General features: G+C 39.0%; 4 protein-coding genes across 4 annotated transcripts; 2 read left to right on the forward strand and 2 right to left on the reverse strand.

Annotated features, from left to right (window-relative positions):
* Nucleotides 1–6786: 6786 nt before the first annotated feature.
* On the reverse strand, nt 6787–7785 carry LOC139119585 (uncharacterized). The gene has a single exon (XM_070683429.1). The coding sequence runs from the start codon at nt 7783–7785 to the stop codon at nt 6787–6789; it is 999 nt and encodes a 332-aa protein (XP_070539530.1).
* A 1790-nt stretch (nt 7786–9575) lies between these two features.
* Nucleotides 9576–11235, forward strand: LOC139119661 (uncharacterized protein C14orf28 homolog). The gene is made up of 2 exons (XM_070683490.1): nt 9576–10770; nt 11091–11235. The coding sequence occupies exons 1-2, from the start codon at nt 10133–10135 to the stop codon at nt 11188–11190; spliced, it is 738 nt and encodes a 245-aa protein (XP_070539591.1). The 5' UTR covers nt 9576–10132; the 3' UTR covers nt 11191–11235.
* A 14490-nt stretch (nt 11236–25725) lies between these two features.
* Nucleotides 25726–45134, reverse strand: LOC139120767 (uncharacterized). The gene is made up of 6 exons (XM_070685320.1): nt 45017–45134; nt 32504–32818; nt 32152–32318; nt 29952–30024; nt 29510–29688; nt 25726–25986 (listed from the first exon to the last, which is right to left on the reverse strand). The coding sequence occupies exons 2-4, from the start codon at nt 32729–32731 to the stop codon at nt 30021–30023; spliced, it is 399 nt and encodes a 132-aa protein (XP_070541421.1). The 5' UTR covers nt 32732–32818; nt 45017–45134; the 3' UTR covers nt 25726–25986; nt 29510–29688; nt 29952–30020.
* A 6135-nt stretch (nt 45135–51269) lies between these two features.
* On the forward strand, nt 51270–51737 carry LOC139119586 (tigger transposable element-derived protein 4-like). The gene has a single exon (XM_070683430.1). The coding sequence runs from the start codon at nt 51270–51272 to the stop codon at nt 51735–51737; it is 468 nt and encodes a 155-aa protein (XP_070539531.1).
* The last annotated feature ends 20352 nt before the right edge of the window (nt 51738–72089 follow it).

Below are 72089 nucleotides of genomic sequence, written 5' to 3' on the forward strand. Positions count from 1 at the left end.
GCAAATTGTCATCAATAGAATTACTTTGCTTGTCTTTTGTAGATCACTTATCTGAATAACAAGCCAGTGAAGGAAAATCATTGCCATGTACAGCCTGGAAAGGGTTTTGCAACCATATGTCTGCCATGCTGTATCAAATTACACACTACAAAACCATTGGGATCAGAACTGTTCCAGAGATTTAGAGCAACACATCTGTACCACAGTGATGGCATATACCATCCCGGATCAACAGCTCCAAAGCCTGAGACGACTCCTGCAAAAAGTTTGTGAAACCAAAGTGTAGCTGTCGTGAAGCATGCGTGAAAAGTACACTTTTAACAATCCCATGAACACTGAATTTCCTGATTTTCACTTTATGACACATTTGCAGGAGAGTTTATTGCAACATCACAAGTTTGTACAATTACTCCTAGTGCTTCCAGACAACCTTGAGAACCTAGCTGCCTCTCATTGAAACAGCTCTTGGTAATTTTGTAGTTGGTAGTTGTCTCTAACCCTAGAAATTAAATGTGCCAAAACAGAAAATGCTCCTATCTTAAATTTGAATATACAGACTGAGAAAATCTCATTCTCAGGAAAATTTAGTCATTTCAGCTTAACAGTAGACTTGCTGACACTTATTGCCAATATTTATCAAATGACATGTAATTCTGTACCTATACTACAGACAATGAAAGTATTATTAACATTGCATTGTAATTAGAGATATAGGTAATTAATTATCAAAACAGTGTAGTATGTTGTGTCATTTAACATGCTGCCTTTTGTTGTTCAAGTTGATTTAAAGGAATTTATTAAAATATGTTTTTACTAAAAATATGTTGTGTACATGCTGATATACAAGGGCGGTGGATTATTTTTTGCCGACGTCAAAAACTGGTTGACCCCCCCTATTCCAAATTTTGAAACTAGGGTGACCCCCCCCCTTCCCAAATTCGAAAACAGGGTGACCCCCCCCCCCCAGCGCGCGACATAGGTAAAACAAAAGGTGGACATAAATTTTATATATATATATATATATATATATATATATATATATATATATATATATATATATATATTACATTATACATATATTTATATTTTAAATAGTCATTCTATGTTTTAATGAAATTGTTGACATGTCAGTTGTAAGATAGGAATTTCAAAATGTAAATCTTAAAGTTTGAATACAGTACATTTTGAATGAGCTGTATTTTGAATGAGCTGTGAATGTATTTCACACTTTCTATGCTTAACCAGATGTCCTGAACTGTTGTACAGAAATGGATGTCAATCATTAATATCAAAGAGGAAAAAGCAGTGAATCAAAAACTTTTATGGGTGTTAAGACTCGCCAACCATCCAATTAAATCTCCTGAGAAGCCATAGAGAGCTTTTTTAGCCAAATCTGATGTGCAGTGTCTGAGAGGACCTTTTCTTGTAACATTGAAACCATAAAAGCACAGCTAATAATGACAAAAACTGTCTTTTTTAACTGTTATTTTGTTCATAAAAAAGCATCGTTCTACAGAAAACCAGTGACACAAAGGAAAATAATTGCATCAATGAGAAGGAAAGATATCTTGTCATTTTTCTATTTCTAAAATAAGTCACTGTATCAAATATATATTGTGAAATATTGTGCATGTTGCTTTCTCATACTGAATTCTCACAGAGAGAACAGAAAAGTATCAGGAATTTGTCATCCTTTTCATATGAAATGCAGATTTCATAATGGTACACTTTCACTTAGCAAACATCAAGATATCTCTGAAATATTAAAGTATGGCTCCCGAAGGGCGCGCCGAAAAATATGAAACATCCTGATATCTCCGATATATATGCCTTGTATATTAAAGTCATGCACCTGAAGGGCATGCTGAAAAATGTCTGATATATAAAAGTAATGAGCTTGAAGAGCACGCTGAAAAATATTGAACATACAGATATCTCTGATGTATGTATGCTTGATATGTTAAAGTTGGGCGTGCTGAAAAATATGACTGATTATTAAAGTTACGCGCCCGAGCCGAAAATACAACTGAATGATGAAATTTGTGGCTGACACTTGCATTTTTGGCAATGATGAGCCTGTTTCAAAATTCAAAAACACACTGACCCCCCCCCCCCCCCCTATTGGGCATTTCAAAAACATGTGACCCCCCTATCACCAAAGTCAAAAACAGGGTGACCCCCCCCCCCATGAATCCACCGCCCCCCCCCCCCCCCCCAGGCTGAAGAAACTGACCAGTGCCTAAGCCATGCTGAGTTACACAGTGTCAAATATGTAAATTCAACCTGTACATTGACAGACTGCGATATTAGTGTTGACAAATTAAGTGAACACTGGTCTGGATAAGGGTTAAAATGCAAACAATAACTGAATAGTTTACAAATTCATGTATTGACCCTGTATTGACGAGCTAAGTAATTGTTTCAATATGCTTCCAGGAGTTACACAAGAACTAATAACTGACATTCAAAACAAAAAAAAATGAAAAATCATCAAACTGGTCCTTGTGATTCTTGAACAAAGCAAAATGTAAAACACACATTGGCAAACACAGTTAACAGAAGACCAGAGTGAAGAAGACTTATTGAGTATTTCAGAAGGAAAGAAAAGAGAAATAAAAATAAAACCTTGGGAAAATAAACTTAAAAGCAATAAGTCACATTTCATAATAGTTACCTGAGATAATTACAGCAGATGTAACCTTAACTTTTGATGATTTTTACAGTAAATTTGTTCTGCCTTACAATTAGATTTTTTAGTTCTACATACAGCATGAAATGCAAAAAATGAATGACTGATATTAAATTTCTGAACAGAACTTGTATAAATGCTATTGTTAAGGATTGAATTTCACTCTATTGTCAACGATATTGTAAGCCATATACACTGTACCTGTAGGTTATGTTGAAAAGCCAAGCACTGGGCATTTCATCATGATGTATCATCTACAGAACAAGAAAGTGCAACTGTAATAAGTTAGTAAAAAATTACTGTAAAAATCATCAAAAGTTACCACTACTGTACCTCAAAAGGAATAAACCTTTAGATAATATGGCAGCACAAAGCTTTGAGAAGGGTTGCATATGACAACATTGGTCAAAGGTCAGAAGGTCAATGGTTATTGAAGGTTGGAAGGTCGAAGCTTCACCAGTGGTTAATACGATGAAGCTTCGAACAAGATCAGGAAATCAAAGCTGCAGTAAAGGTAGGTAGTTTGAAGATTTAACAAAGGTCAGAAAGAGGAAGCTTCGAAAGAGGTTGGTATGTTGAAGCTTCGACAAAGGTCAGGAGGTCAAAGATTCAACAAAGCTCGGCAGTAAAGCTTTCCCGAAGGTTGGTTCATCAAAGCTTCAACAAATAGGCAAACCTTGGCTGAAGGTTAAAATCACGAATCTTCAAATAATCTTGGTACGCAAATTGGTATTCGAAGCTTTGGCGTGAAGCTTCGTCTGAGCTTCGAACAAGCTTTGCCAAAGGTGTTGCACAATCGCGTGTATACTGCGGGACAGCTCAGGTCTTACAGAGAGCGCCACATTTACTCGTCAAGCCATTTAGCAAAATGCCTTGTAAAACAGAGATTCATTTGGCCAGATAACAAGTAAATTGGCGGTCAACTTCATAGGTCTGGTACCGCGATATGTAATACAAGAGTCAGCAGAAGCCCAACTCAGGCGATAAAATTGATACCGATACTGCAGGCTGCGTAAACATCGCACAGTGGTACAAACCATTTCTCTCATGGTGTATCTTAGAAAATAAACTGAATCGAATGAAGAAAATTCACAACAAAATAAAAATTGCATCTTGAATTTGTTAATCCCGAATGTGAGATATTATGTATCAATAAAATTTGCTGGTCCATATTCACGCGCTTATTATTCGGTTAATAAAGCTTACTTCTTTGACTTCTTTATTTTTTAATAAAGCTTACTAAAGCTTTCTATGGCTTTTTTCGCGCCCCCCTCTAAGAAATGAATTCTTCACTAGAAAGATACGGCGGGAAATATATCGCATTCGTGAGCATGGTACTGGTAGAGGTGAAGTCATCTGAGCGAAGTCACGATGTACCAAATTCAAATTTCGTACCGATCTGGACGAGTAAGACAAGGCTACATTGAAGAGCAGTTGAGCTATGGCGAGCTTGTGACATTTATACGTTCTCAAGTACCCTCTCTGTTAGACACACCGGCATTTCATCTGCAGTATGAAAATGATGAAGGTACAGTAGTGACCCTTTCCGACTCAAAATATGACATTCAAGACTTTTATCGTTGTGCGAAAGAAGTACCAAATGCTGATTATCTCCGTGTAAAAATTACCGTAGTCGAAGGGTTTTCTCCGGCAGCCTCACGTAACAGCCAGCCGCAAAGTCCACGCTCCACTTCTACTCCCAGACATATTGACTTCGGGACAGTTTTAGAAGGCAACAAAAATAAATGGCAAGAGAAGAAGGAGAGTGACATTTTGCAATCACTAGAAATTCTGAAGGATGAGAAAATAGCTCTAGCCTCGCAGAGAAGCGAGTTGGAAAGGCCAGTCAACGAACCTCCTGCAGTTGGAAATAACACGCGAAACACGTGCACGATATGTCATCGTCGCGGTCATAAAGCAAACAACAATCGCAACAGTGATGGCTGTCTCGTTGGTGAACCATGTCGTGGCTATGTTTTCTGTCACAGTGGTCGATTGGACAAACACAAACATGACCACCTCGCCAACATCAAGAAATTGAAGGAGAGGGAGGCAAAAGTAAATAAAGAAATTGTTGCAAAGCAGAACGAGTTAAAACAGCTACAAGACTTTCAAAGTCGTTCTAAATCGAAGTTTACTGTTGCAGCAACTCCAAGACTTTTAGCGGCATTTCCTGAAAAATACAATATAAAAACAATGTCTGGCAAAACCGAACTCCAGCGTGATTTGACCATGCTCCGTATTGCCTATGAAAACGATGTGAACAAGCTTCCTACCGCAACTGATCCACAGTCAGACCGAATAAAGTTTACCCAGATATTCAAGAAACAACATCATGAAGTAAACCTGGCTATCGACGACGCAAAACGTGGGAATGCGGGCGGAGACAGTTCCAGGGAAAGCTGTGAAGCGATTTACAAATACATAACATGTAAGTTTTCAAAAATATATTATTACGATTTTTACTTCAAATAATTTACTTATGTCATATAATCAACAGAGAAACTGGTAAATCAGAACTGTTTATCAATAGCAATGACGTAGCCATACGAACTGAACAAGAACATGCTTGAACATCGCGCAAGTAAATAGCATGTTTGTTTTTCTATTTCAGCGTCTCCAATCGCCTCTGCACAAGAAAGCCCATTCGAAACACAGAAAATGGAGAAAGAAATAACAACAGCAAAAAACCAACAGCAAAAAAATCGCATCGTCTCAATCGAAAGCTAAAACGAGCGTCCAGGTCGAGTTCGTCGTCAGATGCCAGTGACGTCGAATACGAGTACACCGGAAATCGAAAAAGGTCACACAAAGCGAAGGCAGAATTCGCTAATCCCTATCATGGTTACCGAGAGTTCCAACAATTTCCAATCCAGCACTCTCCGATGATACCTTTTCCGATGTTTGCTCAAAGTTTTGCTCCATACCACCCCTACTTTGAAACGCGTGACATGCAAACGACAAACAGTGAAGCCACTCATGTACATTTTCCATTAACACGGGTCGTATCCGGTGACCAGGCAATTGATGCCAGTTTTGCCAACTTTCCAAGGAAATTTTGCGTCACCTGTCCCTGTTTCCCTGCAAGACAGCAACAAAACGCCAACTCATGAGTCAGTACGGCAGTTTCAAACAGGACATACCGATATTCTTTCGCAAAAGATCGACGTGCCGAAAACGGTTCCGAATCACCAGGCAAGGCTTCCTCCTTTGCGCGTACCGGTAGCCCTTGCACCGTCCGCATCCGACCCACAGGCCATGCCAACCCCTACCCCAACGGCTGTAGCTCCGGAATATACGGAAACCAGGAACACTGGTGATCGAAATATACTTTCCCAAGAAGCAAATTTCAATGCACTGTTGGAGGCTGCTACAATTATGGGAAGGGGTCTCGATGTCGACTCTAGCGTGGAATGACGTTTGGTGGGGCTATCCAACTCATTACTCAGTCTCATCCAACTGGAATGAATGGGTACCGTTTGGTAGACGAGACCACGATACACTGAACTACTTACCTGATCGGCTGACGAACTTTCCCGGGCGAACGTTTTTTAGTTCTAATAGGTTTATCTTTATATTTTTATTGACCGTTTGGTGCCTTCTTTCCGAATGGCAGTACGTTACTTTCTGTTGTTTTCATACAATCATGAATTATTTTGGCGTTATCAGACAGTAGTCTTTTGTGTTCTGTAGTCTGTAGATGTAGTTTGCGTCATTGAAGTTAAATTCACTGTTCTCTTTCACTTGTTCAGTTTGTGCTATGGGTTTCCCATGTTTAGTTTTATTTCCCCGATAACGTAGTTCATGTTCATTCTGCAATGTCGTCAGGAAATATGAAACGGAAGATGCATTGGCTCATCATGGTATTTATTACGAATACAACAGTAGGGAACGCTACGATCATGATCTACAATGTTTAATGTTGATAATTTATCATAATTTTCTGTTACTATTTACGATTAAAGACAATTCTGTTTTGAAACAGGGCTCTCGTTTGTTCTTTCTGCATGGAAGAGTAAGTCAAAGCATGACCCAGTGTGAATGTGAAAATTGTACGTTTGTACATGATGCTGTGGAGTGTCCACTGACATTTAGCTTTATAGGGGAAATCCACAATATCGAAAGAAATTCCTTGACATCAAGGGCGTTATTGCGTTAACGGCATCGATCAGTATCAATTCTGTAAATCTTACTGCTAATGTGTCCTTGTCTTGTAAATACCTCTTCACATGTCGGAAACACATCTCACATGTATTGAATTCCGGGGAATAAGGAGGCTGAAATAGTAAAGTAACACGTCTCTCCGCAAACATACCGCGTAGTGTCTGTTCGGCAAATCGGCCATGATGGAAACCGCAGTTGTCCATTATAACAGTATCACCCTCAGAAATGACATGATCACCTTCATCGGTGAGAAGATCGAGTGCTTCATCAAAGAACTGCAGCATTTCAAAACCATTGGATGGCCCATCGAGTATATTGTAGTAACTCACACCTCGAGCATTGTGAAGCAAATTTAAGGTGTAGTTCACGTCCGAAGCGTAGCGCTGGACTTCAACAGCGTGAGTACCAATTTCACTTCGACCGTATTCTCTGTTTGCTGTCGTGCGTTTCACGCCAGCCTCATCAAAGAAATGAACTGTCTGAGGGTCGATCTGTGAGACTGTATCGATGTAGTCGAGTACTCTAGCAATATTTTCTTCAGTTAGTTGTTCTGCTGGAACTTGAGTAAGTTTCTTCCTGCTCATGTTCAAATCCTTTTTCAAAATACGACGTACCGTAGTCAGTGACGGCAGATTTTCTCGACAACATACGTTTTGTCTCAAAAGTTCAGAACGTATCTCTCTTATATAGGCCGATGGCTTCTTGAATATTTGATATTCGATCGCCTCCACAATATCACCTACCGACTTTCCCCTTGATCTTCCCGGCTTCTTGCTTGCATGCACATTGCCCGTGGTTCGGTAATGGTAAATTATGGAGTTCACTGTTGATCTTGGTAAACCAGTTTCTGTGGCTATGGTGTGCTGTGATTTTCCTTGGACGAAACCACAGATAACTTCATTTCTCGTCGCAACAGAATGGTTTTTCGGCATTTCGGAAAAGAAGCCTGTGGGTATCACGGTCACTACACCGTTCTCTAAAAAGTGAATGAACTGTTTCTAACCGTCCTTCAGTTCAAAAATCCCGCCTTGGGGCCCCACCGTCTGTCGACGTCAGCACTGTCCAAGCATTGTTATGCGTCATGACTCATGTGGTCGCTTAGTAAAAGTACCCCTCAGCATTTTTTCTCGAAAACGATATAAATTTTAATATTCATACTTTTATTATGCAAAAAAACTTCAATGTGTCGTGATATTTTTTGTGATTTGAACAGCTCTGTGCGCGCTGTTCTGTGAAAGTAGAGCCAGCGCGTCGAAATGTTTACATATAGCCTCATCAGAGAAAGTGTCAATTGACACCGATTGAGATTACCCGCTGATTTTATAGCGTTTGCAATTGCTGTACCCAACCAGTGAAGTTGATCGCCTATTTATTTGTTATCTGGCCAAATGACTCCCTGTCTCGCTAGGCATTTTGCTAAATGGCTTGACGAGTAAATGTGGCGCTCTCTGTAAGTATCAGTGGCGACGCACATAGTGGGAACGCACCAAATCGAACTTCTCTACGTGGGGGGTATGAGGTTGGCGATCGCAAAGCCGCATCACTCTTGTCTTTGCGGACTAATATATGACATCACTTTTTGTTTACACTTTGCTGCTCACGTCTCAAGTTTGCAACACTAGAATACCGTTTCCGTAGAAGATCACCGGCGTATTTTAGCCATATTAAGTCCATCTACCGACGGTACAGAGGAAAAAAAGACAGCCCATTGACCCTACCAACCACAGTGTTCTTACCCGTCACCAGCAACTGTCTTCAACAACTGCACAATCAACCTGGGCATGCCATCAACTTCAAGAAAACGACCTATGGTGATGTACGACTCCGACAGCAAGTAATACATGTATTTGATCGTTCGCTTTGTATTTGATCGTTCACTGCACTCTGTATTCCATCGTTTGCTCAGCAGGCAGCAGCTTTTTCTAGCAGTGAACTGTGAACTGAACAGTTTTGACACTACGTGTTACATTTATTGAATTGCTCGTTGTTGTTGATGATGATGTTGTTAAACATTGTTACAAATGTGATGATCATTAAATAATTGATTGGTTTTTAAACGGTTAAACTTTTTTCTTTGTCCGTATCGATGTATGTGTCTGACGTGTGAATGTGTACAGTAAGCTAACCTCTTTGTACTCTCACAAGTCAGCGATGCAGAATACGGAAGCTGAAGGGCCGAGAATTCCCAAAGTTTATTTGGAGACCGCCGAATTCAGATGGTATTTCAGTAACCATATTGATAATTTCATCTTTCGGATGCTTTTATAAGATGTCAATGTGAGTCCCGCCTCGATCCATCGTCCTGGAACGCAGGACGTCGAGCTAACTTTAGGCAAAGCAGCGCTTGCAACGCAGCTCGTGAGCAGCAAAGTGTAAACAAAAAGTGATGTCATATATTAGTCCGCAAGGACAAGAGTGATGCGGCTTTGCGATCGCCAACCTGTCAAGGTATCACCGATTCTGTCCCAGCTGTTTAATAACGCATATTTAAAATTATGTACGTTCAAAAATACCTACTATGATTCGTATAATATTAATTTCAAGCATATATGAACGTTCCATAAGGTATATGATAAAACCTTTAGGGCCCTAATACGGCTTTTGCTGCCCTTGGTAGTACGCCGTACAGGCCCTCGCACGCTCGGGCCCTTCCGCTGTACGACCTCGGGCCACAAAAGCCGTATCAGGGCCGTAAAGATTAATACTGGATGGATGTGTACAAGCCAGTGGAATAGGATGTACTGATACATTAAGTGAAGGAAAACCATACGAGTATCATGAGTCTCATTCAACATCACATTGGATACAGAAAGATATTGAGTGGGTAAAACAACCAACCCCAGTGAAGAACAGTAAGCCATTTTCATATGAACGTCCAAGCAATGTACTGACCCATGAAAAACCAAACGATGCGGATTGTCTTAGAGTACAGCTAAAGAAGTCGATCGAAGATTGTGGCGCACCACAGCTAACATCAGAAACATCAGTGTCTGACAGGAAGGCAGAGTTATTCTAACTGTTAAAGATAGTAACAATACTCTGAGTGCAATACATGGCAAACTTGATGAATTTATAAAAACAAGTTCCACAGGTGATGATTTCAAAAGTACAGTTGAAGACCTGGCAAATAATCTGTATAATCAAAAAGTCTCAGCCTGTATTCATAAAGTTTCAACTACTGTCAAAAGACAACAGAATCTACAGAAGACTGTAGATGATCATGATTGGCAGATGTACTGGTAGTTACAAAAGAAATTTGTTGGCATTCCAGTTGGTGTTATGGATCTATATCTCAAAGATAAAATGAACATGATATCCAAAGAAATCAAGAAGAAGGGTTTCACAAAAGATATGAAAGCTGCAGTGATAACTCCTCACCACAAAAATTTGAAACCTGCAGCTGTACAAGAGACAATTGCCAAACCAGAAGCTGATGAACCATCAGCAACAGTAGTATTAAAGTCAAATAGTCAACAATGTTATTCACAGGTGTCTTTCCAATATGATATACCTCCATGGGGTGGACAATTATATTCAGAAGATAAAGATGTCAAATTAATGAACACATGCCCAATAGACAACTGTCTAACTATTTTCTACATTCTTCAACACCAGTGGGTAATAAATATATGGATGCTACCCCTAGACCAAGCAGTAAAAGATGCCCTTGCCAGTGTCATTGCTTACTTCAGTAATGGTCAGTACGCAGAAGGCAAGTGGGCCTGGATGTCTGAAAACATTGACTTCCCTGAAAGGTTCTTGGAAAAAGATGGCACAGTAAACTTATATGGTAATGAGGGTGACCTGTTTGTGAACAGACTAAAACCGCTACTGTCAATCACTCTTCAAAGTGTGTGCAATTCAACGAACTGTCCCAAAAAGATATCAAGAAATGTATTCAGCACAATCGTGTTAAGGTATGTACCGTATTATGAAGGATAATTGGAGACAGACTTTTCGATATATCTTCAATATGCCATGTAAGATTTCAATTTTTGATGTTCAATCTAAATCATCTAGTAAATGTATCAAAGATGTCTAATCCTGTCCCTGAATATTTCAACTGAAAAATATATCAAATTTGCTCAATTAAATTAAATATATTTACAAGTTTTCATGTTATATTTTTACATGCATTCGCTTGTAGTTTGTAAAAATGTTAGAAAATCAAGAAAAGTCTAAATTGCATGTAATTATTTAATCGTTATTCAATTCGTATTCATTTTTACTGTTATAGTGAGCCATCAACAAGTGACAACTTCTTAGAAATGGCTGAAAGACTGGGCTCATCCAAACCAGTCCTTATGCAATGCAGCTTTCAGAGAAATTCCAGTTAATACTTCTGCTGCAGTGAGAGGCACTGCATATGATGAAGATGGCCTGGAAATGTGAGTACATGAGTCAGTATCATATTAACATTTAAAAAAAACACACAAGCTAATACATGTAGTGCTACTGTTTCAAGAAATAATGTCAGTGGAAAATATGTCATCTATCTGTATAACACTTTGCATGTGTATAAAATAAAATACTGCATTTTTCTGTTACCCCAGAGAGAAATGGTATTGTGGAGGTACCCGATCTTGGAATGAATGAACATTTGTGCATTGGAATTCCACTTCTGTTGCCTCTCAGTGTGGACTATTTCTCAAGGAATAATATGATGAGTGACATTCCTTTATCCCTGAAAATATTTGGCCACAAGTAAGTTTTGTTTTCTCATTTGTACTAATATTTACTATTTGTGTTCCACCCTTGTCATGGATTCTGTGAAACTTGTTGTACCACTGTTACTCTTATGCATTGCTGAATAACACCTATTTCTGATATTCGGAATTTAGTTCAAGCAATAAAACAAATACACATGAAATTACCTGTTTTAATATTGCAATACATTATGAATAATGCTAATATTGTATAGTACCGGGTATTTGCTAGCTGTTTAATTATCTCTCCGTTTTTATAGTCACTCCTATGCTTCCAATCTTAATTCAAATTAATTTGTGTTTTTGATTACATAGGTTTGTTCTGCATGCTGCAATGTATTGGAATGGGTCACATTACACATGCAAGATATTTTCTTCTGGTTCATGGTACTACTACGATGGCTTAAAGGAAAGCAATACACAGGGGTCAGGAGTACAGCAATTCCAAGATCATTTAGCTCCTCAGGGATATTTTACCAGTTACCTCTTGTACATAAAAATTTAGGTAGCAGAAGTATGGTTGGTAGACATCTTTCATACAAACAGCTTGTTCTTTTTACTTGCACAGAATAAAATATGTATAGGTTCAGTTCAACCAATGATGTGGTTGGTATACAGTAGTTATGAACAAATGAACAACGCATTACAAACTTGATGACCAATAAAACAAAATTGCACTGCTACTCCATTTGAAAAAAAAATGATGCAAGTCTGACAGTAAAAAATAAAATTGCTGTCACTCTAACTGGAAAAAAAATTTGCTACCACACCCACTTCCTCCATACCCCCCCGAAATCAAATGGTTCTCCCCTAAATCAAACTGGCGAGAACATCAAATGTTTAATACTACCACTATCACTCAGAGCATCGATGTTTTTTACATCCATGCTCAGAGTCACGGTCACATCCCGGGGGTCACATAGTCGAAAATTCTGATCAAGGCAAGGATACTTCTTGTCCCGAAATCAGTCATAGACATTCAGGAGATAACTTTAATCATAGACTTCACTTTACTTTATTGCTCAACAACACACTCAAGGAGTGTGGTAAGGCAAAAATTACAAAACTCAACAAACACTAGATGAAGCTGGACAAATATCAATCAATTATGGACAATTCTATACAGTGAGAGTTTTCGAGTAAATGACGGTCAAACTCACAGCAATGCAGAACAAGAAATCCTTACAATTGCATTGATACTGACGGCGAAGTCACATCCGCGTTGAATCACGGTCCCTGCACAAATGTGGAGCCCTGGTTGAATGCAGTTTACAATTATTGCAGATCACGGTGTGCAGATATAATATCACTTCGTCAGTTACCTTTTACGACCGAGACTATGACATAAGCAAGTCATTATATTACAGTGATTAATAACAATAATACTCACTTACACTTGTCATGACATTGATCCTGATTCCGTGCATTGACTGAGAAAACCACGATCCCTCCACAAGAGCAACACAGCCAGTTCTTTTGTTATAGACCGTGTTTATATATCGTTGTTAATGGGGATAACCCCCAAGTTGAGAGGTGTTAATTTATGTTAGTCTGGTTCCCTGACCCATTTCCCCGGTAGAGGGCGTGGGGAAATATAGGGTCAGGTACCGGGTAGCCATCTTGAACAGAATTTTGTTCAAGATGGCGGAGGCTAGTCACCTGACAGAACATGCTGCAACAAATATGGCTGCTACCATGAAAACGCCGGTCAAAATTCGACTGAATCAGAATTATGTTCGAACACTGGTATCCGAACCAAAAACATTGGCACACGAGATGGAAATATAAACTGAAAGGATTAATCCAGAAGTGGGGCCTACGGGGAAATAGAGGTGATTTAAGGCTGGCTGTGATATCGATATCGCAGCAGTACTTGTGGCGTGTATCGAATGCGCTAGGGTCATTGAGGTCATCGCCGACTGTGGGGTGACCCCAATGACCAGAGCACATTCGATACACGCCACAAGTACTGCTGTGATATCACAGCTAATTGAAAGCAAACTTTGTTGGAACTGTGAACGACGATTGATTTCGATGGATAGAGTGGTGTCCGAATTTCTTGAAAAATGCCAGGCATCATGTAGACGTTCTAAAAGTATCAAGAGGTGTGCTAAATCACAGTGGCTAAATCATGGAGGTAAAAAGTCTTTCTTTCTACCTCCACGGCTTTGTGGTACAAACAAGAAGTTGGTGTCAAGTGAGCCAGAAAGTGCGAAACCCAAGAAACATGAGAAAAAGTTACAAGTGTTACTTTCATCCAATCACAGCTTGTTTTATTTTAACCCAATAGCGTCCATGTTTACATTAGCTGGTACCTGACCCTATATTTCCCACGCCCTCTACCGGGGAAATGGGTCAGGGAACCAGACAATTTATGTGGGTCAACATCGCATAAAATTATCATGCATAATGCCAGTTGTTCCCCCAGAATGCTGTGCGCTCCCTATTTGCGCATGCGTCGTAGGAGTTAAAGTTTATAAGCTTTGTGTTTACATCGTGACTAAACTTCAGCAACATCAGTGACAGGGGTTGTCTACATGTCCGTCCCCAGGGGTGAGTAGGTGTTTCGTTGTATTGCTAATAAAGATATATTCTACCAACCTTTGGTGTTTTGGTCTTAAACTTAGCACTGCCCTTGACAATCTTGCGTTAACGTTTTATCAACATGCTGCGTCTATTATCTGATGAGTTTTGAGTGCCTAATTAGCCAAAGTATATAACCAAAGGTAAATTACTAATCTGTGGACGCTCTCATCAGATTATCACCGGATTAACTTTGACAAAGTCAACAACAAACGCACCAGCAAGGTATAACTGGACCATAGGGAATTGCAACAAAGTCAGTCCCCAGGGGTAGGGGTGTCTTGTCTAAGGACAGGGTTCTTCCTGCTATGGTTTATTTTATTTTAATATGTTTTACTATGATATATATTGCCAATAAAGAGTTATATTACCAACCTTTCTTTGCAGCTTTGGTGTCTTTGTCTTATGTTAGCGCTGGTTTTGTAGCGATTTCTTTTTTCGTATTTACGTCCTTTGACAATCTTTAGCGAAGTTTCGTCACTGTGTTGCGTCTATTATCTTACCAGTTTGATTGCGTAATTCGCTAAGGCAAGCAAGGGTAGTAATTTAGTCTACCGGTATTATCTGAGGAGTTTGAGTGCCTAATTTGCCAAAGTAAACGAGGTAAATTACTAATCTGTGGACGCAGTCACCAGATTATCACCGGATTAACTTTGACAGAGTCAACAACGTACGCACCAGCAAGGTATAACTGAAGACCTTGCTGGTGCGTTCGTTGTTGACTTTGTCAAAGTTAATCCGGTGATAATCTGATGAGAGCGTCCACAGATTAGTAATTTACCTTTGGTTACTTTGGCTAATTAGGCACTCAAACTCATCAGATAATAGACGCAGCATGTTGATAAAACGTATACGCAAGATTGTCAAGGGCAGTGCTAAGCTAAGACCGAAACACCAAAGGCTGGTAGAATATATCTTTATTAGCGATACAACGAAACACCTACCCACCCTTGGGGACGGACATGTAGACAACCGCATGTGATTGGACATCGGTTTTGGAAGAAGAAGATGATGTCCCTGAGGTTGATGCCAAATCAACTTCAAATGGAAATTTAGCAGCGGCACGCACGACTTCCACTGTCTTCCGATGCCCACAGTGCAGTAAGCAGTGCAAAAGTGCGAGCGGTTTCAGAGGTCATAGAACGTCCACCAGACTTCCAACATCAAAGGTAACTTTAAATATTTTCATGTCAAATTAACGTGGGTTGAAAGATTTTAACTGAAAGCCAGATTTCTTTGTTTGCATCACATTTTGGTTCCATACGGATTATTGCACAGGCGCTCCTTAGCTGGGTAGTCTGCTAAGTAGATCGATTTTTGGATCGATCTATTGATCCCGTAGTCGATATGCCCGCCACTGCAACCTAAATACTCACTAAATTTAGGTTGCAGTGGCGGGCATATCGACTACGGGATCAATAGATCGATCCGAAAATCGATCTACTTAGCAGACTACCCAGTTATGGAGCGCCTGTGGATTATTGGGGTTTGGCGTACGTTGGACCATGAAACATACATTTTTTTAAAAATTTAGTCTCAGCATTTTAATTTTAATTTTTTATTGTTTATTTGTGAATATGGCAATATACAGAATTGTTTATTTTTTTCAGAAACTCTCAATGGCAAGTTACCCGAGGAAACAAATTCCAAGAACAAAAGACATTCAGGTATGTTATGAATTTCATTTACACATTTTTATTTCAGTGTGTACCCTGAAACTGGGCAGAACCTTTAGCATAAGAGTACTGTGATTACATCGATGTCTTCAGCCAATGCATTGCTGACCTCAGATTTATTTCATGAAAAAATAGTGCAATAAAAAGTACAACAACATGGTGATATGAATTTGACTGCACAAGTCAAGCACACCAAAGCAATTTTCAGTTTTGTTTGAAGAAATATCCTGCATGGATCATTTTGTGTTGCAAGTCTTTAGTGAAGTGGCTTGTCAAGTTTTAAGACAAGTAGAAATGTGCCTATTACCAGTCAGTCACATGACAGTATTATTTAATTAGTGGAAAATATCTAGATCTGATTGTATCTGTAAATTTTTGTCTAGGTTCCCTCGGACACAGTATGTTGTATAAGAAAAGTGATCTTGAACAACAGATGCTTGACTTAATTGTGAAGAAATGTGTTACCATTGCCAGTGATGAAAACTTGGCCTTTGATGGGCACTGCAGTGTCTTTGGAAACAGATTTGGGGAAGTGTCTTGCTGTTGAGCTGAAATCAGAGAAAATGGAAACCCAAGCCATGGATTTGTTGTGTGATAAATTGTGGGAATCTGTCTGCTAGCGAACACTTGACTTTATTTTCCAGTCAGTCAGAGGAGATATGGCACACATTCTTTAACATGTGGGTTGATGACAGTGTAACACAGAATGTGATGACATGTTTTATGAGTGCCCTTACAACATGTTCTTACAAATGTGAAGAGAGGAGCTTGTTCCATTTTACAAGGTTATTTTTATTTGAAATAGAATGCTTAGCCAGGGCTCACTGTGCAAAGGTTGAAGAGACTTTAACAACAGAAGTTCTCCCTATAACCAGTGACGAAAAGCAGGCATTACGTTACTTTGCTGGATACACTGCATATAAATTTAGGAAACAATTACAAAAGAAGGATGGTAGTTTGTACATATCAATTTTGAATGATATGCAAGAAGACAAGACAGTCAGTGGTGGTGACATGTCAGAAACCGAAGGATCATGGTTATATGCACAGGACGGGAAGGACTTTTCAGAGTAACCGATATAGCGTTTCAAGTTTTTATGGAGATTGAACCTGTATATATGCAAGCGCCACCTCAATGTTTCACACATATCAAAGTTGTCTAACAGCCAAGGTATAAATCAGCCAATTATTGATGAGATTTTGGCAAGCAAGAAGATCAATGCTCTGTGGTGTAGTGTAATCAGAAATCATCCTTACTGATGACAATGATTGCAAAGTTGTATGTACAAGTACGATATTTTCATTTTGCAATAGCATTGTCGAATAGTTGAAAACAAAAGCAAATGTACTGATCTTTCAAATAAGAACAACTGCCGCCCAATTGCTCTAACTTGTTTGTCCTCTATGATATTTGAATACATTCTCCAAAACAGGTGTGATAACCCCATTTACATACCACAGACAATCAATATGGTTTAAAAGGGTACATGGTACCGTTATGTGTATTTTTTTACTGAAAGAAACTATCAGATACTACATACAAAACGGGAGCTCAATTTTTGTTTGCTTCCTTGACGCAGAAAAAGCGTTTGGTAGAATCAACCATTGGACCCTTCTTAAGAAACTGATTGGTAGTACCTGCTTATATCGTCCGCCTTTTGACAAACTGGTTTGGCTCTCAACAATTCTGTGTCCGTTGGTCTAACTCTCTCTCGATTTCATTTAATGTTGTGAATGGAGTACGCCACGAAATCCTTTCACCCTTTCTTTTTAATGTCTATATTGACGCACTGAATACAAGGCTTTCTGATGCTGGAGAGGGTTTCGAAGTGGGTGGGATCATGATGAACAATCTTTCTTACGCTGATGAAATGGGTATTGCCACGCCGTCCATCAAAGGTCTCTGCAGTGAGATTTGTGAAAACTACGCTTCTGACCACAATATTAAAAATAATTCACGAAAATCCAAGTGTATCCATTTTAAATTGTCGACCAAGCTTTCTACTGTTCTCCAGTCAAGCTGTGTGATGTTTCTCTTTAATTTGTTCCAAAGTTTGTTTACCTAGGCCATATTTTCACATGTGAATTACGTGATGACAAAGACATTCTAAGGCAACGTAGAGCTCTGTGTTGCAGGGCTAGTATGCTTCTCAGAAAGTTTAACTCCTGTTCAGTTGATGTTAAATATTGAGTTTTTAAACGTTTGTAATGACATTTACTCTAATTACCGGTACTTATGGTCTGATTTTAATGTAAGTGCTACTCGTAGCATCATTGTGTGTCACAACAATGCATTTCATAGACTGTTTGGCTATCCAAGAAACACTAGTGCCTCAAAGGTGTTCGTTCACCATTCAGTAAACTGTTTCTCAGTTTTAAGGAGAAGAACAACGTACAACTTTAGTAGTGTTTGCAAAGAAGTAATTATGTATTGATTTATAGACTTCTTGTAAGTGACATGAGCTTTAACGGACTTCAAGCCCACTGGGCAAATATTTTATATTAATTGTGCTTTATTTTACTGTCTTGTCATGAACTTTTTTTTCCAATTTTTTTTGCTCTTTTTCTCTTTGCTCTTTTTTTGGACGTTTTTGAAAGTCTGAAATAAGTAATAATAATAATAATAATAAGATTTGATCGCCAGACCAAAGCCAGAACTGTCATCTACAGTGGTAATTAAAAGTAACCACTCATATTCTTCTCTTTATTTTTAACACCTAATACTGCCTATGATACTTACTGTATGGTTTTCCATTTGCAAAGATTGGACAGTACTGAGCATGTTATTTATTGTGGTTTTAATATTTGTAAAGATTGTTTTAGTTGAAAATAAATTACATGTAAATGTAACAAGTACTTCTGTTTGTTTTTCATTGCATTTCACTAGTCTTGACCCAAAAGTGATCCCTTGACCCAAAAGTAATGTCAGCTTGGGTATGTTTCAATTAATTTTGAAATTTCAACATTCAAGATTCCCCATTTCACAAATATAAGTTGCTCTTACTTCCCAAACTAAATAGTTTTCTGCCAGAAACATGTCCTTATATAGTAAGCTCAATGTCTGATTTGGATTTTATCATGGATCTGTTGTTCTTTTCCTCTTAGGTAGTGGTGTGTTGTTGATTACTTCTTCCACAGTTCTCTTGAATCGCCCTGTGTTCCGTGTTACTGAATGCAGATGGTGGGACTTCTTGAATCTGATAGCATTTTCTTGGTATCCAAAGGCCGGGACTGTAGGATCATTGTTGGCACTTCCCCTGTGATGACTTATTGAAGTGTGCCTCCAGTGGATCCTGACAGCTTTTCACTTAAAAAGTATTCCACTCCATTCTGCAGAAGGTATTTCATCACTTCAACGAAGGAATTCACTGCAAAATAAAAACGCAGGAAAAGAAACATTTTAGTATCACAGAATACAAGTTGTCATGACCAATACCCATACAAATTTGCCCAATACACAACTGACATATTTGTATAGCAGTCCAAGGTCACTCCATACACAGTCAATATCAGTCATTTTGGACAAACAAATTAATTCACCACTTTACTTCATTCAATTTTGTCCTATATTATTAAAGCTACGAACTGGGCATTTTAACATGTTTTAAGTCCAGTGTTTCATCTGGGATGGCATCAAAAGGGAGTTTCCCCCTTTGCCAGAATATTTAGATGTAATTCTACGCTGGCAAGAGGAGGCTGCAATAATCTCCAGTGAGTGACTGGCATCATTTCAGAGGTGCAGGTCACCATTTGACAAATCGTTAGAGAGTGCCAACATGCCAACAGAGGATGAATCCCACCATTGCACTTTTTAGATAAAACACTACATGTTACAAATACTGTCCATTTCATGATTTTGAAAAGTACAGTTGGTACCAGAAAAAAAGCACTGAGAAATGGTTAAATGTTTTCCTGACTCAGGTGTCCTATTTGACAGTGTGTTAAATCATTTATTTCATACCTGTCATTTTCAATCCTTCAAGAGTCTGCCAGCTAAGCATCATTTTAGCCTATTGTGCTCTGGTAAATCCACCTGGCCTTGTCCTCACCCTTTCTTCCTACTCATCAAAATACCCCTAAAAGTCATTCTGTAACCACTGCAATAAAAGAAGTATTTTGCTGTCTGGTGATAGTACTTATGGGTAATACATGTAGGTATTTAAGATGGAAATGTACAATGTGTGCATGCTTGCAAAATAGATACATATTGACAGATTTACACACAGATAGAAAACCACAGGCAGATTACAGTACCGGTAGAGACAATGTCATGTGTGGTACTTGACAGTAAATTACAAGATAATGCAAAATGGTCAGATTCAGTACGAGGTATAATGTCAAAGTCGTTCACACACTCAAAGAAATCAACAGACATGATCATGTAATCCACAACGCTGGCTCCCAAGGCTGTTGCACAAGTAAAATTCCCAACACTATCACTGCCAGCCCTGCCATTCAAAAAATGTATGTCCATTCCTTTACATAAATCAATCAATACTTTGCCAGCAGGTGTAACCACGTCATCCTTTGACCGACGTGGACTGTCAAAAACACTTGGGACATAATTTACAATTTCCAATACCAGAATGTGTGCTATTGAATCGTCAAGTGTACCTGTTCTGGCGTTGAAATCTCCTGCCAAAATAATATTATTACTGCCACACACATTAACCAGATAATCATCTAATTTAACTATCTCTTCTAAAGAGTTGTCAGGACGTAAATAGCAACAACAAAAAGTAACATTATTATGAGAAGAAAACAATGAATTTTCAAACTGTAGGAAAACACAATTTTCTAAAATGTCAGTTTTACAACTTATGATTTTGTTGAAAATCCACTTTTTGACATAAACCGCAATACCGCCGCTGGGACGCCCTTTTTTAGAGCGTTTAACAGCAGGATATATGAATACTTTATCATCAGAAAGAAAATTTACTTTATCGTCTTTTACACAAAATGTCTCTAGTAAGCAAACAATATCATATTTCGCACACAAGCAAGAAAATTCTGGATTACCAAATATTCCTTTTAAGTCCTCTGATGTTCCATACCAACAGAGAAAGTGACCTGACATCTTTACAGTATGGGCCGTGACCACATCCCTATTCAGTGCTTTCACCTCGAAAAATGTACGCACGTTCCGATATCTGCCCAGTCTCTTCATTGACACAAAACGCGCGTTTACAGTACTGTGCTTCCTTTACGACAAGTTTGTCATATTGCAAATAAGCTTTCATGTCTCTATTAGCTTTGACAAGAGAACGTCGAAGATCTGATAGTTTGCCACTTATGTCCCGTATTCTTCTTGTTATTATTATTATTATTAATCTTTATTTAAACTCGATAACTCCATAGGTGAAACACCTCTTTTCGTGGAGGTCGAATAGACAAAAGAAAGTCATAAAACACTTTACAGCACAAACATGAAAAGACAAAAAACACACAAGAACAAATAGATATAAAAAACTACGAAAAGGCATCAGACAAGTAAGTATTATACAAAAAGTTGTTACAAGATTTCTTAAAACTAGTCAGTGACTCAGAGTCCCTTATTGATTTGGGGAGATTGTTATATTCATCCACACCCGCAACTGACAAGGTGTTCTGATAGAGAAGTGTACGTGCCTTGGGAACTTTAAGGAGATTCTGATTGGAAGAACGAAGTGATCTAGAAGGGATGTAATTATTGAACAAACTGGTTATGTAGTCGGGGGTTAGATTGTGAGTTGCTCTGTAAATTTGGGCCATACGGTTACAACGGAGTTTCAAGTTAATAGGCAGCCAATGAAGCTGGGTATACATTTGAAAAGTGGAAAGAGGCGGAACAATGTCAAGAATAAGTCTCATTGCATAATCATTGTATAATCTTCACTGATAGAAATGTTCGTGTGCTTCAACTTGTAAGCCTTACGAAGAGTCTGTTCTTTGTCTTTGTAATTTCTGAACATGGCGACGACAGGTTTGGACCCGCGAACAGATGGTGCGTTTGGAATTCTATGCACGCGTTCGAGCTCCACGATGTCTTCCATCCCAAGATTATCATGAATAATTCGCTTTACATTTTCTTCTGATTCGGCCCATGTTTCACTATCCCCATTCTGTGACACACCAAAAAACTGTCATACATCGGTTTGCACGTTTGAAAATTCAGGAAAGACACACATTAGGTGTGTACAGGCTACATAATATCTCTTCTGCACATTTGACAATGTAGTGTTGGGTCGACATAGAAGTTGTTATAATCTGCTTGCACGTTTGTCATTTTTGACATGTTTGGAACCACACACATTAAAATTACCTCTGCACATTACACATATTAGTGTCAGGACACATATGTCATAATAGACCTATTTCTGACAACTTCTTTGTCATACACCAAATTTCAGACTTGCAGAGGAAATATGTATCATGTACATGTAACATGTAAATTATGTAATGAGTACTTTTGGCAAAACATTACCGTATCTGCAGTGAATCATAGAGCTGTGCAGAGAGAGTGGAATAAGTCATTCAGATGTACATCTCTTGTATGAGCGTGTCATGACACAAATTGTTTCTCTGTTTCTAGAAAAAGGAAGTCATGCACTGGAAGTCATGGTATATTTAGCAGACCTAGATGACAACACGTACAAGCTGCTGGAAGAAATACTCACTGGGCACGGGTATGAAAAGGCCAAACATCAAAAAGACAGGCGGGCAGCAAAATCAGACATCCCTAACTACATATTTTGTCCCCTAAAAGCCCTGGACAGAGAGACAGTCCTAAGCAATGTTAACGGACTTGTATGACAGAAAATTTGCACTTTGTGAATTCCACAAAGAAGCTCAACAGAGAACTTTGCAGAAAACTTTTATACAGAATATGAACTTGTCATCATGGGACGTAGCAGTGGCAGAATTCCCTGAGGAAACAAAAAGAGAAAACCTATTGAGATTCACCCATGAATCTTTTCGGCCACATGTTCCATCAGTTTTCCTTAATTACTGCAACAGACTACGAGTGGAAAGGCAAGAAAGCTGTCCAACCAATAGTGACAAGCAATTTACCATTGTTAGTAAAGAGAGAATAAAAGCGATCATACGACATGGGGCCATGTTCTGAAACTCACACCTGAGGACATGATTCAGATGACGGGACATGAGACCGGATTCGACTTGGCCATACTTGATGTGCCAAAGGTAAGGTTTTGTCGAAAAAATAATGTAATTGTTTATTGTATTGAAAATTTTAATCATAACAAGAACAAAAAACAACATTGCCACACTACCTCTTTACCTGCTTGAAATACATGTACTACAGGCTGTAGAAGCGAAAGGGACATGTAATTAGCAGTATTTTGGCAATTTTCTGTGACTCCAAACTGGGTAACAATCAAGATAAATTGAGATTATCCTGATTACAGGTTTCTTTTGCGTAACAAGGTCAAGGCCTAATATAGATGACATATGCATCTAGTTTTGGTTTACACAAGATTATTCAAATAGTCCCAAAGAGTGAAAACACGAGACCCACAAAACAACTTTGTTGTGCCAAGAATATGTATTCAACAAATGTGTTCCAAATTATAGACACTGAAAAAGCCTTCATGCAGCAATGATAATGTTGTAAGAAAACGTACTTGGTATTCAAATATTCTTCATTTTGATTAAGAATTGTATTTATTTTGCTATTCCTTACTGAGCATGGGATTATTTTGTTTGGTTAATGACTTGATTGGCTTCCTGTCAAAGGATAGCAAATGAGATACAAATACATAAAGGCGGCCCATCTGTAAAATTCCCCTTGTTGAGAACCCTAATGTTTATATACCGGTACATATGCAGGTATCTCCTTCAGATAACTTCAAAAGAGATATAAATGAGAATGTCCAAGCATTCAGAGTTAGTGTAATCAATCTACTGGTAGATGCCCTTCTGTGAAGTGTAGGCAATTCTTATTCACCAGTGTAAGTCTTATTTGTGCGCAAATTAGATATATTGAAATTGGAGCAATTGGTAGCTGTCATAATGTTCAAGACAACATTAACACACTTGTTCAAGACTCCATAATCATAAGGTTGGACACACATGTAACTTGTTACAACTGACTTTGTTTGATGTTCACTGATTCTTGGATTTTTTACTAATAATATACATGTTTGTATATTTATCTACCAGCATTGGGAGTCAAAGCCATTGAAATCCTTTATGGTTACCGTGAAAAACATGAATGTATGTGCAAGGTTACAAAACTACACAACGGCGGTGGTACTGTTTGAGGTTGACAGCATCCAAAATGTGAAAGACAGTCTCAAAGGAGCTGGGTATTGTGAGATAGATATTGCATTCTATTACATAGAAGATGCAAAATCAGGTAAGATTGTTAATCATTCTCATAAACATAAACATAACTAACCTAGACCCTATTTGTTGCTTTAGGCCTTCATCCCTAAGCCATCTAGCCTTGAGGTGCACTTTTAGCATCATAGCATAAACAACAGCTCATTATAAAGTGAATGGTCTCCAGGAGAGACGATGATGTCACTGGCGTCCCTTTGAAAGTCAATCAGTCAAAATGTTCCTCAGATGATTGGCCAATGATTAAATGGGTATTGCTCACAAACTTACAAATGTTGTCTCGCTACTTTTTGAGCAACACCAATTTAATCATTGGCCAATCATGTGAGGAACATTTGGGCTGATTGACTTGCAAAGGGACGCCAGTGACACGGTCTCTGCTGGAGACCATTCACTGATCAAATGAGCTGTTTTTTATGCTACAGCACTAAAAGTGCACCTCCAGGCCGAAAGCAACAAATGGAGTCTTGGCTAAAGAATAACAGACCAAGTAAAAGAAAGTAACTCAATTGGCTTGTCTGGTCTGAATTTTTAGAGAGAAGACAGTGTTATTAGGTCATTTGTTGTTCAGAAATGTCATGGATACTCAAAGTATAGCCGGAAGATATAAGATTTGGCAATATTACATTTAGCAAATTATAAAGTTTATACTAGTAGATCACAATGAGTATAGTGACTGTAGCTGTATAGAAATTCCGTCGTTCATATTTGACCAAAGTGCCAAAATGATTTTTAGCTACTATAGACTATAGTCTATAGAAGCTATTGGGATGCGTTATTGAAAAGTTATTGATATTCCCTCTCCAGTTTCATTTGTCAGCTACCAAAAAAGTCTCCCCTAGTTCACCCAGTTAACGTCATGAAAATAACCCACCCCTTCCCTCTACAGACATAGAATCCCGTTAGCGTGTTTATTCAGCCACTCACAACTATAAGCCACTCCTAAAAATACTTGTATAGTCCCGAAGTACTTCCCTGGCGCCATACTTCTGGTATATCTGAAACATTAAAATATTGAAAGGCCTATACCGATATAACTTCAGCATTATTTGCATGGTGATTAAATTGCCATCAGTTGTGTCTTGCCTTTGACCATTAAAGAATACTGATTTTTTCAAAGCCTTAAATTATAAATATACCGGTATCGTTACTGCAATTTTCATATACACACCTGTGACATAAATTTATCTTTCATTTCATTGGTGACCTTGATTTCAAATTCTCCCAAAGTCTCAGTGATGTATGTCATCAAATTGCTCATATGCTGTCCTTGGTGTTGTATCAGCTGTCTGATGGCTACTGTGGTTGAAGTGACAACAGTCTCTAAGATGGTCAGATCAATGTCTTATTTCTGTAAAAAAAAAGGATTATAAAAGGTTTTAAGAAACACATTTTGCATCAATGGTAAGTAGTCAGAAATATATAAACAGGACTGTCATCATACATCATTGAGTGAAAATATGTCAGTCACAAAAAAAAGAAGCAGTACAAATTCATCAACCACTGTCAGTTTTTTCAGTGCTACCAGTAATGATGCAAACATGTATGAGAAATGCAACAGACTTACCTGAAACAGCAGGGATAACCTGGACAAATGTGGTAGCACATCACTCAACATGTGCAGGCTGGCAATGAAGTTGAATTGCTTGACAAATGTAGTGAGACCAACTGCAGTGGCGTCATGTTGCTCTTCAGCTTCTCTTTCAAGGCTGACTATCACCAAAGGCAGATCTCGAGACTTTCTGATAGCATCAACAGCTCTGTGGTGAGACAGCCATCTAACAGACTTTGCCTCTTTCAAGCGTGTGCCGTTTTCACCAAGGATTTTCTGACAAATAATAAAGATATGGAGATATTAGTTCTTAATGACAATAATGCAAAGTTGTTTATTATGGCAATTCAAACTGTGGATTATGGCATATACTGTTTGTGTTCAGACATTTGCCTGCATTGATACATGTATCCATAACACAAATTTATGCATTATGACATAAACTGGTCCAAATAATAAACATAGGGCCAAAGTCCCTGAAGCTACTATAGACATGGATACAAAATTAAGTATTTCCTGACTGTATGAAACTATCTCACTAAGGTCATCCTAGGGACACGTAAACCAAATATTAAAGCTGTCTGACCAGCGGTTTTGAAAAAACAAGCGACTCAACAGTTGACAGAGCTCTGCTGTGTTATGTAGAGATTAACCTTTTGTGACACATGTATTGATGGAGAAGGTGGATATCTTTGATAGCTCATTTCAGGATGGCCTGACCAAAAATGGAAAAAAATTCCGTAAAAATAAAGATTTGCATATTTCATCAGACTATATTAGTCTATAATAGCAAATAAACGAGAGTTATTTACATTCTAATTAAAAGTAAACAAGACTTGCTTAAATCAAGATTTACGTCATAATAAAACAGCATATCGTTCAGGTTATAAAGAATCTTGAGCTGGTTATAATCTTTTAATATCAGTATTTTCATCCTATTAACCAAGCACATTTTAACTTTCAAATTAACATTGTAAGTAAGTTCTGTTGAATAAGTTGAGACTGTATGTACTCAGAGAAAGCACACTGAAGAGACAAATATTTGTAACTTAAGAAGTTCAAGGTCATCAAAAGCATTATAAGGAATCATGTTACACTTTCATTGCACTGTTTACACAGATTGCATAATTGCTATAAATAGCACTAGGAATCTTACAGCCCAGCTTTACCATAAAAACCCTATCACTTTGACCACTCTTTTAATTGACCACTCTATTTTTTTCCTCAAAAAGTAATCTTATTTTATCCTTACCAAGTCAACCATAAATGAAAATTAGAACTTTCTCTATCTCTATTTATTTTTATACCACTCCAGGTCATGTGACCTATTGTTCTTGCCATCCATTTATCCCTGAAAACACGACTGACACCTATTGTTCTTATGCAAAATAAGTAATCAGTCATACTTTTATTCATATGTAAATAAGTAATCACCACACTTTAATGAAAGAAAATCATTATCATATCAATAAAAGTGTAGTGATTACTTATTTAAATATCAAAAAAAGTATGACTGATTACTAATTTGCAAGAGAACAATAGGTCAAGTCGAGATGTCTAAAGCATTCACACACATTCCATAACAAAATGAAGACAATTTGTTCAACTGATATGTTATAGCATCACATTTTATAATTCAATGTTAACTTTCTTTGGACCATGCTCAATGTAAGCAACATGATTTGTTGATGAAGACTGTCCATCTTTAGATTCGGCATCTTCTTGGGTTGGACCAAATTTGTCTGTTTTGTTACATTGTTTTGTCGTAACTTGAGAAACTGGTTTACTTACAGATTCCTCTGATTTAACACTAGATGGAGGTGGTAGTGATATATTCGACACATGCTTTTGTTGTGCAGTAGACATACATTTGAGGCGCGTAAACCGTCTTCTGATCTGTGACCTGTTTGTTCTTTGATAAGTTGCTCATCGAATCCCTGATGGTACAGAGATGTTGCCGCATTGGCCTGAAATTATCAAACACAAGACATATGTGACAAATATCATGGAAATAAGTACAGCCTTTTTGAAACGTTTGTGGAATAGTCGAAAGAAATTCTATGATACTGCCGCGCACACAACAAATTGTTTTGGCCAATGAATTTAATTTTATAACTTTACAGAATTCGTTTTGTGTATAAATATTTTAGTAAAAGAATAAATTACCTTGCCAGAATATCCAGTGTGCTGGCAGTCTGGCCAAGCCATCTTGCACATTTGCTTTGTGTAAAGACGTATATTTTCTGGCAGGAGAACTTGATTATCCCTTGGCAAGGGTCATCGATAGTACAATCCCGTCTGGTGTTATCATCGCCAAGTACTTTTTTATAAGTTGAAGTACACATCGTGGGTTTTATGCGCTCCGTAGTTGCGGCTGCTCTTATAGGGCAGTTTGCCCGTGTAAAATCCACTTTGGTTGTTTTTACATGGCTGTCCATGGAACTCTAGGAAGTCTCTTGGGTCATCAGATCAGACAAGTTGACAAGGTCCATCTTGACCAGTCGAAAACACGAAAATGGTATGGAAAGCCTGGTGCATCCACGAGGCAATCACATGCATCTACAGATTGAATTCCTTCTCGCTAGCCAATAGCCAACAAGATAGAGTGAGGCAAGCCATTTTATTTAACCAATCAGACTAAAATAGTTTCCTTCTACACAGGTGCATTATACCACTCTGTAACCCTTATTCAAATGCAGATTTGCAATTGACCAGAGCCCTTGTCCTACTTGTCTGGGATAGGTCATTCTCCCAAACTCGCATGCCAGGTGCATAATGACCTCTGTGAACCTTTCGACGTACAATGGGTCACCCCATTCCATTGTGGGTGTTCAAATCAAAAGAAGACGATTTATTGACAGTAATTTTCAAATTTTAGAGAAGATTGGCCTGTTTTTCGTGGTATAAGTCGCTAATCGCACCTCGTAGGTGAGCTGTTACAGTTGTAATCACCACACTTATGGTCAGGAACTTGTAAACGTGATGTTTACAAGTTCCTGACCATAAGTGTGGTGATTACAACTGTAACAGCACACCTACTCGTGCAATTGACTATACGAACCACCCTATCATGACAAACTATTATGAGCAATTTCTTTTAGATAACATAAATGGTGGTTCAGAATATATCAAAGTTGGGATTCAGGAAAGTTGCCTTTACATGTTTAATCCTCCAAGATGGTAAGCATTTCACTATGAACTGTCAAAAAAAGTTGAACTTTCTGATAATTCCACATTAAAATTATTTTGGCTTTGATGATTTCCTAATTAATTCAATTATTTAAAATCATATTAATTATTTTTTCTGGGTGAATTGATAGGGTTTATACAGTACAAGAATTACATACAATGTAAGTCAAATTTTGACCAAAAATGACAAAAAAATTCCTTAAAAATACACATTTGCATATTTCATCACAATTTGAACAAATCTAAGTTGGGTTATCCCTAGGGACCTGTATACCAAATAACAAAGCTGTCTGCCCAGCGGTTATGAAGAAGAAGATTTTTTACGAAAAACACCTTTTTTGGCATTAATTTGCCTATTTTCAACAATATCAAAAAATTAAAAAGAATAGTTTCTCAAAATCATATTTTTCATCTACACAACAAATATCAAATCAGTAAGTACTGCGGTTCTCAAGATATTTGAGTGGACGGACGCCTCACAAACGGACATACATACATACATACATACATACATACATACATACAGACTGACGACGGACGCCGGACGGATACCCATCCCAATAGCTTCTATAGACTACAGTCTATAGTAGCTAAAAAAGCATATATTTACCTGAATTTATATAAAACCAGCCATTTCTCACTGCTGAATTTTGATAATACCAGTAGAGTTGGCGTAATGTTGCACTCAACCTTTTCTTTGGTACCCTGTGAAGTAGCTAAAGCCAACCTAAGGGCAACACAATGGACAGAAATCATGGCAGGATTCTTATCTTTTAATCTTGCTGCAACCTAGAAAGTTAAAAGAACATGCAGAAACTGAGCAATAAGGCAAACTATGATGTGGAATTGGCTTTCTTTTCAATAAAAGTTCTCATTTTTCAATTTTCATTTCATGTTTTCTCCATTAGATTTAATTGATAAAATCTAAACACACTAACTTCTGCAAATATTCAGAAAATCTTCCCCATTTTTACGTCCAACCATGACTGCAGCACCATCAGAGCCACTTGATGTACACTTATCAAACTGAAGCTCAAGTTTCTCAAACAAACCCTCGGTACTTCTGATAATGGTCTCGGCTTTGCCATCCACCAGGTCATCCATATCAACAAACAAAGTCTTCACCTACAGAACAAGTAGAACATTTTCCAAATGTACAATTAAACAAGTCATCGTTGATGACACAGTCCCCGTTTGTCCATTTTGTTATAATCTTTGGTGTCTAGGTAGCTGTGGTCTAGCTAGCTGTGGAATGACATTGATGCAACGGGTGCATCAGGCCTGTGACTTGCATAATACAGTAATCTGACGAAAGTTCAATAAAATTGACCCATCTCTGCTGGTAATGACCATTGAAGGAACTTTTGATTACATCACACATAACAATGCCCTCACTGCTTCTAGTGTCATGATGGCACATATACCATACACATGGTTTGGTGGAATTTTAGTGCTATGGGATCGGGTATGTTGTTGTAATCAGCCATTTCGGATCATATAATGAAACAAATTAATGTGCACAAGAATGCAGCCATATCACGTTTAAATAGAATCAGTCCATCGAAGGACAGTGACCTATGTTTATGTTTCAAAGACATAAAAAAAATCACACAAAATTGAAATTAAATGGCTGTCTATTGACCATATGGATCATAGCACAAAACTAGTGACATGGTATGCCATAGTACAATTATCTTTGTACCAAGTCTCAACAACATTCGATAAGGAATATTTGCATATGATTAACCCTCAAAGAAATGAAAAATCCCAAAATGACCATCTGGCAGCAATATTGGGGAAAAATGACAATCTGGCAACCATACTGGAACATGTCACGAAGTACATATGTATGCCATAGTGCATGATCTTTGTGCCAAGTTTGGACAAAATCGGTGTAATGACCTTAGAATTATGCTTCAAAGACATGCAAAATTCCAACAAAATGGCAGTTCTGCAGCCATATTGGCTCCTATCGCAAGGTTAACTGTTACATGCATATGTATGCCACAGTGCTTTGCCTTTGTGCAATGTTTGAACAAAATCGGTTCAAGGATGTTTGAGTTATGGTTCAAAGACATGAAAAAATCGCAACAAAATGGCCGCCTCACGCCCATATTGGATCGTATCGCAGTATAATGCAAAATGCATATGTAGGCCATAGTGTTTTGCCTTTGTGCCAAGTTTGAGCAGAATCGGTTCAAGGATGTCTGAGTTAATGGTTCAAAGACATGAAAAATTGCAAACAAAATGGCCGCCTCACGCCCATATTGGATCGTATCGCAATATAATGCAACATGCATATGTAGGCCATAGTGTTATGCCTTTGTGCCAAGTTTGAGCAGAATCGGTTCAAGGATGTCTGAGTTATGGTTCAAAGACATGAAAAATTGCAAACAAAATGGCCGTCTCACGCCCATATTGGATCGTATTGCAATATAATTCAACATGCATATGTAGGCCATAGTGTTATGCCTTTGTGCCAAGTTTGAACAGAATCTGTTCAAGGATGTTTGAGTTATGGTTCAAAGACACGAAAAATCGCAAACAAAATGGCCGCCTCACGCCCATATTGGATCGTATTGCAATATAATTCAACATTCATATGTAGGCCATAGTGTTATGCCTTTGTGCCAAGTTTGAACAGAATCGGTTCAAGGATGTCTGAGTTATGGTTCAAAGACATGAAAAATTGCAAACAAAATGGCCGCCTCACGCCCATATTGGATCGTATTGCAATATAATTCAACATGCATATGTAGGCCATAGTGTTATGCCTTTGTGCCAAGTTTGAACAGAATCGGTTCAAGGATGTTTGAGTATCGCAAAAATATGGCCACCTTGCAGCCATATTGAATCGTATCGCAAAATAAATCGATGTGCATCTGTAGGTCATAGTGCCATGCCTTTGTGCCAAGTTTGAACAAAATTGGTTCAGCAGTGTCTGAGAAACGGCTCCGGACGGACGGACGGATGGATGCACAGACGGACGGACGGAACCCAATCTATAAGTCCCCGCCGGACTTCGTCTGCGGGGACTAAAAATAGTATTTTGTCTTACTTTGGAGAATACAGTTTCAAAAAGGCTTTAGCACTTCAAGGTACAGTTGTACCTGATGAATGTAATGAACTGCCTGACTCGGGATATGCTATTTAATACCACAGATTTTGGTTGATGAATCAGAATGTACTACTAATTATTGTAGAAATTAATTGAAATTTTATCCAATTAGACACATAACCTTCATGTCTTACCTGACATCCATCAGCAGCAAGACAGCTATATCAGTGGTCTCATCCATCAAAATACCAAACACTTCACTGGCTCTGATGTCACTGTAGATTTGATCACTAATCTCTGCTGATATACACTGCAGAAACTCTTGAATTGTACGCTCTGATCTGTTGTGGACATTCCCTCCCTGAGAAGAAAAATGTATGGTAAATACCATCAGAACTTTCTTAAAACAATTGGAAGAAAGTGCAATAATTTTTATGAAAACATGAAACACTTTACAGACATTTCCCGGTCCATCTTGTTGTTTTTTAATTTGATTCTTAACAACTCCTGATGATCACAAACGATTAAATTCCATGAATTACTTACCTGATCTAGGTGGTCTAGATAGGTGCATCCCAATACCCTTACTACCGGTAGATCTACCAGTGATGAGAACTTGGTTGTATGGGGGATCTCATTCCTTGCCAGCCAATACAAGCACTTCATTGCCCCTTCCACAGCTGCTCTTTGCAAGTTGATTTGCTGACCAACAATTTGATCCAGGGGTTGGTTTTCTTTGCTGTCTCTCGCCATACCCTCAGCCCTCTGGTGCATGGCCGTCTTGTAATGTCTGTCAATACATGGGACAGAACTCCAGACAGAAGAACCACTCCTACTTCTTGCAAAGTTCGCACAGTATACCTATGTGAAAAAAAAATAAATATGAAACTCTTACATTGGATAATAAAACTCACATAAATTTCTCGCTCTTCTTATGAACGATCACCAAAGATGACACAAACTAGTCGTACGACCAATTGAATATTCTAATATTGAGATTCATGTCTGAGTACATCATACAACAGAGCTATTGTCTGAGACATGTGGAGTCTAGAATTACATCAAAGTGTAAGATGTATGAGGACATGAATTTCCATATTTTGTTCATTCTCGCAGGCCAGAGCAATAATTTCCGCTCCGGTGACCTTCGCAAAAATCAAGCTCTGGCATATTACGCCGGGAAACTGCGGAAGTATGAATGGGGGTTAATTAATTATTCATGAGAACATATCATCAGAATTAGCCAATCACGAATACGTTTTACAAAGTCATGTCGGGTCGTAGGCTCCTCACTGTCTGTGTGTATACAATCGAGCTTTCAGGGCCTGAGATCTAGATCCTCTGGTTCTGTAGCACCTCTTCCGATATATGTTGCATTAAATCCGACAGCTTTCAAATTTTGATTGTTTTTCTGTCATGATCGAGAGCAACGGCTTCGAATACTATGGCTTCGATAGGTACACAGACTACGGCCATCAACGAACCCTACCCGGTCCCACTGCAAGGTCGTCCCCGTACACTCAGTGTGACTATTTTCGGACGATCTCGGTTCGGACATTCAAAGACATGCTGTTCGTTGTACTCACTTTGCTCCGTATTGATAGCGTTTAACAAGTCATGATACCACATATTAAGTCAGGTGACGCTGCTGTCCCGTTTTGAATAGTTAGTTTTTTTCGGTAGAAGCTATTCGGGCGCTATAAAACTTACGATCTGAAGCAACACACAGAGACAGCCCATATCCGATGTACCAGCACCATACACGTCGAAATATAGTTGCGTCGTCCATGGGTTGAACGTAACTAATTTATCACAAAATTTTTACAAACAGTTTTCTCAAGACATTGAAATTGAAAATCGAGGGTTTGAAGTTTCAAAATATCAATATTTAGCCCCTATTCACATTCCAAATACGACGTCCGATTACTACGCACTCACTATGGAGTCAACAATTTGGCAACTTTGACCCCCCAAATACCACTTCCGTCCTGTTAACAGTGTTAGGATAAACACAATAAAGTTTCGAAGGGTATGGTATAAGATTTCGTACTGCACGTTATTTGTGAAACGGCTTTGGGCGAAATTCACAATACTCTGTCCGAAAATTGTCACCAGCATAAGCTTATACGTGTTCGTACCCCGCTGAACTGCAAACCCATGGAACAAACTAAACCTCTCTTGGTTTGATTCCGTTGTAAGCGTAACTTTTGTGATGAATTAATGAAACATAATCGGACTTGAACAACTACGCAATTTCCCGAGATCTGTGATTTCGGCAGTGTTGAGACGATCGGGAGCCTAGCGTACATTTGTGATTTGTATCGCGGAGCACCAGCTCGAATGAAGAGCCCAATCAATAATGCAATATGCCTGGATACGTTTCTAGCTCCATGTATACCCACAGCACGATAAGAAAGCTTTCAGTGTGAACCTTAATGAAGAGATCGATACATAAACGTTTATACATAACTTGTGGTAAAGTAAATTTATGATCAATAGTTTTGACCAACGGGTTTTACACAGCGGTGTTGTTCTACGTCTGGGTCGGACACAGTGCATAGCGAGGCGTGGGGCCAGCTGCTCCAGTTATGCGATACCCTTCGATATAACGCCCGTGAAACACGATGGGCCGGACGGCCTGCCATGCCTGGTAGCATACAGACTTGCCACCGCACCGCTGGTCCTTGTGCAAAGAAACCCATCTTTTCCTTGTAAAATAATTATCAATGGCGTCTTTTTGGTGTGAATAGAGCGGTTGAGTCCAAAAACATTAAACATTTACACATTGCGCGCTCTTCGTCGACAGTGAACGCTGTGTGGTAAGCACCAAGGTCAGCTCTGTAACGGGCAATCTGATTGGCTCGTAGGTTTTTCCTCGACTATCATAGAGCCTTGCAGCAATGCGTGAACGCTAAACGTGGCCAGTGATACCACGGCCTTTTCGGCGTTGGGTGATAAGACTCGCCGAAGAGGGCGTGGTTTACGACGATGCTATTTTGTAAATACTGTAAATCCTACAATTATATACACCTTTTCCAAATTTCACAAGAAAAGTTAAAGTTCTAGGGTGCCGTGTCATACACTGTTTTGGGTGACTGCTTGTAGACTATTGAATTGAATTGAATTTGAATTGAATTGAATTTATTTCACCAGATGAAAATATATATACATGTCAAGTAAGTAAACTTATCAAAAATCTGGTGAGGTCACGGAAATAGTTCGATCAGAACTAGTCTAGTCCGTGACCCAGACAACTTAGTATACATATACACAAGTATGTAACTGCGAAAGACATATAAATAAATGTACAAGACTTGCACTAATCTGTAACTGTACATATAATTGAAAAATGATATTTACATTAAATATAACTGAAAAGTAATAATTATATATACAAGAAAATCATGCAAAAACTGTTCAATTGGTGAGGTGAGTTTTTAAGATAGTTTTGAACGTGTGTCTGTTTGTTGTATTTTTTATGTAGTTAGGTAGAGAATTCCAGTGGCTGGTGGCTGCATATTTTACATCGTGTTTACTTTGTGAAAGGTTGACTTTGGGCAAAGGAAAGTTGTCTTGAGTAGCGAATCGGGTTGGGTAGTCATGCGGACTATTATCACAAAACTTCAATGTGTATATAAGTGCAGTGTAACTAAATTCAAAGATTTTGATTGATCACAGTCAGTGAACAGTGATTGTGTTGTTTACGCAGTGTTTACATAATATTTGTGAGGTCAAAGGTCAAATAACAACAACAGTTATTGACTCCACATGAATATTAACTGTACTCTGCATCCACTGATAATGAAACTTAAAGTTCAATGAATCTTATGATTATATATCCCATGAATTTGGCTCGAAGTTGTAAGCCTCAGCGAAAAACACCTGAATACAATGACGTCAAACAGAAAAATTCCATGGGATTATTACATGAACAGTTTTCTAACTTTTCCTTTGATGTAGATGGATCAAAAATATGGTCGCCGATTGCAAAAACTGTCATTTAATGAGTAAAACGGCCCATCACGCTAGAGATATGCAAATGTTTACTGGGTACTTTCATTCATAAATCCAATCAAGTTGAAATTTTGATACACCGAATGCCATCTTGACCATCAGACATATGTATTCTGTCACGTGAACTTATCAATCATTGTCTGGCACTGTCCGAATGCCAAAGGAAGTCCACTATCGGTTGGCAAGGGGGACTTCACCGGGCTATAGCGCCTGACAGCCATAGTACTATAAGCCAATAACTAGAGTTATTTATAATATTTTAAAATATATTTAAGGGAAGGCAACAACACGACTGAAACACTGTACTTCTTATGTAGGAGGCGTTGTGGCTTCAAAATATCACGAGCTTACGATCTTGACGAGCTTGAAAAGTTCAGTTCAATGGCACCCACCAGACTGTGACCTGGACTAAGCATACATGGCCACAATGGGCTTTCATCACCGTGTCTCCGCTGGTGTTGCAACTCGTCAATCCCGATCCCAGTCGTCAATGTTTATGTCTCAAGAAACTTAAATTGATGTTTGCAGTAACACATACCTATCTTGCCTATATATACCGGTATACCGGTATACCTCCAAATTTTGTCACTTGATGGAAACTCTGTTTTGTTGTCCAAGTCAAGTTTTGATAATCCCTACACTGGTTGAGGTCAGGCGAGGCAGTCTCAAATCTGAAATGTTTAAGAAGCACTTCAATATGCCAGTATTGGACCACAGCCGTTTCAGAGGTGTTTTAATGGCCTGTGTGTGAACAGCACTTAACTCCTCTCCAACCTGTGTACGAATCACTTTGATTGCTCTACAAACATTGCCAACTGGCTAATCATGCAGCTGTCGGTATCAGCAGAATGTCCCTGGTAGGAACATACACTTGCAGCATTTCCTGTCCTTTGTCTCATGCTGTATGCTAGCTAGCTTTGTGTCATGCACAGTATTGAATAATGCCAGTGTTCCATCTTTACAGGAAGCAAAGACAATAGCCACATCTCGCCAAAGCAAGCAACAGCAAGAGACAGAAGTGATGATACTAAGTCCAGGGCTCGAAATTAGCGGTGGTCTTGCGCCAAATGACCACCATTTTCCACGCTTGACCTCCAAAGTCTGTAACTGGTGGTCATTTTGACCACCATGGAAAAAATTTAGTATTTCAACAGCGGTTGCCAGTTTGTCTGATTGCATGTCGAGGGTACTGTTTCATCAATACAACATTGCAATTGCCAGGCCTTGAAGAAATTGATACGCATAACGTTTTGTTCCTTTTTGTGGCGCAGGGCCTTCACAGGTGCCAATAAACTAAATTTCATTTTGCAACATTTATGCAAATATTTTTCGCAAAGGAAAAAACAATTCAAAATCCTTCTACTTATCATTACAAAACATTAGACCACGCAGCGATCACTTTGGAACTCTGGCAAGTATAAAAATATGATTGCAAGATAGACAACATGAACGAATTGTGCCACCTGTTTGCATGTTATTTGGGTTCTAATAAAGCACGAGTCAGTAGTGAGAAGTTGTTGGCAAAATCAGTTATTTTTTTATCCAACATAGGTATTATTTTTTTCATCCACTGTACAGACATGTATATTTTGGGTAGAGCCATGTTCAAAGACTCCCACCATAACATTGACCTCTCTGTTCATGAATACAAAAAGCCTGATAATATGATTCAGTTTAAAAAAAAAATTGACTACAACTTTCCTTAAAATGACCACCAAATTTAAAATGTGGTGGTCAAAATGACTATAACGATGAAATGTTAATTTCGAGCCCTGCTTTAAGGTGGTTGGAAAGGCTAGAGCGACAGTTATTAATTTCAATAAAACTATTAAAATATAAAAGTAGTCAACATTCTCTGTGGAATAAAAAAAACTAGACATTTGGGCACAAAGGCATTGCAGAGTTTGTAGCCTGTTGAAATTTCTGAAAAACTGACCAAATAAGAAGAAGTTGGGGAGTCCTTAGTGTATTAAATATGGTAGAGGTCCCCTAGCTTTTAATAAAATGTTTGTGAAGGGAAAGTCATTATTTGCTGTTTTTCAGGAAAGTTTGACAAGGCGGTGCTGGCATTCAGAGTGAGTGACTGCTATTGTAAATGCATTTTTAGATTCTTTGAGTGTCAAAGAGGTGTCAAAAGTGAGATTAACCAAAAAACTCCTCTGTGACTTCAAAAGAGGGGTGCAAATATGGCTTGTTTTCGACATTTTTGACAGAATAACAGTTTTCCTACATAATTGTATACCGATGTAATCCAACCTTTGAAATGAGATATGGACATGGAATTTTTACAGCCTATTAGCAAGGTTACAGATAAGATTTGTATGGCACAATTTTCCTGTATTTGAAGCACTTTTTGAAAAATCACATTTTGAAATTTGAAAGAATTTTTAATAATTTTTTGATATGTAAACCCATGTAAAATCAATCTTACAATAAATGGTGTCAACATATTTATAACTTATTTGGTAGTATTAATACTAATTATTATTAAATTCAAATATGTAAAAAAAAATATGACTGGTGTCATATTTCAAAATCATGGCTGCAAATATACAATTTTCATATTCTTTGGAGAAAGTATTAACTAAGAGAGTTATCCTGAAAATTTGAACTAAATATCTTGATTCTAACACTTGAAACTTGACATTAAATCTGAGAAAAGAATTGGTGCAAAAATAGCCTTTCCAGCCACCTTAAGTACGATAGCAACTGATGTGAACGAATGCAGAGGTAACAACACTTTCTTATAACTTCTATTTATTTTTCTTACATTAAATTAATGTGCCATTACTCTATGTTCTATCATGTGGAGGTCTTCCAAGAAACATGCTCAAAAAACATAATTTGAATTTAATACTGTTGTTCCAGTGCTCTCTGTTATTCAGACACGGTCCTTTTGTGGAGGGACCGTGATCCAGAGTACAAAGTGCAGAGTGTATCAAACACAAATTTGTGTGTTCCATGGAAACTTATAAACATATCCATTTTTGGGGGGTATTTATTTCCAGTGACAATACAAAATTGGAATGCGCCATTGAAGAAATGGCCCCGAAGAGGTCTCACTGATGCAGCTAAAGGAAAATATCACCACAGACAGAGGAGAAGAATGGTGAGTCTATTTTCAGAGGAATAGTTCAGCCTAATATAGAACTGCAAACCACTGTGAAAACATGTCTAAAGTGGAAACTAATTTATGTTGAAAATCTTTATGATTTTGATTCTATAACAAATTTAAAGGGGCGCTGCATCCAACACAGCATATTTTGCTCAAAAATCACTTTTTTTTGCAAACATTTATTCAATTATAAATATGTTCATTATTTTACTTGGCTTGTTTGTTAATAAGTTGGTGGTTTTAAACTACTTTAGTACAACAAAACAATTGTACAAACAAGCTAAAAGTTTCATTGTATATGTTTCCTTTATAAACATTTTATATTTGAGCTACACAGCATTTGAACATGCTTTTGTGGCACAGTCCAGAGAGAAAATTGCTGGTGAATAGAAAAATAATAAAACTCTTCGAGAGCAACTTCCCATCATTTGAGAAAATTTTAATAAGCTAGCTTGCTTGTTGTACAGGACAGATTTTACTATCACACACACTGAATAATATTGTTACCTCAATCTCAAAAAGTTTTAATCATCTATTTTTTATCAGATAGCAATCAGAAATATAAAAAAGGAAGAACAAGAGAACAAATGCAGAGAGGGCTCAACTCAATGATGTAAAAGTACTTCACATTTGATCAGCAGAGAGAAAAGAAACGAGAGCAGAGGCAAGCCAAACTGTAAATACAGAAACAGCTAGAATCAAAAGAGAGTCAGACTTTGGAGGAAAGAAGACTTCAAATGGAAGAGCAACAACAGTGACAGGATAGCATGCTGGAAAAAGTCTTCTTTGGTTTCCTAACTCAGATGAAAAGGCCAGTCGTTAAACAAGCACAAGAATTTCAACAACCTGATAATTTTCCAAACATGACAACCTATCAACAGCCACCAATAGTTCCAAACTTCACCAACACCCCACAGACAAAGTCATCAGGGACAGCCTTCCTCTTTTACATCAGTAGCTGCAAAACCAGATACCCCCAGTGCACACACACAGAGCTGCTGCCTACCAACTTATTCAAAATTTCTATGCATATCAGCAATGGTTTTGATACGTATTAAACATTTTGGTCATTTTGCGATCATTATATATTTTTGATTAGTTTTAATAACTGCATTAAGTATTTTAGCAGTCAAGTGTTTGGATAGAATCTGTAGTTTTTACATTACAGTTACTGTCATTAAGTTTGTACTTCTTCCTTGATATCAATTATTTAATAGCGTGAGATAAGATACAATATTTACCTGTACATTTTTCCATCTCAAGTGTTATTGTATTCTTTGGGGCTACATTATCTTGCAGAACATTTAGTTACTCATCAATCTAATATTGGCTTGCATTAAAAGCATAATGTAAAACCATACCTAGACTACATCAATATCATATTTTTAAAAAGTTATTACACAGTCCAATATAATATTTACATTCATTTTCTCAATAAATAAGGAAGAAAACATTGATTAGGAACACCAAACTGTTTAGTATGACCCTAAGAACTGAAATGAGCTGAAAATTAACTCCTATGTGACTGGCACTGAACCCTGAATATGAACTTGGAATACTGAAGTGTTATTATTGTGTTAACATGATCTACTATGGACTGATAATTACCAGAATGAGTATGAATTTTATGCTGTTTTCAAATAGAAAGTTACAGTAATTTTGATAGAGTAGTATAATTTACTGGTGAAAGTAGGGTGGTCGATCGAGTGACTCGGTACGTGTGAATGCCCAGCTCATGGCATCTGAAAGTAGAATTCTTGAAAAGCTCTACAATTGATAATAAAAGGTCTAAAACTTAAATTTCTATAGGTATTTAGTTACATTCATGCTGCTGAAAGGTTTTCCGATTGAAAACTACATGTATCCGTATTTCTACCCTGGGTTGGTAACACTGCTGGTGGACAGAATTGTCCCCGAGGTTATCGTTCGCCCAGTTAAAGTGATGAAATTCGTTTCTTCGCTTCGATAAAGTGTGTATGTGCGATGTATGATAGTGAGCATGCATGCGTGAGTGCTTCATGAACTCTACAACGTGTTGAGCGGTCTCAGTCAGAAAAATGTAACAACTTAGCCGGCTATTGAACCACTCTTTTTTGGGAGTGGAGATTTAGCCGAGTGGTTCTGTCTGTGGCCTCTCAGCTAGGCGACTGATGCCGTATGTTGTGGGTTCGAATCCGATTGAAAACTATCCGTATAGTATGCACATGTATGGCGAGTGTGCTCATCTACCCGGACAGTGACTTCTGTAGAACGTGACCTGTAAGTAAATAGGGTAGAGCGATAGATAGGTCATAGTTCTTTTTGGTGCTAAATCTATGCTCTTTGATTGGCTACTGAGCTATGAAGATGTCAGAATATTAATATTCATGAGTCAAGCTTTCTATCGGAGTAAGAGGCACAGAGTTTGCTTCAGTATTAGCTAAGGTACGTCAAAAATTAGGCGAAAATCCCTATATTTTCGTATACCATAAAGTTTTGTTTCCCTAATATTTGGCTGGCCAATAGAATTTAAAATTGAGATATAGTCAATGATTTTTCAATGCTGTTACGTCTGAAAACATGCACTGGGGGTCATGGGATTGATATTTTACCAGGCAGTCGACCTCGGACCGGCAGGGCTTAATTGTTTTACATTCGGGTACCAGCTGCTCAGTGGTGTCTTGTTATTAATAGTATTTCTTGGTTCAGTTTTCTTGCCATTTATATTCAAAATGTGTGGAAATCTTGGGTTTAAGTGCAAAAATGTAATTTCACACTATGATATGAATTGTTTATGACATAAATTTACCAATGTCTGTGCTCAGTCAGTCAATCCGTGTACTGTACAAAATGTGAAATTGTTTCAAGAAATTTTTTACAAGTGAATTATTTTTTCTGCTATAGATGGCTACCAGTTGCACGTACAAGGATAATTATGAATTTTATTCATTGGAAAAGGATTCTTGTCAACAAAAAATAGCCGACGCCTTCACCAAAAAGTTTTCACATTTCTGTGGAGACTGTTCCCCCAAAACCCTGTACCGGTATACCGGTACATGTAACAAGGTCAAGGCCGCGTACAACAAAGTAGTCAACTTTTGTGGAGGGACCGTACTAAAACAGACAGAGGGCTAGTGAGGAAAAAACTAAATATTTAGCAGAGGATTTCAGAGAGCTTGTTAAGGAAAGTAATACAGATCACATGGTGACATCATGTGTAACTCAGAAAGAGCAGAAATTAGCCTGTAAATTAATTAAACAACAGTCTGACAATGTAATTTTGAAACAAAAGCTTGAAGAAATTACAGACTTTGAAGAGAGTCTCAGGCAGGAGTATGACAATTACAGGAAGCAGTAAGTGTAATACCATTTAGAATGCAGGAGATATTTAACCAGCAAGATAACGATAGAGCAAGGGAAGAGCAAAGAACTGACCTTGAAAAACCTAAAAGAGAGTTTGAATAGGTGTCAGGTAAATAGATGTAGTGCAAGAACAGCTGACAAATGCCAGAGCAAAATTAAAACAGAGATGTACCGGTACAAGGAATTTCACAAACAAAATAGCCAGGAGAGATTAGAAAATAAGCATAGCACAAAGTAATATTAACCATGCAGCTACAGAAAAAACAGGAGTTGAGAAATGAACATGAAGATATGAAAGGCCAGTTAGGACAACTACAAGAACAGGCTGAAGAACAGGAGACAGAATTGACAGATGTAAGGAATCAGGTAGCGACTTTAAAAGCTGAAAAGAGATCATCGCTCCTAAAAAAAATAAGTTACCATAAAAGAGGTAGAGTAAGAAATCCTTACAAAACTCGAATTGATGAAAATGAATATGAAATTGCTGAACTACAGGTGAAAGTGGGGGAACTTGAAAATCGTAACAAACAACTGGATCATGCATTGGAACTCTCACAGTAAAACTATATTCAGACATTTCATGAGGGTAGATATATGAACGGAGTTAGAGAGACACTAATGGACCTGTTTTTCATGGGTGTTTCTATGCGCAAAGTACCGGTAAATCAAATTATAGAAACTGTTGTCACTTATAAACTCAGTGGTAAAAAATAGGTAGACTTCCAGGCCAGGATATGAAACATAGACTTTATTCTGAAGCCAAATACCTGGCCCAACTACAAATTGCACATTCAATTCTAGATGATGCTGAGGTCAACATCAACAGTGGTCACTGTCTACATCAAATCCATACCACCAAACACCACAATCACTATCAGGGTTTTCAGTTGACCACAACTGATGGAGAATCATAGCCTAGAATTACTTGACATGGGAAGTGCTGACACTAATTAAGCAACTGCAGCTTTCAACCACTTGGTTGAAGAACTTGTTGAAGTGTCTTCCAATCTCAAAATGCAAATTATAACGAGAATTATAAGTACCATCAAAAATACAATGAGTGATCATGGCCTTGTTTGACCTGCATTCAATCTGAAATTTGAGGCCATACGTAGTGAAGTTCTGCCAACAGCAATGGATAATTGGAATGAGTTGAGCAGTGAAGTGAAAGACAAGACTTTAAACATAAGTAACTATTATTGCAAGCTGCATCTTTTTGCAAACTTTGCTACATTTCAATATTAATTCAATGTATCTAAAACTCTAAAATTATTTGGAGCAGCTGCTACCCATTCCAATAATCCATACAGTTTTGGCAATATGGAATCAGCTACTGTTCGTCTTATAATATGAACTTCTGTGAAGGCATTTCATCCCCGTGGTAGCGATGAATCAGGAGTCGTTTCCCACTTCCAAGCATTTCTAGAGTCAGCCACTTCAGAATTCCCATCACACACTGAAATTACAGAAATTCATAGGTAGCTGTTTCAATATTCTATTTCAGAATGCAGCTGCCGTGTATTACCATCATGCAGATATGCAAAATTTTCTGAAATGTTGGCCTGTGCCAAATCGTCTCCTCCAATCAGTTGAATATGACCTGTCTCAAAAGCCACTTATTGCAGCATGTAGAGCTTTGGGAATCATTCACTATTTTATTATGGACCCTGGTACTCTACAACATTTTCTACAATAAGGGCTCTGCATACTTAACATCTCAACAGACATTCATCAATTACAGCTGGCATTGGGACATCTGTGTAAAGATGGTTCATCTCTTTTAGAGGAAGAACCTATCTTTGACATAGAGCGGGCTCCGATAACCAAAGATGCAATTTATGAATGCCTATACAACAAAGCTGATGAAGAGATAGATGCCTTCACACAGCAGGCTATTGAAATTAATGCACATGCATTTATGATCATCCTTGATAGACAGGCATAGCAGCACATACCTGGTGGTGAGTTTTATACGTCCAACCAGTCGACGAAAGGCCGCAGCCAGTCACGTACACAGAAACAATTCAATCAGTGAGAGGGACTTTGCAATTCTTGACCTGCTCCTTCACACTAAACCATCAGCAACAGTGTTTTTATTAAGGTTGGGGAATATTGGTAAATTATTTGGGAACCCCGGTAACATTGCCGCTATCCCCTAATCTGATTGCATTGATATACCAAGGGAAACTCCGATAAAATGACTGGGGAATCCCGGTAACATTGCTGCATATATATCCCCTAATCTGATTGCATTGATATACCAAGGGGAAAACCGATAAAATGACTGGGGAATCCCGGTAACATTTACCTGCTGACTGCCCTTAGCAAAACTACTGAGCAACAACTTTGACTCTCAAAGCCATTGTTACATGTACATGTATGTGGTACAATTTAATTTATTATTATAATAAACTGTAAAATGGCTTGACAGTCTCCATCATGAGACTTAAAATAAATATCTTGATGAAGCCAGAATAAATTCATGTAAAATAAGAGAAAAATTCAAACTTAGGCAACATGTGATCAAACAACAAAGGTTGGATAATATCTTTGAGTAGTATATATTTATTGATATCAGAGACACTTACCGTAAAAAAGCTACATTCTGGGGAGGGTAGGAAAACCCTCACAGCTCCCTCCCCCAGAACACTACACGTTGTTCCAATATGTGTCAGTACAGTAACCGTGGAGCAACCCCCTGCCGAACCACTGATGCTGGTAGTGATCCGTGACATGTAGAAACTCGTTCTGTCTGACACACAACATGTATAAACACGTTCCGAAGGTGTACGGGAAATTCCGTGGGCAAACTAGCCTATATAAAGGGACTTTTACCTCGTGTTGTCAGTCAGTCGCGGAGTCTAGCTGATGTTGAACTCGAGAGTTCCTATCGGTACGAACTTGCTCCACGGTTACTGTACTGACACATATTGGAACAACGTGTAGTGTTCTGGGGGAGGGAGCTGTGAGGGTTTTCCTACCCTCCCCCAGAATGTAGCTTTTTTACGGTAAGTGTCTCTGATATCAATAAATATATACTACTTCTGTGAAAAACATGCTGAAAAATTGAGTAAAGAAACAAAGGAAAAGAACCAGTTGGTGAAAATAACAAATGATGTATCAAGCTGTGGTGGAGTTTGGACAAATGTTGATCAAGCAGTTCAAAGTATACCAGTTTCTCAAGAAAGTTTGCCGTATTGAAACAATTGTGATTTCATAAAAGTGTTCTGAAATCAAAAGCTCCAAAGAATATTTCCAAACTACCGGTACCTATAAAAATCACCAATACGAAATAATACTGGAGACAAACCAAATAGATTCAGTAGAGGAGCAAGGTCCAGTTGTGCCACCCAGCTCACAAAAATGCTGCTGAAAGCAGAGATATTCTTGAACAAGAAAAGGAAAAGCTTGCCAAGAAACTGAATGAACAAACGCAAAAACTAACTAGAAAGCATTAAAAGCGAAGTTCCAGAGACCAGAGCAGCGGAAGAAAAGAGAATGTATGACGAAGATTGGTTCAGAATGAAAGAGTGCTTGGGATTTTAATATGCATGCACATACATATTGAGGGGTGAAGTTCGTAGAGCAGGGCATCTGCTATTGTTTACATAGAGTAATATTACATAATCAGTAGTCCAAAATAAGGGGAAAATGTAAATCTTAAAAGTCATATAACTTGACAGTCAGTCCACCAATTTTCATGCGGTAAAAACTGTAATGCTCAGAATTTAGTGCTCTATAAATTTATATTAATATTTAAAGTTTCTTATATAAAGAGAAAATTACCAGACCTCCCTAATAAAAGTGTAATTTTCAATTATTTTATTTTGAAAAGTCTGGAACAACTTCTTTATCAGGATAGATTGAGTGTACCGTACAAGGCACACAGAGTAGATAACGATGCAAACCCAAACTTCTGTGTATCATCATGTTTAAAAGTCACAATTTTAACCCTTTTCCTGCCGAGCGCCCTTGTCCGTTATTCTCCCAAGTCAGTAGAAAACCGCCCCATAATATGTGCCTGCAAAAGATTGGCTCTCCTGCATGTTATCCTGCCAGGCATTTTGGCAGAAATCGCCCATTTTCAGGGTAGTTTTAGCCGTACTTATACGTGTTAGACTTCGATAATTTCTACATGCCCGTAGACAGGGGAAAGGAGCTCAAGGGTTGCTGCAGAAAAAAATTGAGGTCACCGGCTTTGTTTGCCCCTGGGAGTGCGTCATTTTATTGCCGTTTCATGTTTATTTTTTCGGAAATAAACTCCTTCAGTATTACGTACGTCCGCTAGGCACAAACATCACCTCACTCGTCTGTTAGTCAGAGACCCTGAGGGTCGTGCTAGGGGTGCAGCAGCACCGTCAAACCTGTCTGTTTCCCCAGGGTAGGGTCAATTGAATACGTACCTCCAACGACTTGGCAGTGTAGCACAAAAACTACGTTTTTGCCGTTGTATTAACGACATGGCTGAGCCATTGAAGCACAGCTGAACGTAGTTTTGCCAGCTCAGTTGGGAGTTGGCTTACGAGTGTTACCGTTCATTACTGACTTAATCGAGTGGTCCTCAGTCAAGTACGGGTTTGTACCGACATGGCTTGGGCTGCAGCTAACCAGTGATAACCAGTCACTACCCCCAAGTCTTCAGTTCACTTTTGCGATGCACGGGTGCAACGCAATATGCTTCCATTGTTCTAGCCATCGACGTGTCCACATGTCTGGCAGCCATATTGTACTGCTAGCTGGTTTGCATAACAAAAGCAGTCCCTGCTAAATGCAGGCGGTATCCCCGTACATGTAGCATATTGACCTCATGTCACCTTTTGAATTCTCTGTACGCAAACAGCGTACGTAGTTACCAATGCGTCGGCAAGAGGATACGTTTGCCTGCAAACCAGAGCCAATACTTCGGACGATGGAATAAATAAAAAATCCAAAGCTACGTCCATTGAATGGCACGGCCAAGGCGGTGAAGGACGTTGCCTGGCTTGAACTTGCAGAGCTGAAGCCCAGCTTAGTACGTCGGACACCAGTTTGTAATGGTATTTCCGAGTCGTTCATATCCGTTCCATCGGAGGAACAAGTCGAGCCGTCCCGTCAAAAATACGTTCTCATTTTCAGTCACGCACAACTGAATAAGTGACTTTCGTCTCGCACCATCGGCATATCTGCCAAGTCGTTTGCAAGAGGTAGCCTTCTAGATTAGCATTGCCGAGTTGGTCAAGTTCGGCAGCAATCTCTATAGTGCCAGGCAGCCAAGTACGTCCAACTCCGCCAGAAAACGTCACTGTGCTATCCTGCCAAGTCCGCTAAAAAGCGGTAAAAAAAAACCCAGCCCCCCTCGGGTGTGGGGGACTGGTGGACAGGTTTCTGCACCTTTCCCTGTCTATCGACTCCCTGCGAACCCATTTCGAGGGGAAAAGGCGTTTCTTGTCAGAAAACCTGTCCTCGGATGACCCCTAAACGCACAGGGGATAGCAAAACGTAGTGCCGTCGACTTGGCAGGAAAGGGGGTACCCAAAAAGGGCCCGATTTCCACCGGGTTGGGAGAATAACGGTCACCAGTGCTTAGATTCTGGCTACACCGAATTTCAAGCGGATTTTCACCGACTTGGCAGGAAAAGGGTTAAGAATGTAGTAGCAAGCCTCTGGCTAACATTTGAACTCACTGGTAATGTTAATGGTTTTGTGATGAATTGGCCAGAGTAACTGCGATTTTCAGTCTACCCTACTATTATGATATCAATTTTCTCCAAACTGCTTTAATTATCAATGGGAAACCTCACCTTCAAAAATCAGAGATATTTCTACCTTCAGCAGAGACACCTCATGTCACTGGACTCCACGCCGATATTGCGCTGTCTCTCACCCAAGTGTTATGTTTTACTGTATATAGCTAGCCACTGCTTATTATTAGACTTAAGTTATCTTCTAAAAGCATTTCACAACTTTGTCTCCCGACTGCTTTTCTCAGATCTGGGAATAATTCCACAAATAATTGTCGAGCTGTATCAGAGCTTTCACTTTTAACACAGCATTAGGAGAATCCTACAGCTTATATTGTGTGACTGGATCAGTATACTGTTCAATAGGGTTGATTGGTATAGGGCAAATCAGCTCTGGCTAGTTATAGGCATATTTCTCTATGTGGTCAGACCCACGGGTGTATGGCGATGGTATTTCAAGTCACACAGAACTCTGAAAATTGTTTACTTGTTCAAAGAATTATCAGGTATATGCAAAGTCATTGTGTTCATTACAGAGCCATTACTGTTCTCTAAAATTGTGACTTCATTTAAATTTCTGTTTGCCAAGGAAATGTTACATAGTTGATTAGAATTTGTAGATTTTTTAATCACAAAAATACGGCTTACTAGTTGACCATTGATAGTTAGTGATTTCTGAACCCACTGACTGAATCCTTCAAGTGGTTAGCAATTGTTGAACCAACTCACTGAATCCTTAAACTACTCACCTTCATTCCGCTTGGCACCCCAGCAGACTTGATAATTTTTCTATCCTAATCCGGTCACTCAAAAAGAGACCCGTCAAATTCACTCACAGATTCTTAAGGTGACTGACCATTACACTAGGGGGACTTTATCAAAGCTTTGAAGAAGTGACGTGGAAATGAATCTTTACTGAGTAAGTATGGCCGATCGCGACTTGTTTAATAGAACACAAGTTACAGCAAATCTCAGCCGTGTATTATACTACCTTGACTCCATAGATTCATCAAATGTTGTAGTCAAAGATATAACAGTACGGTGTGAGAGCTTCGCAGTACTATTGTACCAGCTAAACTCAGTTGACATGGTGAGTGAACGTGTCGTTCATCTGGTACGAAATTTGTTGTCTGAACTTCAACAGGTAGAACATGTCAACGAATCGTACCAAACACCAGTGACACAGGGTAAGAGAGGAAAAACCTCTTTTTATACCCAAACAACAGCTGAGATATTTAGTTGGTATGGGATTCACTGCTGGTAAGATTGGCGATATGATGGGACTGAGCGAACAAACAGTAAGACGTAGGTTAAGCTCATACAACATCTCTATCAGTGAAACATTTAGCCTTCTCACGGACGATGAATTAGACGAACAGGTGAAAGAAATATTGCAGAACTTTCCTGATTGTGGGTATAGAAGAATGTAGGGATTTCTGATAAATAGAAACCTTCACATCCAGCAGGCAAGAGTAAGAGATGTGATGTACCAAATTGATGCTCATGCAGTCCTAATGCGAGCATTGGAGACATGAGGACTTCACAGGAGGGCCTATAATGTCCATTCTCCACTAGCACTTTGGCATTACCTGTAACTTTGGCATTACCGGTATATCGACAGAACCACAAACTAATCACCAGGTGAGTTGTAAAGCTTACTGTCCATGACTTTTATTGACTTTACCAGGGATGAGCAAATCCACTAGCCCGAGCTCACACTCAGAGACACATTTACATGTACACATATAACCACACATTCTTTAAACAACCATCCCTGCCCAAATAACACATCAAACACCCACAATGATACAAAACACATCGCTGGCCCAGCCTCCTTAAACATTACTGACCATTTATACTCCCTTTAATTGCATGCAGAAGCATTGTGACTGATGATGGCTACATATATATGTACCAACTCGTTGAGGACTATGACCTACCAATCACAGTACGCGCTGAAATCAACAATGACAACATCATTGAATCCATGGAACATATAGAGACCAGGATCTCCACCAAACTTTATCCTTGCATTGACAATTTGCAACTGCAATTCTTTCAGTTCAAATTACTCTTGAGAAAAGTTACTTATTTATCAGTTGTTGTTTTACCGTTTCATGACACATGTTTTTGATTCAATCACTTGTTAAGCTGAAAAACAACGATATTAAGTACTCTTTTTCAACAGACTTTTAGTATTGTAGCCGCGGTACAGCTGTCAAACTACTATCGGTTTAAAAGTACATTTTGAGTGAACTTTGTAAATGAACATTCTGAACCATCGTGTAATGCCATGCTTATAATTTTGTTGTTTTTGAGGTTTATTCATGGTTTTTTATAATTATTGTTTAAGTTAGTGATATTTTGTGTTTCTTTCCATCACAAAACATTGACAAGTAAGCTTGTAAAACTAGCCTTAAATCATTTAAATTAGAATTATGTGTTACTTTCTGGCTTTGTAACATGTAAAGAAATAAATAAGTGCTATTTGTTCAGAAATCCTTTGTATGGCGGCCACCTTTTTAATTCTGAATTATCGGAGTTGATAAACCTGCAGGAGTTAGTTAGGCCACTGTCGTTGCATTGAGATAAGATGTGAAAACAATGATTAGCCTAGTCACAGTGAATTAGCTATCGACAACTCAGGACAAGCGATAATGTATTAATAACTGCGGTCAGCTGAGATGAAAGGCTGCAAATGTTATCAATCCTTGGCGGGTCACAGTTCTGTCGGAGCGATAACTGGCCACGGCTGCAACAAAGGCGTCACATTATCACAGCGGCCAGTTTGACCCCTGGGATTAACCGAGTGTCAAAACGATCAAATAGAGCCACCACTAACAGCGACATATGTGATTATGATATGAATAAACGTTTAACAATTTTAGAAATTGAAATCGAGAAACAATAAGCAAAAAATGGGCCAAAAACAAAAAATTCAAATGGCAGGTCGAAGGTCAAAGGTTCATGCATCGTTCTCATGTATAGAACAGAACATCAATGGCGGCCCATGTGCTTTTAAACGGAGCGTTCGCTCAGAACCTGTACCATTCTATGCTTTTGCATCGACTCTACCACATCGTATCAACTCGATCAACAACTGCTATCTACGAGCGAAATTATGGCGAAGGACTTGAGGAAGACTTTGACGCTGAACGACCAGAAGGTTGAACTGATCCAGCTCTACGAAGCGAGTGGCGGTTCAATGGGGTTACGCAAGCTGGCTGAGAGGTATGGTGTCAGACGTACGCAGATACAGTCCATTCTGACATGTAAAGCTGAAGTCTTAGAAGACTTCGAAAGCAACGGCCCTGGAGAACAAAAGAGGAAGATCCGAAAGACTGGAAATGAAGAGATCAACGCGCTGACCTGGGAGTGGTTCAAAGATGCCGTAGCGAGAAAAATCCCTGTCAGGTGCCCTCTACTGCAAGAGCATGCCCTGTCATTTGCGAAGGACTTAAGCGTCGATGACTTCAAAGCTTTGAACGGCTGGCTCGACAGTTTCCGGCAGTGTCACAACATTGGTTTCAGCCCCTTCAAAATATATGCAGACACACCCACCCTCCATATAAAGGCCACCTCTCTATAGTGGCCACTTTTCTGTGGTCCCCTTGGTGACCACTATACACAGGTTTGACTGTAAATCAACCAAGCTGCAAACATCCCTGCGGCTAAATGCACTGAGGAGCAACAGTGTCATCATTGACGCTATTTTTTATTGTTACTATTTGGCCATCTTTTGATGTTCACCTTGTGTTAAGAATTTGCAAACTGCAATTCTTTCAGTTTTTTATCATTACTATTTGGCCAACTTTTGATGTTCACCTTGTGTTAAGAATTTGCAAACTGCAATTCTTTCAGTTTTTTATCATTACTATTTGGCCACCTTTTGATGTTCACCTTGTGTTAAGAATTTGCAAACTGCAATTCTTTCAGTTTTTTATCGTTACTATTTGGCCATCTTTTGATGTTCACCTTGTGTTAAGAATTTGCAAACTGCAATTCTTTCAGTTTTTTATCGTTACTATTTGGCCATCTTTTGATGTTCACCTTATGTTGAGATTTTGCAAACTGCGATTATTTCTGAATTAACTATGACAACTTACATGTTACAGTATACTGTATAATATACTAAATATAAAACTTTGTTTCCCATGATTTTAACTTCCCTCACGTTTTACCGCATGTTGACAACACTGCATTTATTGCAGTGTTATTTTGACAAACACTTCTGTGCTAGTGTACAGTACCGTACACCACAAGTGAAACTTTACTGTTCAGTACTTATGTATTTATTATGAAACATGCCTTGTGTTCACTGTTGCGATGTGCAATTATAATACAACTTTATTGGACAACAATTTACATGTTACAGACTACTTGATATCACATAGATTTTATTTTTGAAATAAAAGCTTAAAACTTACATTTCCGCCATCTTTGCCTCACTCTCAGACTTTCAATACAGTTCACACCATGTTTGACCAATATTCCCAAACTTTAAAAGTACATCTTGCAATGATTCTGAACACCATACATTGCCAGAATGTCTCTCTTGACACAACTTCCCACCTCCTGGCCAACTCTTCACCTCATTTCAGATTACCCACCAACATCCAACAGCTCAATTACTTGAATATGCTATATCAAGTCGCCATCTGCTGGCTCCAACACTGGTATGTGCATTCCAGTGCCAAACTTGACATACATGTTTTAACGTCACAAACATATCCATTTGCAACTACAGTACAATGAAATCGTCCCAAACCAAACTCAGAACTGGATCCTACCCAATTCATGACTAGGACTATGTGTTCCCCAGAGCCTGCAAACAAAGCACCCATTAACAAGTGGGGACTGTGTCATCAACGATGACTTGTTTTTCATGTGTAGGATATTGAGTATTATGGTGTGGACTGGGGCAGCCCAATGCCCTCACTAACAGATGAATCATCAACTAAATCAGGTGAGGTGGTTGTCCCTAACACAACTCTACAACTGACAAAAGAAAAGTTGGGGGATCTTTGTATGCTGGTAGACCCACTTGCAGTTGGAGTTGACATATATTAGAGGCACTTGATGTTGTTAGATCTCTTTTGAGAGAATGACAAGAGCACAGAATATGGTCTGAGACACTATGAACTTGTGACTTGTTTTTCATATACCCGGAAATTTTGTGGTACATGTATACATTGAAAATAATTTTAAACCCTTAATACGTTTGTCAAGAAAGGCTTTAGTCAGCAGTTTTGAAATACCAAATGGTATGAATGTTATGCTAATAAGACTCAATGCTATGAACAATTAATGGGAAGAACCCTGTGCTATGACCAATTTCTAAGGAAATTGACAGAAAACAAATGCCAAACACACATTTATTTTTCAAGATAATGATTGTTTTTGTAAGTTTTGATCACATTATATTTGGATAAGTGGTAATCACAAAGTGGCAGCTGTAATCTGTAACTGTTATACAAGTAAATCACAACAAAGTATTTTTTAGAAAAACCCAACAAAAACACACTTTTGTTTATACCTTTATCAGTAAACATAGAACCTTTAACAAGTTAAACACCAAGCTGTAAACATTTAATGTGAAAACAGAGTAACATTTCAATGCTACCATTTTCTGAAATAACTTTTCAGTGAAACTCTTTGAAAGCAGATCATGTAAAAATAGTCTGCATGCATGTAAAACAATAATCACTATTCACTTTATGGCCAAAGATTGCTTACTGGCTGGCTGACTGTGATGAGAAGTAATCTGTTATCACTGTTTGCTCTTATTGTCTTTTTAAACAGCCCAGCTCTATTAGAATATCATCACAGGCACAGGTTTTTCCTACAAGTGACCAGTAGTGTGCTTATCATGAAAATGGCATACAGGTAGATGTACCTATTTTGAAAGGTTACGCTGTTCGTACAATTCAGTCATTGTTCAGTGGCCTTTTACTTCCTCCAAACAGCCAAGCAAGCCAGATCTCGTACAGTTAAGGTAGAACGCACCTCGGGGACAGACATTCGGACTCTCAAACTTTTACAATTCTCTTCTGATATACCACATGTGGGGGTTCATTTTAAAGCTCTTGGTGAAAGAAAACTTTTCACCGGCTTAGTTTATCGATATTCGAAAATTTTTATTTTTCTCCATAGAGTTAACACATAGATGGCGGCCATTTTGAATTTCTAATATCGGTAAATCTTGGGTTATTTGTTTCTCTATTACCAAAATTTGCACGGTGACCCCCTATTTTTATTCTTGATTTTGAAAGAGAATGATTGAAAGATCCCTTGAGGAAAGTTAGAGCAAAAGTTTAAGTCTTTCACTTTCGAGGTGCATACTACCTTTAGAAACGACCTTTAAAGAGAACATTGTACATATGAAATAAATGCTGAAAAATACATGTACATATACAGCACTATAAAGTGTGGTGTGGTGTGCCTATTTCAACTCTCCTCCTACCCATCCAGACTACTCTTGACAGAAAACAATATAGCAATATTAAATGCTAATTAAAAAATAAATAAAAAAATAAATAAAATGAACTATTACATAGAATTAAAAATACACGCAAGGAAATTAGCAGAAAACAAATTTGGATAACCTTTGTGGAGACTGTTACATCGGAACAACACTGTGAATTTGAAATGTTTTGAAGTTCTAATCTTAATCAAAATTAGGTAGATTTCTGTTCACTCCTTGTCACCTCTTAAGAAAATAAGATATCAAAATGCAAATACTGACATCATTGGAATGATGAAAGGCGCCATGCTGTCCGTTGTTCTGCCATTTTTAAAACAGAGGTATTGCTACATTGCAAACTAAACTACACAGTGTTGCCAAAGGATTCAAATTGCTTAGCAATGGTTGCATCAACTATTTTTCAAAATTGATCAGTGAAAATGACAAGTTTCAAAGCTTTATATTTATCACAATTAGAAAAAAATACCGTCAAGGACAGTGTGCTCACATTCGGTTTGAATTGGTAAATTCGTTAAAATATTTAAACCAGGAAAAACAAGAATGACAAAAGCAAATAAGGTCTCCAACTTAGGTACTGGCATGGAGGTCATCTTTAGGAACATGCATATCAACTTCTATAGCAATGGGACAAGCAGATCCTAAATACATTGTAGTTTCTGTTTGTATTACAATCAGTTATCTATGCACTTGCTTTGCCGCGGTTGTAACACTTTAAAGTTTAGAGGACTAGCATGCTGGAGTTCCAAATTCAAGCTTAGTTTGTAGAAATTTTATTAAGACTAGTATCAGAACAACGGGGTGTCCGTTGTAGGCTGTGTAGCGCCGCCTACACAGCTAACTTACTCTAACTCTGTGTGGCAGGGGTGGGAGTCCGTACAACGCCGGTAACACACAGCCCTGCTACGCAGAGCTACGCAAACTCGAAAAAGTTGTTGCACGGCCAGTGGACATATTGCAGCGTGGTTCGTGGTGCGTGGAGATATACACTTTCTAGTAAGCCCGCCGGGAATTTCGAAAAATAGCAGCTTACCTTACCAGGCTTTTGACATTAGTTGCCACATCGTTTGGTCATCACGCTTGATTATGGAGGTAGCATGGTTATGTCGTTGCTGTCAGAGTAGTTAGTGGTCCCTATCCGAATAACGTGCACACCTGGTTTTCCTATTGTGTCACATCAATTATCATAGTCATGCAACAATGCGTATCTGAGATCACACTAGCAACAGGCACGAGACAACAATGCGGGTTGGTTGATAACTCTTCTGCTTAATGTTGCATTAACAACCGGTAAACTTGCTTTCCGTGAACATTTCGGGGATAATTTTCAGAGAGTGAGACGCGTATGTCCTTCGAGGACGCCATATTGAAACACTGGGGGGCAAAACCATTTGAAAAAGGGGTAGAGAGTGGGCTGTTGTCCATACTCTCACTTTCAAGGTACATGACGCGTCGTATGTAAATTCAACAGCAGTCATTTCGTGGTTGCGACAGGTGTTTCCTACTTCAAACAACAGCATTTCTTGCATCGCATTCGCCACAAACTTGGAGGTTGCAAATTGATCTGTGCAATTGTGTATTGAAAAAGAAGATAACTTTGAGATCAATTTACTGTAATAAGCTTACGTGTTAGAATTCACTAGGCCTAGGCCTATATGGAAAGCAAATAAAGAAATCGTTTGTATTTCTTGGTGTACATTCTGACAACATAGGGCCTACAGTATATTTTATGAAAAGCAGTGTGTCAGTTTCCTACAAAATTCCTATTTATTTATTTATTTATCTATTTATTTATGCATTTGTTTACATATTCTACATAATGATTGTTTGATTTTCGTTGGCAATGTTCCACTGTATTCTATCTACTATGTCGAATTTTAATATGTCTGCTCTGTGAAAAGTGACCCGTCATGCACTGATCGAATGTATGTCATCATCTGCCTTCTTTTCCCGGCTACTGAAATTAATATTCAATCAATGGACGAAACAGTCAACTCTTTGGTGAGCATACTCGTCGCCAGTTTTTTCTCCATCTTGACCATTGAAATCTTCACACTTTTTGTAGGGTAGCTTCCCTTTGAAGTCCCATAGCTTACTTGTCACCTATTGCCCGTTTACACAATTCTAATCCTCGCATTTTTTATGTGAATTGCCGGCCCCTCATCCACCCCGGAAACCTGTCGCCCGATGCACTCGAGCAATCAGTGACTTTTAATCGACCGTGAATACCGCCGTGCTCTATATCTGATTTTAATCAGATTGCCCCGTTCCCCAGACTCGTTCTCATTGCAAAATATTAGTACGAAACTTTGAGTAGTTTGAGAATATTCCGTAAGTTCGCCCACAGTCGTCTGTTTTGTATCAGTCGCTCTGCGCATACTGGCTCCATAGAAGTGTGTACACATATGCCTGAGACCAAAATCAGATGTAAAGTACGGCGACGTCTTTATTTACGCGGTATTCTCTTGCTGTAGGCACAGTCGTTTGGTGGGCTATTCAGCTTTGGGACTATTCGCCCCATAGACGAGTGAATAGAAGCGAGAAACACCTCGGTTCTATACACTCGTCTATGGGGCGAATAGTCCCAAAGCTGAATAGCCCACCAAACGACTGTGCTGTAGGCGACAGCAAGAGAATACCGCGCAAGTACAGGTCGCCGTACTCTACATCGGATTTTACTCAGACTGGCCTGAGCATTGAGGTAGTAGAGAGCGACAGTCGCCCAGTTTTGTAAATTCCGCTCTGCGGCTACACGCCCCATAGCCTACATGATAGGCCTACACATGTCTGTGGGTAGTCTGGCAGCGCGCGCGCTCTAGGCGCTGAGCGGAATTTGAGAAAGCAGGCGACTGTGGTTCCGCCGTCAGCTTCTGCCTGCATGCGCAATAAGGGAGCCGTCCTTATTTACGGCCTGGGGGGTCGGGGGTCGGAGGAATTGCTTTCGAAACTCCAAAATTTCGAGTAACCCCCCTGCCAACCATGGCGTGTTTGAGTAACCCCCCTCTCTGCTACAGAAAATTTGAGTGACCCCCCTCCCCCCAAAAAAATTGGGAAAGTTAAATATCTATACAGTAAAATGGATTGCTGCTGCGACAGGCCCTGTACAGACCCTGATTAAACCCTGTGGTATAGGTCTTTGTCGGAAGGAGGTTCCAATTGCTGTGGCAGGGGCTGATGTACAGGTCTGTATCCAGTGCTCTGGTGACATGCAGTTATTCTGTAGGATTTTTTTTCAAGAGGGGGAAGATGTGGTGCGAAAGCACCACAAGAGACCACATAAGCGGTCGCGGGGGGAGGTCAGAAGGGGGGTGTCCCCCCTCCTGCCATTGGAGCTTTTGAAAAATAGAGGTTAAAATGGTGTTATTTGGTGGCACTTGGGGAGTATTTTTTCGTATAAAAACTCAAAGGAAAATAAATCTGAGACAGTATTCCAAAACTTATATTTCAGTTCACTGATTTCAACTATATTTTTTGAAACCAAAAAAATAGCGACAAACATACATTTATTCACATTTATTGTTTATTATTATTTTCCTGCAATGAAAGATGGGTTTGTTGTCAAGGCATTCAACTGGTTTTAACTGGTTTTAAACTTTATAGCATCAGAATAAGCTTGCTTTACACATTTTCCCCTATCGGTAACCTATAGAAAATAGAATATAGAAAGCAGACGTTTCTCATTAATGATCAGGCTAGTATATATCAATCTTTAATCAGGAAATACTGAAAAATGTACTCAGTACTAGCCTCTAATATAAGGCTTGCCACGTCGAATAGCTGACCATTCTCGTCTGAAGATCACAATAACGTGAAACACATAGTGTAATGAGATTTTAGTTTCTACTTGAAACCACCTGTATTATGATGATATATATATATATATATATATATATATATATTGTGTGTGTGTGTGTGTGTGTGTGTGTGTGTGTGTGTGTACACAAATACCGGGTATGAATATACATATCTTTACTATTATTGTTGTATTAATTCGCAACTCCACTAAATGCTTCAATACATGTCAACAAAATTGAGTAGCGCCCCCCTTTCTTGTTCTCCACTTTTGAGCACCCCCCCCCTTGTAGCTTTCGATTTTTTGAGTGACCCCCCCTCAGATTCCTCCGACCCCCCAGGCCATAAATAATGACGGCTCCCTGAGCAGTGTGCGAAACTCACGCAAAATCTCTACTGGCCAAGCGGGCCAACGACTTTAAAAAATAACTGGCCCTGAAGGAAATCAACTGGTCCGATCATCAGGTGAAACCTAAATATAATGGAGATTTTTTAACCCGCGCTCAATATAGGGGCCAAGAACATGCGATTGAAAAAAAAATTACAATCCTAAAATTGTGCCTTTTAATTCGTTTATTCTTGTTTAATTCTTCAAATGAAGATCACTATCAAAACAAAAAGTTTGGTCAACTGATCTCAGTGTTAAAAACATATGAAATCAGTGAAAGGTTAGGCACTAACACACGAAACGTTTTTATTTCCTAAAATGGCCTTCAACAGCAAATATTTCTAACATTGAGAAAAAGAGCACAAGCGTGGGCTTGGAATATGTCCCAACACAAAAATGCTAAGCATCCAGAACTCCGATCAGGGATTGGTAAATTTTGGCAACACAAACACTGGATCACACACAAATGGAGTCAATACAACACTTGACTCTAAGACTTCCAAAAACGATTCTGGCTCCTCCCCTTTGAGGGACACATCATCAAATTCAATAAGGAAATACAAGAACTTAGGACAGCTGATGAAGAGAATAACACTGACGTATCGAAACTCAACTTAAAAGACGAATCACAAATCTTTAGGCCTACAGTGACCAAGGCAAATGGCCGACGGTCAAGGTCAAATCACAATGAGGATGACTCTGTTAAATGATACTAATATAAGGCAATTCTGGAATGACTTGCCTTGCGTCTCGACCCGCCGAAATCACAAATATTTACTCGATATTTATCGGCGACTGGGACCCTAATATCATCACTAGAATGACTCGCCTCGTGTCTCGGGCACGTCTGTGTAAAATTACCGATGTTTATCGGCGATTTCGGGACAAATGCCGATATATATATATGACCACAGTCACTTGTGATCGATCTATTCCGCTCGGCGTCTATGCCCCATAGACGTGTGTACATCTTTTTCTAAGCATATGTAGGCCTACACACGTCTATGGGGCATAGACGCCGAGCGGAGTAGACCGGTCACAAGTGACTGTGATATGTCGGAGCTTTGCCACCTCACAGATCTTGCCCCGCCAGACTTCCTCATTCCGGCTCTAACTTCGATACCAGACGATACTGTACAGTACTTGTAAAATCGCGGGCAAATAATCGATGTTTATCTGGGAGATACTACCGTACAGATTTGGCCCCGCTGTCTTGCCAAGCCTGACTTCAGTAGCCTGACTCTACGATAGTAGACTTGTCTAAAACGGTGAGTAAATATCCAATGTCGGAGATTTCACCACCTCGCATATCTGACCATAGGTTTTGGCGAGGGTCAATGATCTGAACAAACAATTCTAATTTCGATACTGTGTTGTCCAGTAGCTGTAAATATCCGAGATCATATAAAAGTGCAATGTTGAAGTGTCCTCGAAATCCAGTTTACCTCGACACATGCAACACGGTCGCATATGCTAAACAATTACTCTTTTATGACCACGACGAGATCTCTAACCTAACACATGCGTAACAAATGGGGGGGGGAGCATATTGAATAGCTCCACTACTCTCGCGAGAAAAGTGAGGTACGGTCTTTCACTTTAATGCAGTACCGATCAGTTTGTTCACTTTTTATTTGCGAATTTCACTTTTTGCAAATCTCTTGAAGGAATAAATTTCGTGTCTTTGAATAATTTTGTCAGGTATTTAGTTTAGCAAAACATTCTAGTAAACGTATGTACATATAGGGAAATTAAAGTTAGTGGCCCGCGTCTTTAGGAACAGTAGAGCATCGCATATCTCCGGCATGAAAACTGCTGGCCCGGGCGGTATTTGTGGCTGCGTCAATACTGCAGAAATTTGTTATTAGGCCTATATAGTTTATGCAGTGCGGACCATCTTCTCTGCGCGGGCAATCCTTTCAGCGATAGGTTAAAGCCCCAGTATTTGTAACTTTTAACCTTTTTTTATGTTTGAAATTACATATTATTCTCTTACATCCATCGTGAAATGTTGTTCAGTAAAGAAATAAGCCAAATTTGTGCTCCTGTAGTGACATACAAACGCTAAATATTGCCCGATCGAGTTGGATTGCCGCGCGGGTTTGTTGACAACTTGTAGGCTGTGCACGTGATCGAGAACGCCGATACTGATGACATCATCGAGCCTGCAACATTCCTGGGGCCATGCCATGACACGCCACAGTGCCTGGGTAATCGCCCATGGTCGCCGGCTGAATGACCTGCGAATGGTTTTATTTTGTTCTTCTCCGTTCAAATACGTACTGCTACTGTGTTTCAGAGGATACAGAACTTTGGCAGAGGAGGCTGACATTCTATTCTGGTACCGTGTGCGTTATATACGGATTATTCAAACTGCAGTGCAGTCGGCAGTGCACCGCGATGCGCACCCTGCTGTTGGTCACTCAGAACTCCGGGTATACCGATGTAAAATCAAGACGACACTATATACACTTGGCTCACTTCTGTAGGCAAATAGCTATCAAAATTGAGTACTTGAAGTAATAAATTTCAGCTGATTGTCGCTTTAGCGGCAAGGTGATTGCGAAATCCAAGCAACGTAGTTTGGCAATGTATGGTAGGCTGTCGAATGCAGTGAACACGATGGCCTTTGGCAGCAAGTAAGGGAACCGTCAGTATTTACGACCTGGGGGTCATTCAAAAATTGAAAGTTTTAAGGGGGCGCTCAAAATGTTTTTTCTTTGTCTCACTCTGTCTTCAATTACATAATGATTAGTTGATTATATATATTTTACTCTGATACATATTAAATAAAAAGAAAATAAATACTCTAACAGTACAAATAAATATCAACTAGATGAAGCAAGGCAAAAAACTACAAGTAGCTGCTACTACTAGCAATACTTATTATGAAAGAGAAGATAGTGACGATGAGAATGATATCGTTGTTCATGTACGCAATGGCACCAGTGACATTAAAGAAGAGGATCAACAGTGGTGATGATGATGTCACACAGTAGTTTTCTGCAGTCGTTACCAGGGTTGGAAGGAGAGGCTGGGTCATGGAGAAATGTTCTCGACAGATACCACTATAAGTGCACAGGATCTAGGACAAAACTGAACTGTTGTGAATTCATCCTTTATATTATCATAGAAATTTATATTTTATTTGACTTGAGTTCAACAACCATTTGGACATTTAACCATACCATAATGACATGCTACCCATCCAAATTTAACAATACTATATGGTCGGATACTGCTTATTAGGTGAGCTTTTATATCTACATATTGTTACATGGCTCAGGTAAGCCAAACTTTCTGTTAGAGAGGGGGTTACTCAAAGTCATCATGGTTGGCTGGGGTGCGACTCAAAATTTCGGAGTTTCTAATGTAATTCCTCCGACCCCCAGATCGTAAATAATGACAGCTCCCTAAACAGCTGTGAACGCCTGAGTCAGAACGATCGGGACCAGTATACGCACTGCTGTATCTCAGCGAAAATTTAGAAAAAAACAGTGGAGCTACTGCTAAGAAATTTACAGACTCTTGGCTCTTGATGCATCAGTTACTGAGCTTTTATACTGGTAAAAAGGCATTCTGAATACAGCAGTAAATTTCCTCCCAAACGAGAAAGGATAACACGCGGGCATTCTGCAATGGACGCTGTCAATTTTACCTTGCTGCAGGCCCCACACCAATCTCGGCCCGAGCCTTACAGGACTAGTAGTAGCCGGCCAAACACACAAAAAACAACGTCGCAGTGTAAAATCCGTAGGTCAGAACCGTTGATCATAAATTTTCAGAACCAGTGATGTTTAAAAGTTTTGTATTGATCACTTCATTTAGGTTTATGTGAATGACTTTCTCATCGAGCTGCGTCAGACTCTATAATTGTCCCGGGCATTGTCCATGCAAATTTGGGGCCTGCCTTAGCTCCCTCCGATCGTCTGTAGACTACAGCCAAACTCACAGTCCTGAGCAAATTGTACAGTTGTGAAAGTCAGATATGTATCATGAATTTTATACAAAAAATATACAAACAACAGAATCAAACCAGGAGGTTAGTTTGCTGTCGGGCGGGCCGGGTGCGCAGGGGACGACTTTGCAGTGAGGCCGGGATCTCTCTTGTGTTCGAACTTCTAAGCTTACAATGCCTGGAGCTCCATCGCATCGCAGCTAGCCGATACTTGTTGTACTACTGTACTCCTTGTGAGGATTAGATACCCGTTACGTTCGATATTATTTTGAAATACTTTTAAATTTAATAAGTAAGACTTTTGTACTGCATTCAAGATATAATTTTTCCGTTCTGAGCGTTTTCAATTACGCCGTACGGCAACGATATGCGAAGCTGATAGGCTGTGTTGCCTGCAGCGTAGCCTGGCCGTACACAAAACTTCGTTTGAGTAGACGGAGCAGAATCAGTCCCGTCATTTATTTTCAAAGAAATTTTCATTATACTCCATAATGGAAGAAACGACTAGTTCAATGATTACAATGGTGAAGTGTTGAATTTTTATTCATACATGTATTTCTCTCTCAATTCATTCAGCAAACTTGATCTCCGTACCATCGGTCACAACGTGCAGTGTCTTGCTTGAAGCTTACAATCGACTGCCTCCGTCGTTGGTTTAGCTGTTAAAGACGTTTGTTTGCACGGCTCATTATAGTCGGAACAAACACTTTCATAATTATATCTTTCCGGTATTTCACCCAACTTTCGCGCGTTTTTAGCTGAGTCTCCAGTTTCGATGGACCAGACCTTTTCGAAGAGCGTATGGTTTCTACGGACGCCACAGTAAAACTTGCGTAGATGTGGTTGAGCATGCGCGGTGGTGTGATTACGTTTCGTTTCGTGTGTCAACAAAGCTGACTTCTGGTCCGGACAAGAAGTCATTTTTCACTCCCTTTACTGTTAATCGTGAGGCGGGCTGGGCATGCAAACCATGCGATTCAGTATTAATTATGGTCTACTTTCACATACTGAGGATGTCATTTTAATCAAAAATATGAAAAAATTGTTAAAAGTTACAAATACTGGGGCTTTAATAGAATAGTGTCTGGTGTATGCAAATTAAGGTATAAATATACATGTTGCTGATTAGGTAATAAGAAAAAGATGATACGCAACTTTATTGATTGGATGATGGCACGTGCTATAGACGAGGAAAGTGTCTGTCCACGAGTCTTGGAAAGTGTGACGATCAGTATTCTCAGCATGGCCGCTCCGACTCGTACACGTCTTTGTGTGCCAGTGCCTGAAATAACAATTGTTGCCGAAGGGTACACTATCTTCGACAATAACTACAACCGAATTGTTGAGTATGTCAGGGGTCATGGCAAGGAGCTCCCATTGCAAATTTGGGAAATGCACACTACTGTTACAACTAGCTAGACTGAGGCGGAGAATTCGTGATGCAATACTTATTGCATAGTAAGTATCATGCAATGAAATTGTATTATTATTGCTATTATGGTGGAAGGGGTAAAGTATTGCATGTTTTAATTAAGTATAAGTTATTCTCTAAAATCGTAATGATCTTTGTTTCCATGGTAAAATCTACTGGTAAATTATTTTTACATAATACTTTGTAAATTATTATTATTATTGTTACTATTATTTATTGTCAAAGACACGTCCGGGAAAGAGAGATGCGATACGCACAGAAACACACGCCAGAACAACGACGACGACACCAACATCAACAGCAGCAGCAACAACAACAACAACAACAACAACAACAACCATTACATGTACCGATTCCTCCGTTGCTCGGCGAACAAGTACCGTAACCGCCGCCGCCACCACCACCACTGTTGGAGCACTGTTGGCGATTCCGCTTCAGCAACAGCAGCAACGACAACAGCAACAGCAACTACAACAACAACAACAACAACATCAACACTATGATGTGCCACCTGACCGCGAGATCCCGGTTCCAGGAGCACGGCCGGCAACCGATGACCGCTTCAAAATATTGTTAGGGAAAGTTTTGAGGCATATCTGGTTATTATGCAGAGATTGCCATAATTTTAGATCATATTGAGAGAACACTCGAAAATAAAAACAGTTCTTTATAGAATTATCTCATTTTTATTGTCATTAAAAACAGTATATTTCATTCTCATATCTTTCTGTTTGAAGTACATTATTCACGAATATAATATTTTGTGTCAACTTTGTATTAGAAGGCGTCCACACCCCTCCCCTCGCGCCCATTCTAGCTCAGCCACTATCTGGTTAATAATTATAGCGAGGCTTGAACATTTAAGGTCCGCTGACCATCACACACCCCGAGTCATCTCATCTCATCTCAATTCACACAGTTACGTTCAGATTTGTTCAGATTTAACGACTGGGATCTCTGCTGAGATAAGTAGGCCCGCCACACACTGCCCGAAACAACACGCCCAGACTTAAAGCCCCAAGAGCTGGAACTTTTGACATTATTTTCATGATTTTACTTTCAAACCACGATTTGTCCCTGTAGATGAACTTACTGTTTGGCCTGCATGCGCGTATCATCGGCCTTCGTTTGTGACTGGACGTTTAAATGCGAACAAAATAATTATTGAACGCGTGCCGCACCCGTTTAATCGGCCTCAACGCCAAGAGAACGCAGCTACGTTTATGTGCGCATGCGTATTGGAATCTTCACACATTCAATATGGCATTATGTATAGGATAAAGCCCGAGTACAAGGGCTCTTCTGGTATATAAAGTCCAACCCAACGATAAAATGTCGAGGCCGCAGGCCGAGACATTTTATCGTAGGGTTGGACTTTATATACCAGAAGAGCCCGAGTACGAGGGTTTTATCTGACTTAAAAACTATCGCCCCTAACTGATATATTTTTGTTTTCAATGTGTTTACGTCAACCGTCCCCTTTGTCAATGTAACATGTTTAGGATATGAATTAAAACTTTTATTTGTGAAATAGCCTTCCAATGTAATGGAACATCCTATAAATGCCCTAGGGCACAGCAGATTTTGTGTTGCAGCTGGTTTCCGCTGTGTTACCAAATTTGAATATTAAAACGTACCAGATGTCTACAGAATATGACATGTTCACTTTTGATTGGACAGTACTTTACTGCGGCGCTGTCATTCGTTTCTGGAATGTGGTGACCAAGGCTTTACGAGTAGATAAAACACCCTGAATTGAGCACTCTGATTGGTGAATTAACAGTAGATAGTTTTTATGGAACTTTACACATCCCAAATGCATGACCTACCACTGCACAACTGTGAATGCCGTTATACTGGGCCAGATTACAATCTCTATGAGAAGAAAATCTAATGCTGGTCTGTCTACTGCAAAACCATTCAACTTCTCTATGGAAAATTTAACAAGTGATTGCATAATGTAGATCAACAAGGGAATTCCCCTCATTAGAATTATGAAAGACATTCACAATGAACATGAAAACAGTGACATGATATGTCGTCAACAAATATATTTAAACAAACCAATTCCCCAGACTTCAATAACATGACAACCCCAAAAAATGAAATATCCTGACATATACATACTATTTTAACAGTGCGTATACACACAGACACGTATAGCGTATCAGTTGGTAGACGAGGCTGTCAGAGAGAACAGCGTAAAACGATCGGAAACACAACTGCCTGTGACTCTGTAATTAACGATCGGTAACACACATGCCTGTGACCATGGATTCTAGTACGTTAAAATAATCAATGAAAATAAAATACCCATTCAAATAAACGGTTGGTTCTAAAAAAATCAGTTCTAGCTCATCATTTTAAATCTAGAAAATGCGTCAATATTGCTCTGAGAATAACTTGATTTGTTGAGAAGATTTTCATACTCGACGTTGGCAGCCAGCGCGGCGACGGAAAACTAGCTTGCCACTCTCGTGAACTTCGAATCGTCGATCAAAATCACATCTTTTCGACACATACACAGGCGCTTGGCACATTGCTGGGATAATAATCGTATTTAATGTGTAGAATGTCTATATACGACTTGATTACTACTATATAGTAAAAAGAATTCAGGTTGACCTATTTACGCCCGGATCTTTTTTTCACCTCGTTCTCCAAGCACAGATCGTAAAGAGACCCTGTTTTGTGGCCACACGTTCTCTTTTCATTCAGGAACACGGTGGTACAGAAATATGTTGATAAAAATTCATAATTTTGATAAAAAATGCGATTTTTCAAAATCTCTCGCAAAATCCCGTGTACTCTCGCTTACCCTAACAATTGACGGTGCCCCCGCGCGAGAAATTATAGTAAAGGCAAATATAAACAAGCGCAATCGCATTTAATGAGGTACATTTTCGTCAGTTTCTTGCGGATTATTCTGACATTCACCTGGTTTAATTTGTTTGCTTAAATTATCTCCGTGTTTGTGATTAATAATTATAATATCCCGTCTTCGGTGGGGGGCTCGCGACCGACTTTTTGTTTGTAAGTGCGCCCGACCGCTTTACGTGACCCCCGTCGCTTGCCCTATGTTCTAACGGAACAAATTCAGCACAAACGAAAACTGCTAATTTCAAGTATCTCTACGCGTATAATGTCCCGAAACATGTTAATTTACTCCAGCCATACCTTTGTTTACTCGTCCCGTCTTTAAAATTGTGAATGGGTTTGATTTAATGTGAATTAGCGGCATCAAACGAACACTCCGGACAAGCCGCGGAGTCGCACCCCCCGACGATGTTTCGCCTGTGCAGACAAACATGAACCTGTGACCGAAACGGTATACGCTCGTAAAAGAGGCGTAGATTTAGATCAATAGATAGGAATATGATAGGAGCCATGAAATTTTAAAAATTATAACCTTTAAACAACATGAACTATTCAAAACTTCCAATTTTTAAACGATATTTCGATTTCGCGCGCGTCGCCCGGTCGGTCGCCCAGACGTACAATGAGGTCAACGAACTCCTATGTATTTTGCAAGCCGATGAAAGGTGCGCCGTATCTCCTGGCCTGGGAAAACGTATATTTATGTGCATATCGCGCAAAGTGAGGAGTTTGTGAAAGGTTGTTTGGATAATAATGTCAGAAAGATAAAATTTTACAATGAATAGGATGTAGTGTATTTCTTTTCAAGTATTCTGTCAAATTGCCGTGATTAAACACATCCAGCCCGGCCGGGGCTGACACCGGGATGGAGTGGCGAAGGTCGATCATCACACGAAAGGACGTGAAAATGTTCTTATGCGACGTAGTCCGTCCCTTGGTTTATTCTCAGTGCATGGAGCATAAGCTTATTATTTACGCGATTGGAAATGTGTGATTTACAAAATATCCGCAAAAAAGTAATGCGAGATAGTAGTAAGAAAACTTTACATGGTATGATCTATCAACGCCAACGCCGGTCTCTTGGGTAAATATTGTCGAGGCCGGGTGATCGTACTCTATCATCCCCGGGCTCTCGCTTTGTTCAAAGTTCTGACCTATGGCATCAATGAATGACTTTCCTTCAGGATGTCTGTAAAATAAGTCCAAACTATCATTGGATGATATTTTAAAAATAAAGCCCTCCTATACCCCTCGTGTTGATTGTCTTCTCTAAAACTTGCGCCATGATTGGCCCTTTCCGAATTTTGTCTCAATTTTATGCCACGTGGGGGGAAGTTCATCAACAACAAGGTCTGTGAGTGGTTCACAAATTGCAACTTTCGTCTCACAAGATTGTCAATCAAACAGTGTGGCGTCCAATAACGTTTTGTCGCCGCACTCCAGGGTGAAAAAAATTACTTTGCGAGCAGACAACGAACATCTAACGCCGCACATCGAGGCAGAAAATCCTATCGAAAGTATTGAATCGTTTTTTTTACTCACCAATCCGAATTTATCCTACCTTCTTTTCTACACTGAACTAATTTTAATCAACTAACCACAATAGCCTACAGCGAAGTTAAGCTTATATTTTGGTTTTATCATACATTTTACACTTTACCAATTATCTGTGATGACAAAATGCAGAAAAAAAATGAATATTCGATGCCTAAAGGTTTTATTACATTTTTCAATCTGCAGCATCAATGAATGATTGCCAATCTGAGACTCAAACTCCAACAAAAATAGTTCTGGGTCAAAATTGGTAAATACTCATTAACATAAAGGAATGGCATAATGTTTTTGGTATTGCACTGCAATGCAAATACCGGTAGTACGAGCGGGCTTCGATGCAAGTAAACTGTGGTACATATTGTAAAAGTTTTTTTTTCGCTCAGACAAGTTTATAGACCGCGTCTGAGGTCATGACCTTTTTCCAACCCAAGAGACGTACGAGGCACACTCAGCATGCTCAGTAACAACTGGCAACAATTTCAAAAAAGTGATTTGGAGACGAATATGTGCTTAAAGACGTAGGTGTTTAGTAAATATCACTTGGAATTTTGTGTCCTAATTGACCACATGCAAAGTAGAATTAATGATATTAAGCTGAAGTTCAGATCCCCAGGAAAATTTATAATCTGGTAGACAGAGCCGGACTCATTGAACAATCTTCAAAAATTAGCACAATCAAATGGAATACAAAATAAATTCAAAAAAAAAATTGAGTATAATGATACTAAACACTAGGACGTAATCTAAATTCGGTATTGAATTACTAACTATTCAAAGGCAAAGCACTTCAGCAATTTTGGATCTGACGCTTCGCTTCTCAATCGTTTTGGTAGCACAGAAGCTCTTACGCAACACTAAGGCCAAAAAAAAAAGAGAAATGTTTCTGGTCAGCGCGCGCGTCACTTGAACTACAGCGCGTCACCCTTTTTTTTCCTGTTTGTGGCCGGCGGCCAAAATGGCTGAAGAGAAAGAGAAAATTCTTTGGGGGGCATGATCAGTGACTGCATGAACAGTATATATGTGACTATATTGATAAAAAACTGACCCTCCTCCCTCCCTTGAGGAAAAAAAACTTAAAAAAAAAAATAAAATGCGCGTCGCCGCACCATTTTTTAAAGAAAGACTTTACCAGAAACATTTCTTTTTTTTTTTGCCTAATCGGGAACTATTTCACTCAGCAGGGTTTTGCGAAGCATCTTGTTATTCAGTAAAATAATCACCGTACATGAGATATTAGTGTAGGTCTATAGGCCTACATGTTGACTGGCATTATACCGAGTGGCTATGGCTGCCTGGCTCGGGCCTGGCAAACGCACTGCATAATCATCAATGTGTAGAATGTCTACATGACTTGATTATTTAATAAAGAATAACGGTACGTGATATTACTGTACATGTCAGCTAGCTTAACCGAGTGGCTGTAGCTGCAGGGCTTTGGCCCGCTTGGGCCCGTTGTCCACTGCTGCACAGATATAAAAGTTGGTTCTGGGCGGGTTGGAAAAGGTGCGAGTTGACTGGTACCCGGTAGTAAATACCCAGTCCAACACATAACGCCTGTGACTGTAGGCCTAATTTTGCCCAAAGGGTAAACAATTACCAACGCCTTGACACTTTCAACCAGTCGTTTATCCATGTTGAAACTTGAAAGAAAAAAATGTTGAATGAAATATATAAAGATGTTAAAATGTTTTGTCCCTTTAGTTCTTGAAATGTAAGTCTGTGCTGTGGTACTGCTAACATTGCACATGTTAGAGGTGGGTCACGTCTATCCGGGCACTGCAGAATGATGCAGAGCGGAATACGCGTCACGTATATGTTCATGCTCTTTTTGCCGAGCCGAAGTTTCGTCAAATATCAGCATGAGCAAACGATTCATCTTATTTCTGTCAAATCAGAACGATAAGTGGATTAAAATTGTTAATAAATAAATTCAATTTTACAACCCATCTTAATTGGAATTCAGAGAGTATTTGTCGTCGAATATTAGAATATCCTGCTGCGAATCGACCGCCACTGACCTTATCGCTCCATAAACTATGTGTGGGACGTCCCGCGTCCGCTAACGCGTTCCTCGACTCGACTCCCATGCACAGTCTGGCGTGCCTGCCACGCGACCATTCACCACAACGACCTTGGAAGGCGAAGTTCGGATATACTGATATACCAAAAAGTTACAAAATGCTGGGAGACATCGCGCGCGCTCAGAAGAGGAGCAATGGAAGTCGACGCGACGTTCTCTGTTGATCATGTTTTTGACAAGGACTTGTCATGATTCGTGTGAGCGGTTAACTGTTTGCGTCTACGTTGAAGAGCTATTAGCGTTGTGCCACATATGTCGTGCAACAGTTGACTGTCGACTGGAGACTGATCATAATACTTTAGCGTTTGAAATGTCACTCGATAGGTATACTGGTCTATGCCTTCCCAATGCTATACTCATCATAGTCATTTTACACAGTCAAATGTTAACCCCGTCCGAAGAGCTGTCAGTGACCGCGGTGACAGAAAATCGATACATACATACCTGCAAGTTTCCCGCCATTATTGACCTTGGACCACTGTACTCTGGGCACCGTACTCCTTACGGGATCTGACTTCGTCGGATCAGTACGTGATCCATTGGTCTTTGAGACATTTTTCAGCATGAAAAGTCAACATAGTTTTGCAAGGTCAAAGGTTAAAACTCCTAAACCTGTGAAGCCAAGTACTGTCAACTGGTAGAACCTCCAGAATAATAATGTTATGCAAGTTATATCCAGAAATCTGTACATTTTTGTGAGACTTAGAAAATATGTAGTTGGTCCGATCCAAGGGGACCACAAAAATATGCTAATTATATGTAAATTATAGGCAAATTCCTTTGAAAAAGGTTTTTATTCATGGAATTTTTCAGTTTTTAATTTTTTTATCATTTTTAGGAAAAATTGATAACTCAAGTAAATAAAACTAATCAATCCATTACACTGACTGCATGCATACTCAATTTTGCATATTTCTCAAAAGATGTTTGTTTCACATGAATAGTCAAAATACCGTTCGTCATTTTATAAGACGCGTCTTTTATTATGATGTTGCAAATTTTGAACCCGAATTATTTCTCAAGAGATGGGGTGTGACTTATAATATGTACTTTTTGCATTTTTAAAGAAGGCGTGCCACTAATGACATGGAAATTCTCAGATTCGATTATTTTCTTTCAAGGAGTGGGGGGGGGGGGGCTACTGATAGAAGTTTGCCTTTATTGAATAAATAACTTTAAAGATAATTAAAAGAAGAGTTTGCTTATGGTAGTTCTCTTTTGGAGGATGCAGTTGCCCATGGTTAAGAAATATGTGAAGTGAATCAATTTTATTGAACCCCAAGGAACAACAAAGTTTCAACTTTTGATGAACAGAGCTGACCTCAATGGTGGCTGGTAGTGTGACAGCTGTGCTGGAATAGGAGTGTGACTTATAATGC

This window comes from Ptychodera flava, chromosome 20, assembly GCF_041260155.1.
Source record: "Ptychodera flava strain L36383 chromosome 20, AS_Pfla_20210202, whole genome shotgun sequence".
NCBI lineage: Eukaryota > Metazoa > Hemichordata > Enteropneusta > Ptychoderidae > Ptychodera > Ptychodera flava.

Excerpts from the sequence above, each read along its gene's own strand:
- LOC139119661 (XM_070683490.1), top strand. The coding sequence starts at position 10,133 with ATGGATCTATATCTCAAAGATAAAATGAACATGATATCCAAAGAAATC. Across the intron at positions 10,771-11,090 it reads TTCAGCACAATCGTGTTAAG|TGAGCCATCAACAAGTGACA; the intron begins GTATGTACCGTA and ends TTACTGTTATAG.
- LOC139120767 (XM_070685320.1), bottom strand. The coding sequence starts at position 32,731 with ATGCACCAGAGGGCTGAGGGTATGGCGAGAGACAGCAAAGAAAACCAA. Across the intron at positions 32,319-32,503 it reads ATCTAGACCACCTAGATCAG|GGAGGGAATGTCCACAACAG; the intron begins GTAAGTAATTCA and ends TTTTCTTCTCAG.
- LOC139119585 (XM_070683429.1), bottom strand. The coding sequence starts at position 7,785 with ATGCCGAAAAACCATTCTGTTGCGACGAGAAATGAAGTTATCTGTGGT.
- LOC139119586 (XM_070683430.1), top strand. The coding sequence starts at position 51,270 with ATGGCGAAGGACTTGAGGAAGACTTTGACGCTGAACGACCAGAAGGTT.